The 72,089-nt window shown below is 37.3% G+C and overlaps 1 protein-coding gene and 1 long non-coding RNA gene across 3 annotated transcripts; both read left to right on the forward strand.

Annotated features, from left to right (window-relative positions):
- Window positions 1–21,571: 21,571 nt before the first annotated feature.
- LOC149794584 (kyphoscoliosis peptidase-like) lies at window positions 21,572–53,925 on the forward strand. Of its 2 annotated transcripts, XM_089968872.1 has the most exons (6): window positions 21,573–21,895; window positions 34,671–34,889; window positions 36,381–36,599; window positions 51,157–51,272; window positions 51,899–52,015; window positions 52,312–53,925. In XM_089968872.1, exons 1-6 carry the CDS (start codon window positions 21,833–21,835, stop codon window positions 53,624–53,626), a joined length of 2,049 nt encoding a protein of 682 aa, XP_089824998.1. In that variant the 5' UTR covers window positions 21,573–21,832; the 3' UTR covers window positions 53,627–53,925. The 2 variants fall into 2 exon arrangements, with proteins under 2 accessions (XP_089824999.1, XP_089824998.1); XM_089968873.1 differs by lacking the exon at window positions 36,381–36,599 and having other exon boundaries at window positions 21,572–21,895.
- LOC149794585 (uncharacterized) lies at window positions 43,434–48,723 on the forward strand. The gene is made up of 3 exons (XR_016423057.1): window positions 43,434–44,836; window positions 46,180–46,335; window positions 48,561–48,723. It is a non-coding gene; the product is annotated as an uncharacterized LOC149794585 (long non-coding RNA).
- Window positions 53,926–72,089: the final 18,164 nt, after the last annotated feature.

Consider the following 72,089-nt stretch of genomic DNA (forward strand, 5'->3'; position numbering starts at 1 on the left):
AAAAATTTTCTATTTGAAAAAAATAGTTTTGTTTGGAGGATACAGGACATTCACAACCACTGAACCACCACCATCATCAGACACTGCAGCCGCCTAGCAGATAGACCTGCAGACGAGGACCGGCAGCCGTTATCCATTATCGACCAGCGCTGAGGTGTAGCAGCCCGCTCACCAGCCCGCCTAGCAGACAGAATTAACTTCACCTTAATTAGGAGCTTTTTGGCAAAAGGGTAAAAATGTAGGAAGAAAATTGATTTATTAAACCTTCGGGTATTGTATTATGTGCTGTTGATAATTATATTCTATTCCATTTCTACTCTGCATGCTCTCTCGTCTATTTCTTTTCTGGTACTACCTATATACTTATCTAACAATTAAACTATACAGTGTATTTTACTTCCCAGTATTATTTGTTAATTACTATAGTCAATCAAGTTGCTAAGGAAATCAATTAGTAAATATTTGATGATATTAGTTTAACCCAAACAATTTATAGGTAAGGTAAATAGTGTACACGGTGAACTAGAACTCACAACAGGTGGCAGGAATCATATTGACACATACCTAGGTGGAATCCTTGCAAGTTAGCAAAAAGGCTTAGAAGTGGATAGTCTTTCAACTCTATCGGCCACTCCTGACAAATAACATTCAATTAAGATCCTTATTCAACCCAATTTGGCTAAAACACTGACCACGAAGAACCAAAAGCCTCAACTAACATGACACAGATCCTAAGACAAGTAACCATACCCACAGAGACCCAGACTCCCACATTAGCTGTCCAAACGTATGCCGAAAAGCTAATGATGAACAGTCATTAAAACACACACGGATGCGCGATAATCATTCTGAACTTTGAACTCTCCCACTCGGCAAAGCCCCAAACAGGAGCTGTCGAGAAAAGCACTTTACTAAAGTCCCTTCAAGAGCACCAACTTCAAAAACCACACAGAAGAACAACCCACCGAAACCCAAACAAAAGATATCGAACCAAGAAAGGATCCACAACCAACACCTGGACCTTCCAAAGAGCAGCAACTTAGAGACATCTTGGATATAGATGAAATAGAACAACTCTACCACTCCTTAGGCAGATCCGAGAGAAATAGCACTGCACCACTAATCACAAATGAAATAGATGTACGCCAAGGGAAAGGAACAACTCAAAAGAATGTGCAATCCGAAGCCAAATCCACCAAATCAAATGACAAGTCCAACAGAGGGGAAACATACAAGGCAACCAAATGGAACCAGGAAACAGATATAAAACTACGGTACCAGCAAACCAATGAAAGGAAAGCTACTGATGGCTCCAATAGAAATAACTCATCCCAAAAAGAAAAGACAGAAGAACCCAGCAGTCCAAAATCTCAATACCCAATACCACAGTAAAGAACATACTGTATACATTAGCAGTAACAACACTCAGGTATTCAAACTAAGTACCAAGAGCATTGCAGCAAACCTATCCAAAGTGCATGGAGGCGAATTCAAAATAATTAGACCGAAAAGTCATTATGTCAGAGTAAGATGCAGCAGTCGAGCAAGTCGCTAAGTACCTGGAACTTGATTGTATTGGTCCCATTAAAGTACCTGTGTCGAGACAAATCTCTTAATACCATGCTCATGCAAATCAAGCAGCAAAAACGTAAATAGGATTTTCGACAGGAACAAAAAGGATATCAATGCAGGAAATAAGCAGACTAAAGACCCAAATATTCCATCCAAATATTCCACCTACAAAAAATGTCTTCAACTACACAGAAGACACAACCAAAAAAGGAAACACCGAAATAACGGAAGAGTTGCTGAAAAAGGGACTCAATATAAGCCGAGCCTACAGACTAAATAATAGATACGGATCTACAACAGCAGTAGTCTTGATGGAAGTTTTGTCAACACTACACCTGCTAGTCAGTTTTGGTGACCAAGACCATTCCTATCAACTAGAAGATTACATTAACAAGCCTAGATTCTTCAGCAACCGGAAGGCCTGGGGGCATTTCAACAAAAATTGCATATACAAACTCATATGTGACAACTGTGGTCGTCAACATACCCATAGATGCACGTTCCAAGGACAGAGGTGTGCAAACTGTCGGGAATCACACCATCTCAAATCAAGCAGTTGCATCTATGCCACGAGAGAACACAGATAAATCAACCTGATGGAAAAGGATCATCTACATACCATAGGTCCATCGCAGTCGCCAATCATAGCAGTCAAAAATAAGAATAATAACCCTAATTACCGAAAAACCAAACGGCTCACTGCATGTTAAGAATCAAACTGCAGTAGCATCCAAGGCATCCTCCTCCTCTTCCTCCCTTCCACTCCCACTCCCCCCGAAATCAAATAATAATCCTCACAAAAATACCCCCACAGTATATGAACCACTGAGATCACAAAGCTGGCAATGCAACTAGAAAACAGGTCATAAAACCAAATAACGAATGGAATGCAAATAGAGCTTAGGCCTCATCATCTAATTCACAAAGAAAAAAACAAAAGTAGCAGTGTCAATAGACAACAGGCACCCATACCCTACCCCAAATCTCCAACAATACCATCTGGTAGCACTTCAAGCAATGACCATAGTAACTTGGTTATGACTGATATTTAAAAAAATGAATTATAATAATTTCCACTAAGTGTTTTGCTCCAATACTTAGGGGAACTAACTGCCGGTATTCTTGTCCTCACCAAAAACAATTAAACACCTTGTATGGCGATTTTTAAAATACTTAGTGATCTCCTGGGAAAATACCTAACTACGACCAAATGAATATCTTACCCACAAATAACAATTGTTAGTAAAACATATACTCAAAAATGAATGAAAATGAAAAACGGACCCTCACAATTTGGAAATGGAACTGCCGAGGAGTAGCGCATAATTCTTGATCTTATTTCGAGCGGTTGGATGTGTTTGGATCCAAATCTTATCGCTTGTAAGTTGATTTTGGGTGTATCACATGTTCATGGTGTTGGATCAGGGAATTTAATTTGGTCTGCTTGTAGAGCCTTACTTAATTCGTGGATCTTCTTTCCTTCTGTTGGATTTGGTAGATTTGGTACTAATCTGCGGCTGAATGCGGTGTTGCATCTTCTGATAATTGATTTGGTGGGGAGAGAATTTCGTGTATCGAGATTCTTGCCGCGAATCTAAGTATTAGCTCTTCTCTTCATAGTGTGAGCGGTGGTTCTCCTGTAAGCATCTGAAGTTCTTCCTTAGATATATTTTTGTGCGTTCCTGTACATACGCGTAGTGTCTTGGATTGGATAATATCAAATTTGGTTAAAAGATTAGGCTTGGCTGACGCATATAATTAACACCCATAATCCAGTTTAGACCTAATTAGTGATCTGTATGGTATCAGAAGAGTATCTTAGTCGGCTCCCCATTTAAATCCTTTAATATTTTTGATCAGGTTTAAATCCTAGTTGCATGCTCAAACAAGTTCCGTGATGTGGTAGTTCGAAGTAAGATGTTCATCGAAATACATGCCTAAGAATTTCGCAATTTTTTCGAATTTTATTTGTTCGCTATGGGTCGGTTAATCTCAAGTAGCGTTTGATTTGAGGGAGAACATTACTCCTACTGTTTTTCCTTTGGAGATTTTAAATCCCCATTTGGTTTAGGCTCTTTTGAATTTTCGTTATAATTTGATCACTAGATGGGTTTCGAGCCTTCCAGAAGTCGCTGTCGTCGAGAAACTGGTATCGATCTAGTTCTGTTACGTCGACAGAGCGCTCTAGATCATTGACCATTATATTGAAAAGGGTGGTACTTAAAACACTTCCATGCGGGGTGCCGTTTTCTAGTATATGGGTGTCTGAGTATTGGTCCCTTATTTTTGTCCGGATTTGGCGTCCATTTAGGAAACAGGACATCCACCGAAGTATGTGGCCATTGATACAGTAATGGTTCAATTTTGCAATTAGGCCATTGGTCCACACTACATCAGTCTGTGATTGAGCTTGTAAGTGATGAGATAGAAGTGTGCCTATAAACGCTTCGTTTCTCAGGCTTGTAAGATTGTGTGTGTGAGTGTCTGTGTTTATTTTAGGGTTCTATGTATAGATGATAATAAAGTGTGTTTGTAGAAAAACGGGACGTGAGATTTTCTTTCAGGTCCGCGCTTTCCATGTTTTTGAATGCATTGTGGGTATTGTTAGTTTTTGTGGAAAGGGGTATTTTCCTTCACGTCTGTGCTTTAGATATATAAAGCGGAGCGATCGTCAGTCTGCTATTTTGTGCATTTGTAATTTATCAAGATAGGAAAATTAAATACTCAAATACGAGACTCTAATTACCATTGTGACTAACACAGAACTGGTAATATTAATAATACCCATCATATAAGTAAGTGTGTTGAATTTGACAAATATTAATGTTGGCATTTCAGGTACGTTCCGGCGGAGTTTGGACCTCTCTTCCGAGTCCCTTTTTACCTATAAGCTCGGACATTAAAAGATGAGTGTGTGGGCCGATTCCAACTAGTCTGTAATCAGGTGCCCCGATCAGCATATAAACACGGAACCGGGGTGACGTCATAAGATCAGTGTCCAATCCTGAGAGACGTCTTATCCTGTTATACCTTCAAAAACAGACATCTACTCACTTAACTTAAGTGAGTGTTGGGTCCAATCTCACTCGAGTTAGCCTTACATACAGGTCAAAAGGAACTTGTTGTTCCACGACCTGTCGGCTAATCAATCAGCAGTCGAAGAGTGCATTAATGCGTTGGGGGAGGTGGCATTATTTCCTCCCCCTCGAAAAAATCTAACATTCCCAAACGGGAAATTAACTGGTGTTGAAGGGGTGATATACGTCCTCAATCCAAATGACTGACAGTCTGCTACCCATCGTTGACTAGCAAACATCCAAAATGAGTATAATTTCGAAACTGTAGGAACTCCAAATGCACCTGCAGTATGCCCGTATGTGAATGTGGAGTAGTTTGACTAAAACACTGATTCCTATGTTAATGTAATAGTGTGTGTGTGTATGTGTGCGTGTGCGTCTGTGTGTGTGTGTGTGTGTGTGTGTGTGTGTGTGTGTGTGAGTGCGTGTGTGTGTGTGTGTCTTTTTCCTCATAATAAAACCCTTGTCCCTACTCTCTTGAGTGTTTGTTTTGTGTGAATGTGGAGTAGTGTGGATATAAACGCTGACTCCATTGCTGGTGTAAATGTATGTGATGGTGTGTTTTTTTATTATTAAAAATCCTTCTCTACTATGTGATGGTAGAAAGTATAGTGGGATTTATTGGTAATTGTGTTTTGGTTTGTACAAAAAATATATTTTAGATTAGCACTCTAATCTCGTATGAATCTTTTATATGTGAAATGTGTAGTCGATGAGAGGGATTTTTATTTCACATCCGTGCTAGAGGTAAATAAAGCGTAGCGTTTGTCATTCGTGCCATTTAACATTGAATAGTTAGCAATGGTGAGCAGAAGTTGCAAAAAGTAATGTATGATCTGGGGATGGTGGAGGAAATGTTAGTCAGGATGGAGCGTTTTTGTGATGGCCCCCAACGAGTGAAGATGGAAATTAATAATTTAAGGAGAAGGAAGGACATATTAAGGGACCTTATCAAAAAGGAAAAGGAGGAGAAGAAGGACTATGAAGAAAAGGAACAAATACAAGCCTACAATGCTAACGTGCTTAAAGAATAAGATAATGAGAAGAAGAAAAAAGATAGGTGGATGAGTAGAAGGAGAAGAAGGAGAATGGAAGAAAGTAGAGGCAAAATGTGTTGGATAAAATGAGAAACTGGTGGAGTACAAGAAGGAATGACAACCATTAGTCGAAAACCAAAGTTGCTTTCCATGGCTCATGTGTCTGGAAAAGATATATATTACCTCTTGCCTAAAATTGTTTGGGGTTTTTTGTTGGTTGTATATTTGTTCGTTTGTTTGTATATGTCTATGTCTATGTATATGTCTCTAACCCTGTCTCTAACCATGTATCTGTGTCTACGTCTCTATTGTATTTTTCCCTACCTATGGTAGCGCGTATTCAGGTCAGCCCCTTGCAACACTGTTCCTCACTGATCCGCCCAATTGAGGTCAGACACTTGCAACATTGTTACCATTGCTTCCCCCGCCCCCCGTGTCTAGTACCGTAACGTCACTCCCGTTAAATTCCTATTGTCCCTAGACAGTCCCAATACATTGTCGCTATACATTCCCTATGTTAAGTTCCCGTTGTCCTTGGACAGTCCCACGATGATAAATTCCGGTTAGTTCCCGTGCCGTAACATCACTCTCGTATTGAGAATCTGAACGTTGACCAAGATCCGGGTATTTTCCTTTCTCGAGCCGCAAAATCATTTCTGTATTGATAATCTGGAAGTAGCCAGGACCGGAGTGGTTTCCATTCCCGTGCCGCACCACTCAAGATTTAATACGTACTGTTAATTACTGTTCTTGCGTGTTTTTGTTATTTTTGCTTTTTTTTATAAATATGAGCTAACTTCGCAACCAGAAGAGATTTTGAAAGCTACTGGATTTATTTCACTCACTTCTTTTCAAATTATTCCTGAGTGTAAATACATACCTTATACTTCTAAATCCAATTATTATTTCAGAAAAGCATTTTCTAGTTCGCTACCAAATTTAGTCTGACGGGTATATGTTGCGAATCCAATCATCGCCATATTGGTATATAAACACATTTCTTGAGAATCCATCATCTATGTTATAATTTTGGCAATATTCACATGGCAATAACCCGAATTTTGGCGCCATTTACACATACGCACTCAGCAAGTTAGATTATGGAACGAATTATAAATTTTTGTGCCTATACCACGAGACATCACCAGATAATAATAATAATAATAATAATAATAATAATAATAACCATTATTATTATTATTATTATTGTTGCTTTGACTATTATTTCCCTGATGATTCTGACCTCAAATATTTATTTTTCACTATATGACAAGCACCTGATCACTCATCGTGATAGACTTCCTGAAGAAGCACAGTATTAAAAATGTTTTGCAACGTTCTCCATACTGTCATGATATAATTCCAAGTGATATTTTAGTTGAATCCAGTTGTGAAAGATTGCTGAGGGGCAAATGTTAGGAAGCATCCATGCGGTTGGAAGGACAGTTTTCCAGTCAAGGAACTACATGTTCAAAAGTGAATACAAAATAGCATTTAAAAATTCGATAATAAGACTTCTAAAGTGTTTGGATCTGGCACTGAGAGTACTTTGAGGGAATACACGGGCGAAATGTTCGTAATAAAGAAATTTAGTTTACAGCACACTAATATTCAAAACGTTTTAAATATTCTCGTAAATAAACCATACAAAAAGAATACCTTCATGATACCAATCGCTATAATCTTTGCATCATGGGCCATGCTAAAATGGTGGTCGCTATATACAGGCAGAATGTATAGAAATATAGGAGTCAACTAAAATGTGATCGCTATTGACAGGTAGTCGCTATTAGCAAGGAGTAGCTCTACCAACTTTACCGCCATTGTTCACTTAGTCCCACTGATACTGGCATAACTACACATCACGTTTTATTATTATATGACGATAGAACATCTATTTTGATATCTGATATAGAAAGATCGTTTCAAGCTGTATTTATACAAGCGTATATTCGTTGATTATAATACTAGATATGAAAGGATATGTATCAAAAGAAAATGAACACATATGGTGAAAATGCGTGCTCAGAGACCTTACATAAAAAGTACCACTAGAAACATCAACTGGAAATGAGACATTCTGTTCAATTTAAAATGAAGAAATTATTTATACATATAAACTAAAGTGTTATTTGAGCTATCTATTCCCAGCCGAAGTGTTACTTCTTGAATAAACTTTATTCCTTTCATACTAAAATATTTGATATAAATTTTCCACATTATCTAATCATTGTAATATATTTAGAACTGTTAAATATGTGGGAAAACTAGATCATTCATTTGGGGCATAGGGTGTGGGGTGTGGAGGGGAGGTTAACTTCGAATAACAGTATGACAACATTAAAAATCAAACTCAAGGACAATGTCATGCACACTTTTGAAGAACCTTGTCTAAGCCTTGTCACGAGAAACGCCCCTAATTTTGAGCAACGAAATCTTACAGTTTTATTCCTAATGTAAACTTTTAAATCGCTTAGTGGAAAAGGAGAACAAATCTTCAAATGTTCAAATTATATTACAACAAAAATAATCTTTCTTAAGTTCTTTGAATTTCTGTTTAAAGCAGACATTATAGTTTGAGCCTTTTTACTGTTTGATAGCAACAGCAAAATTTGGACTTAGATGATCATAGTTACAAAGCTTTTGAGAGTGTACGTCATTAGTCAGTTCTGTTTCTGATGTGTATATAATCTTTAAAGTCAAAATGCAGAAAGTGCGCAATTTTTGCGTTTGTTCCTTTGAGTCAGGAATTATAGTTTATTTTTATTTTTGTATGGCCATGTCACTTAGAATGACCACATTGCATTACTAGTAAGAGCTTGATACGTCTCCTGTAATATCATTACAAAGGAATTAGAAACATTTGAATGTTTTAACAAGTTTATACGAAAAACGTTGTTTCTCCAGCGAGTCAAATTCATATAAAATAAATACTACTTGAAATATCTTGTCGAAGTAGGTTTATTATTAGTAAGACTGAATAAAACTATTTTTTTGAAAATGTGTTTCACTCCAGCAAAATTTCGTTGCAGGTACCTGATCATATTTATTTCAATTAAATATTGTCATTCTTATTTTGCGAGCGATTTATGATACTCAAAGTCTAGATACAGAGGATCTAAAATAGGTAATGGATTAATATCAAATTTATGAAACTTGTTGAATAATTTCCAATTTTTGTGAAACTAGACAGCGAATCTGGAACGTACTGAGCATGTTTGTTTAACAGTTTTTATTGTTGTCGATAGCGTTTATAGAAGAACAAGATGAATGACTGTTTACTCTGGTTCACAGGATGAATCTGACAATTCTTGCGCCTAACAAAAAATGTCAAAGGGCGTGTCTAATCTTAATTGAAAGCAACTGAGCCACGGTTGATCCTACATAGATTATTATAACTCTATCATATTTTTCAATATTTCGTACATTTAATAACACCTAGTGACGTAGCTAACGACGGCACGACGACATATAAGGGGTAGGCGTAATGACCAAGGCACCCGAATGTCATTTTAAATCAGATTTTATAACATTTTTCCAGTTCTTTTTTCAGTGACATTGTTATTTTTGCCATGTGATACATATACCATAATATTACATTTGAAAAGAAATCTGTGAGATACATTGTTTCAGTTTTGTGTGAGTCTTTTATAATTAAGCTCATTTTTCATAGATTTCAGTTGAAATTAGCTCTTGTGTAATATTCTCCATTATTGTTGCTATACTTGTGCTTTTTTAATCCCTTACTGAAATATAATTTGCTGACTAAAGAATCAACTTCATTTTGCATTAACAGATGAGTGCCAATTTTTTACTGACTTCATCGATGCTACACAATCATATGACAAATACAGTTATGTCGATTCAATCTGAGCGGCTGCCTCATCACTTTCTCAAACAGGCTATATTGTTCTGCTAAGCTAAACAATTTTTCTCCATCAGTATTGAAACCACATACCTCCACACATAGGGATAGAAAGTCTGTGCTTACTAACATATTTCAGGCATTCGCAGAGAGAGAGAGAGAGAGAGAGAGATTGTTTAAATAATGACGTTATTGTGCCATATGCATATATGTATATCACAACGATACCATAACTGGTCCACCTAAATTGTCAAATATACTCAACAAAAGCCTTTCTTATATGACAATGCTATGTTCATATGAGAAATGTTAATAGTCGAATAAAGACGATTGATTTCAATCGTATCTAGCCCGTAAACATGTAAATTGTATCAATTAGGTGTATGAAAGGGTTCCTGGGAGACACGCTTTTGTAAGGATGTATATACTGTTACGATAATTTTTTGAGCTGTCGCATGAGTTTCACTTATCACGTGTAAAAGCAAAAACATTTTTTAATAAGTCACGGCAGCGTTGTAAGTGGAGTGTCCTCTAAAGGCTGATCATAATGCGTAATTAAAGTAATTGATACTTCTTGGTGAGCCCTAACTTCCATTTGATTTATTTTCAACGCAAAGACATTTGTGAATAAACCACGACCTCATCGAAGATCGGAACAAAAGACTAGTACATGTGAAGGATAATTTGCTCATTGAATGTGTATATCTTATGAATCTTTGTAATTGAAAGAATACAAACTGAGTTTCCGTCTCCCTTGAACAAATTAACAGTACATATCCACCATTTGAAGGTGAAAACAATATTTTAGTTTGCTGGTCAACCCTTGGTTTATAGATCTGTTCTCTTGGCAAATTTGCATAGTCACTTAAACCATAGGAACGTCTCGGAAGTTCATAGAACAGTTGAAATGTTCTTTCTTTCTTTCTCTTGCAATTAAATATATAAACCGAGTTAATTACGAACTAGAAGAACTGGAAGTACACAAAATTTTCGAACTTGTCTTGTTTTGATGCTAGAAATGAAAAAGATACACTTTATTGTTACATTGCTCTCACAGCTCATTTTCCAGGTGACATAAATTACACATTTTTAAATTTAAAGTACATCGTAAAGGTCTTTTGTGTAGGTAATTGCTATTGTATAGGGAGCACGGTGATGTCTTATTTTTATATGTTTATGTGTATATTAATGAAATATGCAATTAAGTTCCAGACTAGGTTTATTGTAATTTTGATGTTACTATAATAGATCTGGTGTTAAATTATCGGATCTAGTTTAGATCTAGTACAAATGTTACATATCAAAGGTTTCTATTCCATAGCTTTACACGTGTGAAACCTCACTGTAAACAGACCATTTGGACCTTAACTTCAGATGCGATAATTATAACATTTTGGTGCAAATCGTCAAGGAATTGTACACATATATAATAGCAATTTCATTTAATTCTTTCTTATACTCTCGTGTAGACTAATTTGATTCAATTGGACATGTACATCAAGATTTTATCTTTCGTTTCTCGTCACTATTGACATATGTGTATGAAATAATAAAAAAGTACCAAGGGCAGTTAGATGCACCAGCGTTTCAGCTTCTACTTCAGTTATGTTTTTTAATGTTTGGATTAGAGTGTTGTTTAATTTTTGGAAACCTGTAAGTTGATGGTACACATCTCTTTTCAGGTTTACCAGGGGTAATCGAGGACATGGTTCTCAATTGTGTCTCACCACCTTTGGGAGAAGACGACACACTCCAGAATCATAAAACACGCATCACTGCGTAAATGGAGACCTTTATACAATCTACGTCACTTCCAACTATCTTCTCTCCAGTCGACCTTCCAGACATAATTGAAATTTCTTCCGTGACAAAGTACAAACCGTTAGAGATAAGCTTGACACCACAATTTCAATTGACTCGTCGTCACCACACAGTTGGGATACATAATTTGAGCGGCAACCATTAGCAGCATTTGAACCTGTCTCTATGGATTTCTTACGTGCAATCCTGATGAAGAGTGCACCAAGGTCATGTGAACTTGATCCAATTCCAACATCACTGCTGCTTGAGTGCTTAGATCCAGTATTGCCTTCACTATCTGATGTTATTAATACCTGTATCTCATCCGCGGACTTCCCATCATTTTTCAAATCTGCCATTGTAAAGCCTCTGCTGAAGAAACCAACACTAGACATTAACGATTTAAAGAACTACCGCCCAGTTTCTAATCTCCCATTCATATAAAAAATCTTAGAAAAGGTTGTTCTATCCCAGCTTGTATCTCATCTAAATTCAATCAGTCTTTTTAGCAATGTACAATTTGCATATCGCCCTTGCCACAGTACTGAAACTACTGTTCTAATTGTAGTTTAATGACATTCTCTCTGCGTTGGATAGCGGAAAGATTACAGTCCTCACCCTCCTTGATTTGTCTGCAGCATTTGACACAATAGACCATGACATATTACTTCACTGTCTCCAGCATGTATTTGGCATTCATGATACAGCCTTACTGTGGTTCAAGCCCTCCTTGGTCAACAAGACACAAATTGTATATGCAAATGAAATACACTCCAGCCCAGTTGATCTATGGTGTGGTGTTCGACAGGGGTCAGTTCTTGGACCTGTTCTCTTCATTCTGTACACTCAGGCGCTCTCAAGTGTCATAGATCATCATCCAGTGTCTCACCAACTGTAGGCTGATGACACCCAAATATACAAATCTAGCCATCCAACTGAAATTGATGCTACCATCCAAGGCGTAGTGAGGTGCATTTCTGATGTGAAATCATGGATGACATGTAACAAGCTGCAGATGAATGATGTTAAACTGAGGCCATTCTGATCACAACACAAAGACTTTCTCATTCACATCCTTTACCTCAAACAATTAATATCAGCAGCACCAACATTAAATTCACACAATCAGTACGAAACCTAGATGTTACTCTGGACAGTACTCTCACATTGCACCAACATGTCATGAACATATGCAAGGCTGCATATCATGAGGTGAGACACATCAGCTCAATTCGCAAATATCTTTCAGTTGATGCCACTAAAACACTTGTGTGTTCATTAGTACTTTCAAGACTGGGCTATTGTAACTCAATTCTGTCTGGTTCATCTCAATATCTGCTCCAGAAACTTCAACAAGTTCAAAACACAGCTGCTCGGATCATACTTAGAGTACCACGATCAGAGCACACCTCCCCGCTGCTCTGTACCCTACACAGGCTATCCATTCGATCCAGAATCAAACGAAAAATTTGTTCTCTGTGCTACGTTTCGCTGTCGGACTCTAGTCCAACATATCTATCCGACCTCACCCATGTGTACACACTAGTAAGATACTTACGCTCCTCTTCTGACAATCATATACTCATTATTCCTACTATGAAAACAAAGTCATATGGACAGCGTTCTTTTGCATACCAGGCCCAGCAACGTGGAATGAATTGCCCACTGAACTTAGACACAAAGACACAGTGATCACATTCAAGAGGGCTCTCAAAACTCACTTATTTCGACTGCAAGAACAAACTTAAAGACCTAATAATGTTTCCTACCTTAAATATTCTCAGCATGTTTTTTTTTTTGTTTTTTTTTTAATGTTTTCTAATTTCATGGTGTTTGTTTTTGTAATCATATCATTATATGTTTTTTATCTTATAGGTGTTGTCCAATGTTGTAAAGCGCTTAGAACTTCTAAAGATCAGGCGCTATACAAAGTCCTCGTTATTATTAGTATTATTATACAAATCATGCTTGCACATTGTTCTGGGCTAAATTTGTTCTTAGTAGCAAGATTTGAACATATTTTCAACCGAGAACATCACCGGTTGTATGCGTGTTTTCAGAACGTTGGTGTGTAATTTCATTATTGTATTCTATTTACACCAAATACGAATGCACATACAGACAAAAACACGAACAGACTGAATACATTCGAAATTGAAAAGATATCATAATAATTTATGTTTTCAACCAACGGGTTTTGTTTCCATACAGGTGAAATTGCCACATGATAAATATTAGAAAAATTTACTTCACCTATAGCAGAATGGTTCCAGAGAATTCAGAACATAACAAAGACAACGGAGAAGCATTTTGTTGTTTGATGCTCCTGAACATTGACAGTTAAGCCCAGAAATGATGCTGGAACTAATATAAAGTTGTGACGATTATTGCTGTTTGCAGACTATACAAATTATTTAACGTTTTATATTAAATTTTGTTATTAGGCGTAACACATCAATATAGGTGAAATTAACGTAATATCGTAGACTCTGCTGTATTGGAGTGCATTTTTTCACGCCTTTGGCACACAAACATCCATACTAAAAAAATCTGCTTATCATCTACTGAGCAAGGAAAAGGCCAAAGTATATTCATGATCATTTTATTCAGTCGATGTTCTTCAAAATATAACAATATTAACAATTAAAAACTTGGGGAATATACTGTATTGTAATGCCGCGGAGTTTATAGTAAGTGGATTGTGTGATAATGCACGATTAAATGTACAACGTGTCTGCTGAGTAGGAAACTTTGCTAAAAAATAAAACAGGTTAAGAAAGCGAAGTGAAACATGTTCCCAATACTTTGTAAAGAAAAGGATTGTTGAGCAGTTGTAGCACTCATGTGCATGCTATAAAGTATACAGCAATGTGCATATACAGCCTGTACCTCCTTGATTTATTATAATCGTGGAGAGCGTTAATGCCACGCCGGAAAAACATGGTTAGACTCTTACCAGAATACATTTTTCTTTCTACAACGTACTTTTTTCACTGCGACAAATACATACAGTCTCCATCAGTATCCATTATACAGATCATAACCCAAGCCTAATTTATTGATGCATGTTCACAAACAAGTTCAGTCGTCACACAATATTGAAATCAATAGAAACTAAAATATATTTGTTGAATTCTATATTATACTTTATATGATATATATATATATATATATATATATATATATATATATATATATATATATATATATATATATAAAGACAGATGTATAGAATGGCGGCCATGGCCATAAGAAGCATCAGATCATCAAGTTCATTTAGGAGCAACTAGACGTCACAAAATCTTGTTTTTGTGAAAATCCGCTTGGATATAATCATTTAACTCATGAGCAGTGATACGAAGTCACTCTAACATTTGTGGCTGCCATACTGGCGCCATTTTCATTTAGAAACCATCTATACATCATTGGAAGTCTTGTTGTGAAACCCCAGTTCCATATTATGTTCCATTTAGCAGAAGCAGCTATAACAATGGTGTAAACAATGGTTATTGTGGAGGCTATATTATATGTCCAAGCGGTACCATTTTCATGTAAATCAAACTAGACCTCATAAGACCTGTGGTCAAAGCCCTAGGATGCTTTTGTGTGTAAAGTATCATCGCAATCCTGGAAGTAGAGAAACAAATTTGATTATTCGGCGGACCACATGCCATCTAATAAACCTTCTTGGTCTATATAGTAATCAAGCACACATATGATAATTATAAAGAGAGTACATGGGGCTAGGTCTTATGACCCAAAAGTAAATACAGAACATATACAAAATAAAGCAATATAGTACTTCTAGATACGTGAAAGTGCATTTGCAATCAAAAATTTATCTTCCTTCAACGTGCCTAATGTCGCATTTTCGCAACATCAAACTCCACCCCAATACTCTCTGAGCTTCAAATGGCATCATTTTATAATGATAGACTCTTTCTGGAGTTGCAAAGGCCGAAATTTATTTTTCTCTATCCGTAAATGGAACTTGCCTAAATCCTTTCAACAGGTCGAATTTCATGGCATATTTTGCATTTCCAAACTTGTGAATGCAGTCATCGATGCTTGGAGTTGGAAATGAATCTGTTTAGGTGACAATGTTCACTTACCTTTAATCAGTACACATATTGAAAGCATTATCTGACTTAGGTATGAGAATACATGGCGAAGTCAAATTACTTTTGCTTGAATCAATAAAAGCATTCTCCTTCAAATATTAATTACCTTTTTCTGAGACATTCCCACTTGAAAGGATTCATTCTGTAAGGATGCTGTTTCACGTGTGTAGATTCTACGATTTTATCTTCACGGTTTATTTTATTTGTTCATGTTGGACCATCTGGAAGCAAGTGCTCATATTAATAATAACAGACGTTTCAGTTCACTATTCTCTTATAGCTGTAGATGTGAAAGTTTCTGGTCCAGAGCCTCTAATTTTTCCGAATTTCAAAGATTGGTTACACCAAAGTCACTAATTGCACACCTTCGTTTAAATCTTCACTTTAGGGACAGGTACAACTAAAGTGATTAAATGATTAACAGGGCTATCTCTATCATTATACTCCTTCCGCATATTTTTATGGTAGAGTTATTTATGTTTCCGATTCCCAGGAGTACTGATGATATAATTTGTGTCGATTACTTTCTTTTTAGTTAATAAGGACCAGAATACCAAGCCTAAAGAGGGCTTTGATTTATGGGCAAGAGAGCCAGAACTTGATCACCAAACTGAAAAGTTCTTTTCTTTGTAGTTTTGTCATAACTTAAATTTCGAGTTTGATTGAGCAGAGTAGAGTACAGATTCCTTCTTGCTACTAAGCCTTTGACAGCTTGTATTTAAATCAGATATATAATCAAAAGGATTAATCTCTGAATCGTCTGTTGAAAGACGTTTCTCTTTTGACAATTTCATTGTTCTATGGACACTATGTCCCAAAACTGGTTCAATAGGAGTAAAACCTGCCATGACAAAATCTGAAGTATTTACAAACATCGCTTAAAATTGTTGGCCAATAAAAAGGATCTTTAAAATCTTGTGATAAGTCTTATTGACTCCTATATGGACAGCCAAGTCAGTTTCATGGGATAAACTAAAAACTTCCTGTCTAAACGACTAAGGAACAACACTATGATAGCTCCCTGACCACTCGTCACCAGCGTGTACCTCAGGTGGTGACTATATTTTCTCATTATGACCACATATTTGAAAAATAAAAGCAAATTGGTACCTCTTCTGAATCACTTTCATTAATAACTCTCTCAGACAAACATAAGATCTCGGGATCTTTTCTCTGTTTGTCGACAAGTGATTGTAGGTTGCCACACTGATTATAATAAAGAAAGTAAGTAGTTAAAAGAGCATCACTGTGAGCAATACCTTTTGACTGATCCATACCTGGAGAAAAGGCTACCTCATAAAAGGACTAACAGATGTGTCAGCTAAAGGAATAATTTCCTGATCAGCTTTATTTCTAGATCTCTTTCTACCTTTGCTCTGGTAACTGCAAAATCAGGGTATAAATCAATGATTTCAATTTCAATTGGATCAACGTTTTATCCAAACAAGGCTTGTCAGTTGCAAGTAGAATAACCACAACCTAATGATGAACAATAATTACACACACTATTGATACAGTCATGTACCATATCTTCTTCTTCTTCTTCGGTTGTCCATCGTGTTCAATGATGACGCTAGTTGTGCTGCACACGGTGGCTACGCATGTAGCTCCTGAGTCCCAATCTAAATGTTAGTTGGTATTGTATCAGTCCTTAGAATTATTGGAAGTATACAACAATAAGTCCATACTTGTATATTTGTCATTCTGGATGAATTAATGATGCTCCATTCACTTCAGTTTCTTGTTAAAGCGACCCCTATAATTCATTTTAAATATCTGAATTATTTGTTACTGATTTTTATGACTGTTATCAGTTTACTAGGGATGGCTATTCCAACTACCCACTTCCTCTTGTAGACTTCATTCGCGTACATGCTCTATATAACCTCCCGAGCTTGAATAATATATTTGTCTATATTTTATTAGATAGGAATTATTTCAACTAAAGACAAATCTGTATATAAATGTGATTATCTGGCCTGTCCATACAAAAAACATGGATATCATTGTCGAATGTTTGTTTCCTAATTTGTCCACGTTGAAGCAACATTTTTTATACACAGGTGATAGAACTAAACAATATTAGTCATTACTGAAATGAATAACTGGACATATTTTCCGAGTATTATTAGTAAGGAAATCAATATCGGACATTAGATCTGAATACATTTAAATATACACGATGAATTGATCAATATTATGACATCATACCTAGCATTGTCTTTATAATAAAGCAACAATTAGCTATGAAGTGATCAACGACAGAAATACAAAATGTTTGATAGGTTCTAAAAACAGCCTCATCCACGGATGAAAAGTGTTTTGTTACAATATTGGCAACAACTCGACATGACTCAAGAGAGGTTGGAAATTTTCTACCTACTTCTTATCTTACCGATGGAATGAAAATGTCATCGAATAAAAAGCTTATGAGATCTACTCGGTTACTGTTTAAAGCCTTCATAGGTACGGATTTTGTGTTTAACAGGACATTTCAAATCAGGTCTTTGACAGGACATCGACGTTGACGTTTGAAGAATTCTATACACTCCTTTAGATTGTACATTTTCATTATTCTCGAGCTTTAAGGTGGAAAAAAAACCTACTTGGTTTTGCAAAAGAAGCTAACATGCCTCAAAAAAAAACAACTGTTTATACATATTCACATATGTAGATTTCAAATGATAAAGAACCGAGTAAATTCGGCGCAAAGTTAGTTTGTGAATATATAGCTATCCCTTCTGTGCTTAACGTTGAAACAATTGTCTCTCTCTAAGGTTGTAATGCGGACTACAGCTACACAAGGTTTCACAACTACGCAATGCGTCAGATACTGCACTATTTTTATACGAGATCTTTGATGTTACTTGATTAAATCCATACTTACTAAATACAATATCACTAAAACTTAATAGAGAATTTACACGTTTATATTTAGCATCTTTTAACCATGTGTCTATTTTTAGACTCATTAATGACTTCAAGATTGTATGTCTTAAACAGCAGCAAATCGCAAGAACCATTGCTCATGCCTTCTTTTGAAATTAGTAAACTTTATATAAAAATACCAATATTACATTTTTCGAATTGTATCCGAAAGTGCAACGTAATCTACGTTAATTATTTGTAAGTTGTGTCCCGATCAATGCCTATCATATGTACTACACTCTTGGTGCATCTTAAGTAGCGATTCCATAGCATACATGTGAAATACAATTTTCATATCTGTACATGTTTGTTTTACTACGAAATATTCTTGATTTTAAAATAAGCTAGACCTTGCTGAAGGGGCACATGTATAGTTATGGTAAGCGTTTAAGATATGAAAGGGCAATTCTTAATTATGCAGCACTTGAAGTACAATAACTGTTCTTAGAGGCAAGTAATTAACTATTCCAACTTTGGTGTACGCTCTCATTAGCATATACTCTTTGCTGCGCATATATTGTTGATTAAATCACACGACCATGTACATGTATCTTTTTTGTTTATTTCTGTATTAATATTGTCGCTTCCTCCCCATCCCGACTTGGTTGGTGTAGAATGTTGAGGATTGTGCTAATGTGCAAGTAAACAATGTAATACATGCATGCATACATACGTACATACATACATGCATGCATGCATGCACGCACGCACACACGCACACACGCACACACATATAGTCTGTCTAGGTCCATTTTGGAGCACTCACCTCTTGACTGATGTTCAAGCCCTGCGTCTAAAAAGTAAACAGTACAGTTATAAATCGATGGTACAATAATCAGTAAAAAATATGCTTGTAACAATATTCAAGAAATCAAACCCCACCCAAAGAATAGCATTTTTTTTTTTAAATCAGTGCCCGAAATATAAACACCTTGTTACTGAGACCACAGGGTACACTTGAAAATATTTTGCGATTTAATGTTTATTTTATAAGTAAGCAGTGTTCTTTTTTATAAATTACCTCCTTCTCTTTTATATGAGATGCTGCCTAAAATTTTCAATATCGGACCTGATCGTGTATAAGATAGTGTTGGCAAGATGATTTGGTGAATGGAAACATATCCCCAAAGTATGAGCGACCAATATTGAGTGCTGCTTGTCTTTTTGTACATACAGTATATGACAATAGAGAGTGTTGCTTATCTTTGTGTACGTACAGTATATGACAATACTTTTGTACATACTGCCCACGACAATAATACGTGTATGTTCACATTTACCCACTTCAAAAGGTAGCATTGATCTGCAATAATTGATACCTTCTGAAACATAATATTTGATATTGATTATATACTGAATTATTAAGCATTCAATCCTGCTCACTGTGACTTATCCCCTATTTCAAAGGTAGATTATATTTCATAATGAAGATCAATGGCAGATTGTATGACGGTTGTATAGCTGGGTGGTTTAAATGTGGCTAAATAGATTTCATTCAAATCTGTCAGAAAAATGCTGCTGTGCATATGTTCTAGCATTATATCCTACGGCTCAGAAATGAGAACTGCATATTTCAATAATTAATTTAAAAAAACAATACGTACACAAATATTACTAATGTATGGGTTTTGCTTTGTGTGATCTCCTAAAATGTTTCTTCCTACTGAGATTAAACTAACGCAGGTATAGGTAGCGATGGGCCATGGTGAAATTCAATAGTACCGCACATTTTGTTTGTGATATAGCTCTTAACAATACTTAGCAGACAAGTCAGAATTAGACGATTAGCAAAACATTCTTTGTTTTGAGCGAATGATAGAGAACAACAACTATTGTCTGTTAGTATGGCTGAATATATGCAATTTGACCGTTCTTTTAACTGAGGCCGCTAAGCCTGGGTATATTTTAATGGATTGTATATCAACAGGTGTGAGCATCGATTCTTCACAAAGGTAATTATTGTTTCTATATACATTTGGCACACCCGCTGTATGTCTGTTATATTCATGTACGATATTTTAACTGGGATAAATGGTTTTAGTTTATATAAGTATGCCATCGAACCGGTGTCAAGTATTAGTTCACTTCATTTAAAGCGTTCAGCATACATTTCTGGAAATACTTGCACTAAGCCCATATCCTGAGTTACCTTCGGAGCCTGGGAAAGCCTGCCAGTAGCTTCTCGTGGGTCGGTGGTTCTTCCCTGGGTTTTCCAGGGTTCTTCCTCCACCAGTTATACTGGCCGCCATGTATAGCCTATCTTGTGCTGAAAAATGGCGTTAAACCCTAGAACAACAACAACAACCTTCGGAGCCTTCCCTCTTTCGACCTTGAGACTACTCGGGTTTAAAGTTAACCTTAGAATGTGAAAAGTATAGCGATATCCCAAATAATATAAGCTGAGAAACCTGCACCACCAACTCTTCTAATCCACTGTAAAACTGGAATGGATCTCAATGAGATTGGTCACGTGCACATAACGCTCCAGATGGCTGACTTTAAGAGATGAAATAGCGATGAGCGTGTTTTGCAAATATTAAAAGTTTAATATATAACATTGCATTATATCTCTTATCACTTTTTGTATTTAAATCAAATTGAAAACGTATGAATATAAAACAAGAGAGCAAAACAATTACCTCATGTAATATGTCTTCACACAGAAAAATAATTGAGGACGGTTAGACCTTACTTAAACAGAATCACAACAGCGAAGTTATTTGTTTAGAAGATTCTAAATAAAACAAAAATTAAGATTTGAATGAATCATTCAATGAAATTAAACCATATTTAAAATGATCGGAAAATTTGCTTCTTTAAAATGTCAATTATAATTAACACACACACACACGCGCACAAGCACACAGATATATATATATAATTTATGGCCGGAACATTTAAATCTTGAGAGAGAGAGAGAGGGTTTACTAATATCAAATGGTAGACCTATGTAATTTGCTTTATGTTCTCTTTGTTTTATTTTTATTATGCAGAGCTATACATTCACCGTACGCTGTCAGGACTCGACCATATTGATTATAAAGCCAATGTATTTGTTAAATACAGTGTAGTGTTTTTTACTCGAAGACCACACACAACAAGAGGTGCCATAATATTTACAACTAACTGTGGATCAGTATTCCTTACGTGTACAGTACTGTTTAGGCAAATACTGTGTGTCATGTAACCTCTATGGTTCGTTTAGATACGTCCTTGCTTTGCAGGGTATATAAATGTAGCGCACCTATAAGCACGACCTGAATGTAGCCCGTATAATTGAAAGCCAACTGCGTCTCAGTTTTGGTTATCGTGCGATGATATTGTTCTGACAGATTATGACTATGTCCTCCAAGCCGTAGGACTGGTATTGGTTTCTGCAGAGGTTATAAGTCAGTCGATCTCTGACAAAAAAGGAAGAGACGAAAGCATATTATGGGCTGTTCATCATCAAAATCACCTGTTGTGTCAACAAAGGTTGAACGTGACCAGGGGAAGGTAAGAAAACATAGGGCGTCACACGATATATTTAAATCCTGATTTATAGTTTATTTGTTTTGGGGTTTTTTCTTCGTTTTTTGTGAGGGTGGGTGTGTGTTTGCTTGTTTGTTGGTTTGTTTGTATATTTGTTTGTCTGTGTTCTTGTTTGCTTGTTTGTTTTGTTCTCTTTCCTTAATAAAGTAGAGTCAACAAAGAGAGACATCGCTGTACTTCATTGTCTCTTTTACAAACTTCTCTGCCTAATGAGAGATATTTGTTTAGAAGATTCTAAATAAAACAAAAATTAAGATTTGAATGAACCATTCAATTGCTCACTTGTTTTATATTCATCTGCCTAACATGCTCTGACTATGCTGATAAATATTATTCTTCCAAGAAATCTTGTTTAAAACTAGTTTCTATGCATTAAATGTTATCTCTAATAACGTATTTGTCTTCCAAAAGTGCCTCAAATCCATTTAAAGTTCGTTGGGTCAGTATTCATAGGCTTACAAAGTCGTTTTCTTCCCTATTCATTAGTTTTCTGAAGTCTCTTAGATATTATCCTGTTCCGCAGAATCATCGTTAATCTCTTTACTATTTTAAGCTGAGAAATTGGCATAAGCGGTGTAAATTAATGTAGAATAAAGTTCGAATACGATTTTGCACAAAACACTCGATAATCGACATAAATAAAGTTTTAATGGACTGAATTTACCTCCCTAATTTCCTAAAAAAACACAAAAAGTGCTTTATGGGTATCCCCCGAAGGTGTGTTGTTTGTTATATTCAAATAAAGAATTTCGATCAACAATTTCTCTGATTACATTTTTGATGGGGTATTTATAGTTTTCTAGTGTTTTCTATAGGGTTGATCATCCGAGCTAGGTTTCCTTCACCTTACTCGAAATCTCTTCCCTAGAATTTATTTGTGACCTTTGCTAGAGGTCTCCTAAGTGCCATGTTTGCTATGTGTGTTTTGCTATATTGTGTGAGTGCTATATATAGTTTTCGTGTCGGGACAGCGGTATTCTTCAATCACCCCAGTTGTCATACTGACCTATATTTTTATTATGTATAATATAAGTATAATTTCGAATTTCGACGAGTGAGTGGTACGTTAATTATGATTAGAAAAAGAAAACCTATTGTTTTATGTGTATGATCATGTGTGTCACTCCTCTTATAATTTGTTCTTAAAATGAGGTGGCTGTACTCGAGTTAGGGTCCATACTTTTTTTATTTAGTTGTATATCTCTAGACTCGAGTTTGGCCCGCTCTTAATTTAGGTTATTAGCCAAAGTGTTCCAAATGTTTTTTATTTAACTATACAGTACGGGAGCTGTATAGTGTTAAGAGGAAATATAGATAGTTAGAAGGGTTTGAAAGGGTTCCTAATCCCTCTATTTATGTTATGTTTGCATGTGTATGTTCGTGTTCTATGTGGGATGTTTTTCTTAGGCTCTTTCATGGGCCTGTCCACTTCGCGTAGAGCCATGTGATATAGCCACATGGCGTCATTACCTCGCACTTACCCCATATAGTTGCCCTGTCCCATCCCTCTTAAAGGGAAATGCTGAAGTAATTAAAGTATTACTTAACAGAGTTCTCATTAAATTATATATTATATTATATTATATTATAGTTTAGCTTGAAGATAGACTTTCGTTTCTATGCTAATATTTAATTTTTGTTTATGGCACTTATTTTTTCTTTGTTTCCTCCAGGGTAAATGGGTGGGATCGGGGCCCCGGTCCGCATTTGCGTAGCGCCCGTACTTAGGCGTTATACCAGTGTCTCTTTCCCACCCCTCCCCTGTTAGGTAGCCCTGGCAGGCTATCGACCTATTGTGACAACCTGCCCACAGGCCATCAAAGTAGCCGTTATGTAATTTGTTATTTTATATAAGGATTTTTTTTAACAAAAATTTCCATTTAGATAGAGTATATGGTTCCTCCGGTACCTTTCTCTTTTTTTATTTCCAAAATGACTTCTAGCCTATGCTTTGCGTCTTTTCTCATAGCACCATTGTAGGTATTTTACTAAAGGGTTTTTTCTTACACAGCGGACATTTTGGCGATACTCTGATCATATGCCGTCGCACTGCCACCTCTCCTGTCAACCACGCATTGTGCATGTATTTGAAGCAGAGGCTTTGAATTTTTAGGGAGCCTAGTTTCGCCCAGTGCCCCCATGCTCTATCCCAATTTATATGTGTATTTTCTTGCTCCACCTTAGATCTTACCATTTTTGTATTTTGTTCTCTTAACAATTTATACATCAGTTTTTCATCTTGTTCCCATAGACCCCTCTCATCCCTGTATTTAATTAACAAGCCTTTAATATATTTAAATTTGTTTGGTATTTCCAGCTTTTTCATTAGTTTATTATTCTTATAGATATATCCCCTATTTCGCATTGTAAACCCAAACCAGTATATGCATAACTCTTCCCAGGCCGATTTTGGTTCTGAGCTTAGTATTTTGAATCTATTATACAATTTACCCATTTAATTGATATTGGATTCGGTAATCCAGTGTATCTTAAAATTCCATATATAGTTTATAATACTGTTATCTATTTTTTATAGTTTCTTGTTGTTTATATATATGGATTTTAAAATAAAAGTAATGTTCGCATACATATAAGTTTCGGCCACTTGGGCTCGCTCCATTAGACAAAGTGGCATAAGTGCCCAGATATCTACATTCCTTTCTACTTTGTTTCTTATATTTTTGCAGTTTTCTTGTTCCTCTCCTTTTCCAAAAAAAAGATCCCTAATGCTTTCACTCGATATTTTATTAAATGCGGGGTTAGTACGGGTGATTTCCCCGCCAGTTGCCTATTTTTAATATTTCAGTTTTATCATGGTTTATTTTTGACCCTGATGCTTTACCGAATTTCTCATATTCCTTTTCAAGGTGCTTAAATGAGTTTGGGGTTCTTATAAAGTTTGTACAATCATCAGCTTGTTAGAGCATTTCTATATTTTCCATTATATTTGGGATTTGAATACCATCTACACTTTTGTTTATCCTTATTTTTATGCTCAGAATTTCAATTCCTATTACGTATAAAAGTATTGATAGTGGGCAACCTTGCCTCACCGATCTTTTAATGTCAAATTTTCCTATGGTAGCGCCATTTACCTGTACTTTTGCAGTGATTTCTTTCTACAGGATTTTAGTCCACGTTTGGAAATTTTTTCCAAAACCAAATTTCTCTTATACATTTTGTACATAGTTTTGTTTCAATCTGTCAAAGGCTTTTTCTTGGTCAAAAAGTACCATGGCACCTTTTGGCCCGTTTCTTGTAAGCAATCAACAATGGTTATTATACTTAGAATATTATTTTGTATGTCTCTACCTTCCGCCCCGCATGTCTTATTATAATTAATTATTTTACCCATTCTCTTTTAACTCTATTAGCTAGAACTTTACTTAAAATTTTATAATTTATATTTAGGAGGGAGATGGGCCTCCGATTTTTTAAATCCTGCCTCTCCCCCTTCCCTTTGTATATTAATGTAATGATTCCCTCCCTCATTGATTAAGTCATTGTTTCATTTCTTAAGAGTATATTATTATATAACCAATCTAGAATGGACGACAACTCACTTTGGAATTTTTGATAGAATTCCGCAGTGAGTCCATCTCCACCTGGGGATTTCTTCTTAGATAGTTGGTTTATAGTTTGTTTAATTTCTTGTGTGGAGATGAAATCATCACATAGGAGTTTATGTTCTGGCGATATCCTCTCACATGGCATTCCTTCTAAATAATTTTTCTATAATATCTTCTTCGATTTCTTGTGATTTGTACAGGTTGCTATAAAATTCCCTGATGTAACCTAAAATATCTGTTTTCCCCGATATTGTTCTCTCCCCATCCCTAAAATTTTCTACATGTTTTTCCCCTCCTCTCCTTAATTCTCCTCCTTTATATAGCCCTTTTGCCTTTTTATATATTTTTGTAAATTTGCCGGCTCTAATTTCTCTGCCATTCTTTTCCTCATTTAGGATTATGTTTTGTCTATCATTTAGTTTTTGTTTTTCATCTTCAGTTACATTTTTGTCTAGTCTTCTTTTTATAGATTCTTTCTCCATTTTTTGCTTTCCTCTCCTTATAGACGAGTAGCTGATGGCTTTCTTTATAAAAATATTTTTTAAAGTGTCCAACTCATTAATAATATCCCTATTTCCTTTATTGGTAAAGTCTTTTATAATTGCTTTTATTTCCTCTACAAATATATATATATATATATATATATATATATATATATATATATATATATATATATATATATATATATATATATATATATATATATATCCCCATAAATTTAACTGGTCATTAGCACAAAGTTCTAATGAAATCAAATTGCAGAATACGATTGAAAAGCTCAGAGAATGACCAAGGATCGAGCTGTTTATATAAGTACAATTTAGTACGCTCAGTTTTCCTGAAACAAGTAAACTCTAATCACATGTCAGTCGAGCGAATAACACATTTAAATACGCCGGTGATACATTGGAAACCATAGAATCATCAAAACTATAGAATGAAGGGAAGTCAAACATTAAAAATTGTGTGTTTGCATGTAAGATTTCCAAAATAATTGACTAATTATTAAAGTAACTTTTGTGTGTCTGCTACTCATGGATACCTGTACCACCGACTCCGTGGCATCATGTTTCGATGACGTGTTCATGCACAAGGAGATGGTATAGGGGTCTTTGCTTACTAACAAGGTCATGGGTGCCGTTGACCCGCGGACCTAGGTTTGAATTTTCGAAGAGTACGACTTAAGATCCTTTAACCTGTATGATAATGATTTATATTCGTATTTTTAAAAACAAAATTATTTTCGTATTGTCAAGCATTCTCCTTCAGAATTCAGGGATTGCACTTTACGTTTTGTTTGCTCTGTCTGTATATATATATATATATATATATATATATATATATATATATATATATATATATATATATATATATGTGTGTGTGTGTGTGTGTGTGTGTGTGTGTGTGTGTGTTCGTGAGTGCGTTTCCCTGTGTGTGTGTTCGTGTGTGTGTTCGCGTATCTCTGTGTGTGTTAATAGTAAAATATAAGTTCCTCTTCTTAACCAATATCATTTCCTTATACGGGTCCTTTTTATGTCAGGTTTTGTATTATGTTACTGATTTTCTCGTTTATTTACCTAAGAAATATACAGGCCCTTTTATACAGGTAAGATAATTCTCACATATCAGATAGATTTGTTTAATCTCTCCACTGAACAATACGTCATACACAAATACAAATACCTAATTCCATAAGCGCACTAGACATTCAATGCATAATACAGGCCATGCATGTATATATAGATAACACTGTTAATCAATATAAGATTAATTTTACACTGGACTAGTTCTCGGTGTTCAACCTTGGTGGAATCGTTTTTAAAACACGCCTTTTATTAGTCTAATTCTATATTAAAGTCACTTCTATGCTCTCTGTACAGGTGTATTTTCAATTATATTTTCAATTATAATTTTTTATCAGTCCAATGTAAGAAGTAAACAAAGTTTTCATTGTTGAAATACTTTTTAACTGATATTAAAGACAAACCTTCTTCTCCCCACCCCCAATGCTGTTTTGGACGTACGTGCAGTAAGAGAATGCACAGGTCTTTGTCCATCTGTCTATCTAAATGTCCATTATCACTTCCTCTTATTCACGTTAGCTTAGGTTTTAAATCATCTACAGTTGCCAAATGCTGTGAATGGTTTGTATTCGTATTAAGGGAGGACCGAATTAAGGATTCAACTTTAAGGTAAAATATCCATTTTTGGTGACTGACAGAAGGAAAACCGTTTCTGCACAATGTCATCATTTGTATGATATACCTGGACAGAACTTTGTGCATAGCTTACGGTTGAGGTAAGAGTCAAAAGATGTCAAGGTCACTTTGACGGAAAGGACAAGCATGTCTTCCATACAATAACATTATTTCTGTATCATAGTCCTACAATAAAACTGTGGATGCATTTCAGTTGGAGCATGGAACAATTTTATCAATTTAGGACTCAGTGAAACAGTTCAGCGACTGAAAAACAGGACTGGCCTTAGGAAAAGGTGAACAACAATATTAGGCATACAAATGCAACTCCACAGGCCGGGCCCCGCTGACTGCGTGACGCCTTGGACCTCGAAAACTATAAGTTTGGGACTATTGAAAGAATAAATGGTTCTATACAAAATATTCTGCACCGAACCATGCAGCTTCATTAAAGTTTTTGGATGACTTGCACGTTGGATAAGAACACGCCTATTGAGCTTGTTGTTAACAGATCAAAGTTAAAGATCTCTTTAACTAAAAAAGACGAATGTTTCTTGCATTTTAATTTTAGTTATGGAGACAAAAAAACGGCCAGTCAACGAAATGAAATTAACTTGGTAAATGCAGTGTCTACCCTGTGGACAAAATTATAATAGCGTGTTATTCGGCTTCGGCAGGGTGACAGCAACCTTAGAATAATTGAGAAATGTATCATTTATGTTGTATTCAACATCTATTATTTTTTTGGTTGTGTAAACATGTTTATGGTCATTAATTGGCTTTAATATAAAGTTAAGTATAACAACGATCCCCAAGAAGCTAAAAATATCCGATGTTTACACTCCAGTGCTGGGAAAGAGATAAATATTTATGGACGACGAAACAGAAAAAGGTCTTTCTGTGAGACACAGTTTGGTATAGACGATGTGTATGTCCCATGACGGACATAATGACATTTGAATATATCTTTGCATTGATTTTAAGCATCCCTTGCGGTAAGACCAAGTGCGCTTTTGTTATGGTCATGCATTCGTCTTGTGACGTGTGTCAATTGCCAGTTAATAACTGTGTTACCACACAGTAAACCATATTTCCGATGAAACCTGTTTTTAAAATCAGACTTGAAATATTATATTCCATCACTTAGGTCTTAAATAGGTTGCGATTATGAGCAAAATGTATGCCTATTAATGAGTTGATTTTGCATCTGACTGGGTTACCTTGTTACCTCGCTGGAAGTTAAATAGGTTAAGATATATATATTCCTATGGCATGTTGATACTGGACAGTTTCAATAACGAAGGATATCCCTGAATATTAACGAGGCGTGTCTTTCATGTGGTTCAGAGAACTTGTTACCACTATGGAAGCCATACTGTGATCCAGTTGTTAGAAAATTTGAATATGGGCTTATATTTTAAAGATCCTAAAGAGTTTGATAAGAAGCAAGATAGATGAATATTAATGAACTGAATTTGTTACCACTCTGGAAGCCATATGTTTGACCTGATTGTTTTTGACTAAAATATAAACTATTATGATCAAGATCGGACATTATTTCAATACTGCCTGGGATCCGCGATTACTAATGATGTGATTTTGCATGGTATTGGTTGATCTTGCTTACCAGTCCAGAGACTAGCTCTGATCCGCTGATGATTGGAATTCGCAAATGAGATCAAATCATCAGTACCCAGAAGGTGCGTAACTCTGAGGTAAGTGAGATCATTCTCTCCTCTCAAAGGTCCACTCAGTATGAAAATAGTCTGTAGCCTCTCATCGAAAACTACCATATAAAGTTTCGAAGGTACGCAACAGTTGCATTGATAGTTCATTTATCAATTGCAACTTTCTCTGATGTCAGTCATACGTTTCTGTTGATATTAGTTCCACATTATTATATCATTTCTGGTTGTTACAATGGATTTTAGGCCATGGCTGATTATCATTTTGTGTACACAAAGTTTCCAAAGAAATTTATCGCTGAGCTTTAGGAAGTCCGCTCGAATCTGGTAATTTATTTTGGGCCCTCTGAATCGTGTGTGGGAGGGGGGGACACTCACGGCACCCATCCCCTCCTTGCATTAACGGGGTACAATATCAATGGAACTGATTACTCTGGCCTATCAAAGTATAATCTTTCGTATGCGTCAATATACAACATGGAAATTCCAACCCAGAGGTGTTTGTTCGCATGTGTTTTTATGTAAAAGATTCGTTACTGCTGGTGTACATCATGTTTATATTGATTAGTATGCTCTGTCTGTGACTGGCCTCGTCCACCATCATGCATGTCAGTAGTTGTTCGTTCTCATTTCTCAATTCTTTGGGGGAAGATGCATGTCCTGACATGTGTAAACATTTTATATCATCAATATCAATATCAATGACAAAGCCAAAAAGCAGCATCTTGGTGGCCCATTTTAATGTTAAAGTTGGGTTTCCTTTTGTTTCAAGTTAGTTTCATTATTCAAATATTCATGGTTGATATCTATTTCAGTGACATAAGAATCGAATGCGTTGGGTGTTTTGTTAAGCGCATGTTGAACGTGATTCTTTTTCCCTTAGTCCCATACAGCGGACGGGCGCTAAATGCTCTCTCTGGGATGTTTCAAATGTACAAAATCAAAGCTGCAAGACTCATGCAGCAGATAGACACAGAATCCTATATGTGAAGCATTGTAAGCTTTAAAACTAATGGGTGTCCTAGAATGCGTTGGATTATTACTTTCTTGAACAATGTCAATTGAATTATTATAATGATACAAATCTTTCAAATACCACCACGAATAATGAAAACCAAAAATATTACGGCGATTTTGATTTTACGAAGAATATAAATTCTCGTGGATTCATTTTTTTCCACTCTTTTATTTACTTTTAAGCTTGAAGCCCATTAACGAGTCAGAACTGGAAGTCAAACTTTTATTTCCGTCTTGAAAAGTATAGGACATTTTAAAGTGTATCGATGTCTCTGTGTAAACGTAGAGAATCGAAATATTTGAAAATGGTTACATTTTGACGAATGACCTCTGTTTATCCTGGTCTGAAATGACAAAACTTTACTTTTATTTTTTTGACGTTATCCCCTGGAATAATTTCCTGAACAATCAATACTCACAATGTATATTTGTAATACTTTGCTGTTAAAAATACTTGTAAAAGAAAATGTTTACCCAATTTATTAGAACATTATATAAAATTTTAAAAAATGCACTGCCCTGCTTGCACTAAAACATAATCACTTTTTGACCAGTATTGAGGTTCTGTTTTTGCGGTATTATTTTCAACAACCTTGGACAACTTTAATCTCACATGATAAGAACATAATTTACTATGAGTGCAGCTGATGATTGTGTGTATGTTTATGTTTGCATCTTTATTAAACACACGTTTTAAGTACCAAACATGGTTGCAATCATATCAGACATTTAGTATTTTTGTACTGTCCATATTCTCTCAAACGAATGTTCCTACATCAACAGTCGAATGGAGATTTTGATACTTTAAATTGTTTTCTTCTGAAGTAATTTAAAGAACATATGACTAGTAAAACTTGAACAATTTGATCTCAATAAACCAGTTGGAAAAATCTAGAGAGTAGATTCAGTTACTTAACAATCTGGGTTCAAAATTAACAACTTTCGTTATCTCATAACGGGACGAGATGGAACACAACATAACTAATCAATAATCAGGTTTTACAAAAGTATCGCCTGGATGTTATTTTCTCGAAAACGCAATACGAAAAGCCATATTCGTAATACTCCACTGTGAAATATCGAAACAACACTGACCAAGATTTTTAATTGACCTTGACAGAAGATTTTATAAACATTAAAAATGCAATGCTCTGGTTGCATTTCAAAACTGTCACTTTCTGTCCACTAATGAGGTTCTACACTTACAAACAAAAACACATCCAATCTCTTACACAATTGTTATCTTATATGATCCCGAATAGACTTTTCTCTGAGTGTAGCTGGTAATTGTAGCGTATCGTTACGTAAGACATATTCTGCATCTTTATACATCCACCTTATTAACGATCAAATTTAGCTTGAAAATTAGTTGAATTTCGACATTTTCGTCGTGTCCATGTTCTAACAAATGAATTTTGATACACCGTACAATGATATGAATATTTAGGTACCTTAATCATGCTTTGTCCATACGAAATGTGTTGAAAATCTCACTTACGAAACTTTAAATAAGTCATGTGAAAACCTTAGCAAACATTATGATGAGGGAGGATCACTGTTAGCGATTTGTTTCACATTAGAACCCCTGAGCTGGACATATGCATCATTATGTCCGTATTGAATGCTAGATAAAACTGGTTCACTCCAATATTGGCATTCTAGAGGTGAATTTGCGGGACCTGGTGTAAATTATTCATATCAAATCTCGAAAATTTTGGTCTAAATTAGTTAAGATCTTTATCAAAGTTCTAAATCAATGGTTATATATTTTATTATTAATATACGATGTATATTCTATTTTACATTGTTCTTTGTTTGCATTTACTTTGTATATCGGAAGTACACTCGAGGGTTTACAACTTTCAGTATTTCTTTCCAAATTTGATAGGTATGATACTGGAATCATGCAACGTCACATCTTCAAAACTAAATCTAAATAATTGTATGTATTGTGACATTTCATTGGATCCATGTGTAAATCACCATAACTGTGAATAAATAACACCTTGAAGTTAAAATATTGAGCAGCTAATGTTACCAGTAACATTATCGCAAAATGCAAGTTGGAATAATGAAATCAATGTCATATGTTGTCATATCAGAGCATTGCAGTGATGACTTATATGACAATATATGGCGCCGTTACATCTCGCACAAAAAGACATATCTGTCAGAGTTCGATATATTACATAATCTACTAACGGAAGACATTCCGACGAATCCCTCTATTCCAGCCAAAAGCCCTGGTACTCTATCAATTAAGTGCCAGGGGAAAAAAGACAATCATTATTTATTGAGCCTGCAATCTTGATCCATCTATATTGCTGATATCGCTTTTAGTTTGACCCAAACGTTTTCATTTGCTATTTTTCAAAATTTGATTTTATTTCTTGAGGTTTGTAAAACGTATTTTTGCTAGCTGAAATATTTTGCACAGTTTGTGTACCACCTGCAACAGCGCAATCTCTCTCTCTCGTAAGCTTAATTCACGGAATATTCTTCTGTCACCCCAGTGTGAAACATTTTGTACGGGCACATGTCTAGCAGAATTGGAGCAGACAGTGTGTTAAGTGATTTACTTAATTCAAATTTTATAATGCCCTGAATTTTTCGTATCGGAACCATTTCAAAAAATCAACAATGACTCTTAAATGTTAGTTTTAAAGGAAAGGTTTTGCTAACTATACAATTCAACAAAAACTGTCATTTAATAAATTAAATATCCAAAATCAGTTTGATTTAATAGCATTATTACGAATAAAGATGTTCATTTTAAAATAGTGTTTTATTGCTTTGAACAAAGAATGAAAAATATATTAACATCACAGGGCGTTCATTTCGTCTCACATACTGTTCCAACATTCTTGTTATGTAAATGTTTCCTAAGTGCCTTTTCCTGTCGCGTGATATCGTCTTAAGACGCAAATATACATAATCAGCGCTATAGGCATTCAACATATTGTTCCTAAGCAAACAAGGCGTCGGGCATTTGTCATGCTGACAATTTATTTTTTTCAGGGAGCTATCTCGACAACACAGGTCCCTGATTTCATATATATGGGTCTCAAAATACCGCAGTTGGTAAACATGATTGAAAGAGCTGTTAAAAGCCTGGTACATGTTACTCTTTGGGAGAGTGTTGATTTTTTTGCCTGCTTAATTTATGCTCTAACGTGTTGACTAAAAATTATACAGGAGTTTTAAATGCAGATGTCTTATAACAATGAAATCTGTTTACTGCTTTTTTCTGATGTGTTTTGTGTACCTGAGCACAAAAGTAGCTCCAGTCCAGACATATATAAATTAATGAAGATTTTTTATAATAGTAATATCCTGGTCTCAAGGATAACACTAGCTATTAGTTAAATACTGCAAGTGGTTTATCAATGTATTAATAATTTTTATATTAGCTCGCAATCAAATATCAAATAACATCAACCGAGGTTAAATTGACGAGACGTCATTATTTCCAATTGCCGTGAAGGGGTTATTGAATAAAGCTGAATCTTGCTACAGAGTAACATTTTCGTAACTTAGCGCCACTATTTGACGCCTGTAAATTATACAATTCAAAAAACCAAATACAAGGAAGTACTTTTCCTTACGCTACCATAGATCAGTGAAAACACGATCTTAAACCTGATTTCCCCTGTAGCTCTGCACCATATTGATCATCAAAGCAACAGTAAAAGGCGTATCCAGATGGCGTGAAGGGGTTATTGAATAAAGCTGAATCTTGCTACAGAGTAACAAATAAAAAAAAAATACGCAAACAGGTAGGAAGCTTTAAAACGTGTATACAAGACTCACTTACAGCGTATTTTAGGATGTCGATGGAAAGGATATGCATTTATTGTCGCAAATGCGAAGAATTCCTGCAGCTGGATTGACCAATTATAACTGATAAATAAATACAGTATGCAGTCAAATCTATTTCTAGCAGAGAAATCATTATTTCACGTAGAAGCGTTACAATTAATTGATATTTTAAATTGATAACTAAATAAATTTTTATGTAAGCCCGTAATAGCTGCATTTTCATACTTATCAAATGTACAGGAAGACAGTAACAGTATCGTTTCTATTTCGCATTATCTTTATTTAGCGTAATTTATATTTGCAATTTCGTAGAAATGTTTCAATTTCCAAAATGACTAAGCAATCTGAGCTTTTTTTTGTTGCTTCATTCTTTTTAAGTTACGAGACAGTACACGAATAGTCTAGATTTATTATCCAAGTATTGTTCAAGAAAAACGTGTATCAATTTTAGAGCGATTCCAGTGTTGAAGCCCCACCACATGGGCCAAAGACCAAGAAGCAGAATATTGTACCAGAACAATCCGTCTCCAAGAACATCAATGACAAAGATCTCACGGTAGACGCGGTTGTTCACAGTGCTGAAGTTCCACCACATCCTCCAAAGACTAAGAAGCGAGATATCGTACCGGACCCAACAATCTTCAAGGATATCGATGAGCATGCTCTTAAGGTGGGTGCAATCTTAATCTATAACGAATAAAATCTGAACACGTTGTGTTTATAAGTCGCATATTAGAAAAATGGAACTAGGTCCGGTATTCTTTGGTACCAGCCCTGCGGAGAAGACATCTATTTCCCAAGTCTAAAAATACATAATTCCACCGCGACCACCATCACCACAACTAAAACAAACCTTGAGATTGGTAGACCTGAGTAAGCCACATGTTCAAAACTATTTAACTCTAAACTCCATGCAGAATTCAGCGATAGTTTATCTAAAATTTCACCGGTTTAGTGAATGAGGCAAATTGCCACGTGATATCCAAGTGCGATATATATATATATATATATATATATATATATATATATATATATATATATATATATATATATATATATATATATATATATTTACGTAGATAGATGCTGCGTCTTGTGTGTGCACAGAGGGACATGAATATTGATAGTGAGTTATTATTATCAAGCTAAATATATTCAGAAATATTGTAATAAGTCAAAGGGATCTTTTAACCGAGCGAATTCAACCCTAGAATGGTTCCTGTCTGAAGTCACCTGTTTTCCCATGATTTTCAAGGACTTCTCTATAACTACTGGTTAAACTTGAAATTTCATCGCGCCCAGACTATAAATACTTTTCCTCTAGTCAATTCATGACCACAAATATCACAACTACACATTTATATCACAACTTCACAACTGCCTGCCAATCTCACAATTCCATGGGTTCCCCTTGTAACATTTTCGTAACTTAGCGCCACTATTTCACGCCTGTAAATTATACAATTCAAAAACCAAAAACAAGGCAATACTTTCCCTACGCTACCATAGATCAGTGAAATCACTATCTTAAACTTCATTTCGCCTGTACCTCTACACCTTATTTATCATCAAAGCATCAGTAAAAGGCGTATCCAGATGGCGTGAAGGGGTTATTAAATAAAGCTGAATCTTGCTACAGAGTAACAAATAAAAAATTACACAAACAGGTAGGAAGCTTTTAAACGTGTATAAAAGAGTCACTTCCAGCGTATTTTAGGATGTCGATGGAACGGATATGCATTTATTGTTGCAAATGCGAAGAATTCCTGCAGCTGGATTGACCAGTTATAACTGATAAATAAATACAGTATGCAGTCAAATCTATTTCTAGCAGAGAAATCATTATTTCACGTAGAAGCGTTACAATTAATTGATATTTTAAATTGATAACTAAATAAATTTTTATGTAAGCCCGTAACAGCTGTATTTTCATACTTATCAAATGTACAGGAAGACAGTAACAGTATCGTTTCTATTTCGCATTATCTTTATTTAGCGTAATTTATATTTGCAATTTCGTAGAAATGTTTCAATTTCCAAAATGACTGAGCAATCTGGGCCTTTTTTTTTTACTTCATTCTATTTATGTTACGAGACATTACGCGAATAGTCTAGATTTATTATCCAAGTATTGTTCAAGAAAAACGTGTATCAATTTTAGAGCGATTCCAGTGTTGAAGCCCCACCACATGGGCCAAAGACCAAGAAGCAGAATATTGTACCAGAACAATCCGTCTCCAAGAACATCAATGACAAAGATCTCACGGTAGACGCGGTTGTTCACAGTGCTGAAGTTCCACCACATCCTCTAAAGACTAAGAAGCGAGATATCGTACCGGACCCAACAATCTTCAAGGATATCGATGAGCATGCTCTTAAGGTGGGTGCAGTCTTAATCTATAACGAATAAAATCTGAACACGTTGTGATTATAAGTCGCATATTAGAAAAATGGAACTAGGTCCGGTATTCTTTGGTACCAGCCCTGCGGAGACGACATCTATTTCCCAAGTCTAAAAATACATAATTCCACCGCGACCACCACCACCACAACTAAAACAAACCTTGAGATCGGTAGACCTGAGTAAGCCACATGTTCAAAACTGTTTAACTCTAAACTCCATGCAGAATTCAACGATAGTTTACCTAAAATTTCACCGGTTTAGTGAATGAGGCAAATTACCACGTGATATCCAAGTGCGAGATATATATATATATATATATATATATATATATATATATATATATATATATATATATATATATAGATAGATAGATAGATAGATAGATAGATAGATAGATGCTGCGTGCTGTGTATGCACAGAGGGACATGAATATTGATAGCGAGTTATTATTATCAAGCTAAATATATTCAGAACTACTGAAATAAGTCAAAGGGATCTCTTTACCGAGCGAATTCAACCCTAGTATGGTTCCCGTCTGAAGTCACCTGTTTTCCCATGATTTTCAAGGACTTTTCTATAACTACTGGTTAAACTTGAAATTTCATCGCGCCCAGACTATAAATACTTTTCCTCTAGTCAATTCATGACCACAAATATCACAACTACACATTTGTATCACAACTTCACAATTGCCTGTCAATCTCACAATTCCATGGGTTCTCCTTGTAACATTTTCGTAACTTAGCGCCACTATTTCACGCCTGTAAATTATACAATTCAAAAAACCAAATACAAGGAAATACTTTCCCTAAGCTACCATAGATCAGTGAAATCATGATCTTAAACCTCATTTCTCTTGTTCCTCTACACCATATTTATCATCAAAGCAACAGTAAAAGGCGTATCCAGATGACGGAACATCTCTTCTCTATTATTCCATGGTACAATTTACCAGTCTCAATCACACATACTGCACACGGAGCTAAAAAATCAATCCACAGAATTAGATTTTAATAGGGACTACTTGGCTCAGGGACACTAATGCGGCTCTGGCCTGAACTCACTACGAAATTAAACTATACCATCATGAAATCTCATCAACACTGAACTCTGCGACGTTGACACTAGCAAATAGCTACTTACTCGGGCTGGGGACAATCTCCCCAACACCAACTTCCCAAAATCAAACAAGTAATCACGAAAATCTAAGAAATTCTTAAAATGGAGAGCTATATGCAAATGGAGCACCCTCCAAATTTATTACGATATTTGTTGTTTTGTTCAAAAATGTGCATTTTAAAACTATAAGACGGTAAAATATTTAACATATATCAAGTGACTTGCAATACACATGTAAATTTGTCGTTACTTACATGTCACTCATAATGTTACAGACGCATTTAAACATCCCTACACATGGGGACTTCTAAGTGTAGACTGAGATGTAGTACATATTTGTCCAAACGTAACAAATTCCTATCCGTTTAAATGCAGTATAATGAAACTTTAACTTCGAATCCATAGGGAAAAACACTATCCTCTAACAACTACATATATATATATCTTACACCGTCCTACGCTGTATAAATGTATCACTTCGTATCGTAATGATAACTCTAATAGTGTCTTGAACAATCGTAAGACAACCTTGGGCTATTCCCTGTACAACTCAATATGCCGTAATGAGTCTTAACATATATTTACATAAAGATACAAGATAAAAGCTCCATTGTCTTTTATTGCAATTCTTTGAATCACATATACTAAGAATAAGTATGAATCCATCTTGTTTATGTGCCTGAACTAAAACTATAATATTCTTCGCAATAAAAGACATAACTGGATCAATATTTATTCACTATATTCAAAATTAAGAGGGAACAACGAGACATTGCAATACATAGATTTTACAGTTTTCTCATAATAAAACTTCAACTTCAATAGTGTCATTGTGCCGTTTGAGGTTTCTTTGCTCCTTTTATTACCGATTTAGGTCACAGCCTCAATCCCTAATGACTGGTCCCCATATTAGCAAGAAAGGCCACAAATGTTGTGCAACCAGTAATTATTATCATTATTTATCCACTAGATTGAAAACTGTTTTACTCGAGTTGTATTGTATCTAAATAGGTTACCCGGTTCCTTATCTGTACTCAAAGTTGTTGGTGACATTCCATTTCCGCTGACACTATTTCCAAATCAGCCGCGCTAATTCTGTAATCCTCAGTTGCCACCGAAAAAAAGTGTTTCAATCGTGTTAAGACTACTTTTGCCGCTCCACAAAGTTCTGAATAAACGAGTATTTAGAATGCAATCATATCGAAATGAATGCGATAGCTCCACCAGAGATACTGCATAATATCGACAATGCCACGACAATAATTCCGATTTGTGGGCCTATCATAGTTGTCGTGGTTGCGGTTCTAGCAACTCCAAGGCCAACAGTCCTTACTGCGGCAAGCTCACAAATAGTATATACTACCAAACACGCGTGTTTGTATTTAGCGATCAACGCGGTTTTCTTCGTGCTTTCATCTCACAGCTGCTGTTGCGCTTCGGTTATTTATTCACATAGGCAACACTGGGGCTCTAACATAGTTCTCCGATTAAGAATGCAATCGCTTTGTACAATTGCAGGGCTGGCAGGCCCTGTACGGACTCGTCAGCTTTAGTGTGTTTGCTTGTGCAATGATTCCAAACTGACCTCCAGTTTGCATTGCTACATCAGGGTGGTCACAGTGGTATATTTCTATCTGGTGCTTATCAAGATTATATTGTAGTGTATACTAGGGCACTGGTAACGCCACTCTGACGCATATATTCGACGACAAGTGGGGTAAAATCGTCGTCAGTGTTAACATTCTCTGTTAATTGGTCTAACATCCCGTCAGTAGATTCCGCAAACTCTTTTTTTTATTGCGGTTAGAATACATCACGTATATAATAAATTTAATCTTAAAAACAAGCGCCAGAGACAGTTAAGTACCCTCGCGTATGTATGTTAATTCCTTCAAACTGAATTTCATCTTTAACTATCAACGATATTGCTGACTTTTACGTAAAAGATTTTGGAAGACCGCTGTCGAATTCGTTATGGATTTTTACTTGACCACCAGTCTGATTGTTGATTAATAGTATTCCATGACTCCATCCTCTATATAATCCTCTATAATATCCTTTATAATAATAATAATAATAATAATAATAAATAAATAAATAAATAAATAAATAAATACAACCCAGACTCGCGCGCTATTAAGGTGTTATAAGTTTTAAATCAGTAAGTGCTAGCGGTGTTGGTGGTGAGGTAACATTTTGCTTCCCGTCAGTGCATGCAACGTTTTAGCAACAAGCTGACCATTTGATTTCTCATAAATTTAATATGAGCAATGACATGAACCCAAAAGATATTTTTGGTAGAGTTAAAATTTGGTCTTAAAAAGTATTTGTTCCATCCAATCAAGTTTGCAACGGAATAATTTAATAAAAATGTGGTTGCCGTCCAGACCCACCACCGTCGGCGTTAGTGCCCTTCGTTGAATAATTAACAACTTCAGCCGGTGGTGCAAGTCCTTACGAGCCAAAATACAAACAAGGTCATGGTGTCATCACGCATGAAACCCAATAATTGCCAGGTCCTAATTTCAAAATCCAGCTGACGATGCCGGTTTCGCGTGGTTGTGGCGCCATTGATGTAAGTTCGTCTTGCATAAAGTCACCAGGAAAATGCTTGACTGATTTTGCCATCGCGACTAAATCATCATTGGTCAATAGATGGATCAATGGCGTGTTCTTATGCTTTTTGTACCAGGTAATCAAAGACCTCTTCCCGATAGTATTCGACAACTTATTCGAGCTAATCGAAGACATTTGCCTTTTTCTATTCGTACACGACCACCGACTGCCTTTTGCATTGCTGTTCCGACAGCACCTAATTCCGCAGCTTTAGCAACCGCCAGAGATGCCTCTGTTAACAACGCTGGAATCGCTGCAAGAAATGGAACGATTCCACTGGTCTTTTCTTTTTGTTACCTGTGATTTGGATGATTTTTGAAAGAAATCAACGGTGGGCGATGAAGACGTTGCGTTACCAGCGCGTTTTATTCGCTGCTGTTACGTGAAGATATCTCTGCCAACGACTACACATACGGAAACAACGTTTGATCTGCATTTGAATGCAAGAACATGGTTGTATATCAGGGTCTGCATCTGTGCACTGATTTGTTGTTTCTCTCTGATATGTTTGAAACATATTGCGACACTGCCATGTACGTGTGCAAGTTAGATATCGAGCATTGCTTCACATGACCAGGAATGGCTTGAGATGCCTTGTTGTCAAAACCCAAAATCGAGTTAGAATTGCTCACCTATATTGACCAACAACTCTTTATCTAACGGTCACTTCGAGGTGGAATTTCATTGGCGAGTCACAGATATGTTGTGCAAACAACTTAAACGAGGACGGATATATCCCCACTGCTCCTAAGAGTTACATTATGTATTTAGGTACAATACACTTTATGGCTGGGCAATGATGCAAATGTTACAGGTTGGTGGGTTTTCATGGATTCATCCGATACTTATAAGATGATATAAGGGACATTCACCCTTCGTTGTAAGGCATTAAAATTGAAAATATTCTCACCACGTTGTAGTATTATTGCCGGTTTTTTTTTCACTGCTGTCACCAAAGCAGTAGTCATGGGCAATGAACATTTGTTAGTTGTTAAATTCATGCATGAAACGTCTGTATGTAAAGTTCTATGTGCACGCGTCCTCTGTCGATTAATCAGCCTGGTACGATTCATTATCCTTACATAGTGCAATATCCACTCTGAACCAATAACATCACTCGGCAACAGTAAATCAATCTGGGTTCGTCCATGTTGTCCATGATATGATTTCCATGTGGGATGGTGCAAGCGGATAAAAGCCTTTATCACATGTGAACACATTAACAGTGACATGCTCCCAATACTGGAGCAATGTACAAGTTTACAATGCCTTTAAATTACTCCACAATTTATATAACAGAAAAACATCTTATATGTGTGGCTTGTTAGGTTAATAATTCCCCTTTACTTTCTTGCACATACATATATTATTTCATATATTATATTTGCTTTGGGACTGTTACCCAAGACTGGAGAGAAGATTTTAGAAGTATATCTCCCTAGACGGAGACATATGGTAATTTGGAATATGTTTCCAAACAGGATAAATTTATAGTTCATCTATAATTATGTTATGGGTGGTTTAATCCAACATCAATAGTACCTGAAGCATTGCCATATCCATGGTTTTAGTGTTTATACTTTTATCCCAACCGCTTAGGTCGGAGTTTCAGTGTGTGAAAGCAGCTCCCATCTGTCGATGCAGACGTGTTTATATATAAATACGGCAGATAACAGAAACTCAGTCAATCAATCAAAACGCTAGAGAGCACGGTACTGAAATAACATCGCGAGTCGGAATGCAGCTGAGTTTACACGAATTAAGCATGTTAATCAAAGAATCATGAAAGATACACATTGATATTTAGCAAAGTATGCATCAAGGTAACGAAATATAAAAATATCAAGACATTGCATATTTAATGTGTTTCAAAACATACCAAAAGCGTTACAAGCTTCCATAGTGTGACAACCTTTTCGGGTACGCTAGGGAATCTTCGTTCTTCTCTCCATCACGACACCTCGCGAGGGTATGATGTTTTTTGCGTGACTTTATTAGGAAATATGAGTACATACAACTAAACCTTCATTACACAGCCCCCTTCATGATAAAATCATTCGTTTCGAACGGAACTTCAATAACAGATTGAGTATTAACACAAGGTGATCCCAACGATACCATGAAGGTAAAAAAGACTTTTGTTTATACATTATACGTTACTATAGTTAATATGGTTGGAGATAAAACGAATTTCCCTAAAATATGCATTGTGAAATCTCCATTTATGCATTATCATATAACAAACAAATATTCATGCATAATATCATTGAATAAGAAACAACATCAACATTTTAAATGTTTGACATTTCTGAGATATATGAAAATCTCTCTCTCTCTCTCAATCCGTTTAATTATGTACATGTATATGGTGTCTTACACCAAACTATTTAAAGGCATAAAGGGACAAATTGATATTTTACAGCTAAGTCTTATGAGAGCATTGAGTTCCTATTAAAATGATCCATGTGGCATATTTTCATGCCAGTGATAATGAAAGTTTTGTTTTGTGGCCCAAAAGGTAATTTTTGCATACTATATCTTTAAATTTTTAAGTCGGTCTTGGATTATTTTCTCCAAGCCTGACAGTTCATAAAACTTTCCTTCTGCTAGGAGTTCCTCTAACTGTACATAGCTGTATGGCAAAGGTCTGGACATAGGGCCAAAATTTATATTCCTGAGATAATGTAGGATAGTCCGAAAATGCCTTGGGTCTCGGTCGATAAAATATGTATAAACTTTTTCTACTTCATAGGGTTGCAGAGGGGATTCCTTGGTTATCATCTTGCTCAGTAGCGATGATGGATCTGCCGGCATGGTTGGAGTGGAAGTTTCAAATCGGGTCCCACTCACGTTGATAATTATCGGCTGTGATTGGCATGTGGTCATACCCATAAGTCTGATGAAGGACTTGTTGGTTGGTTCATATGTCGTAGTTTGGTCCTTGGGTCCTTTCACTTCATATTCAGAATACAATATTGACAGGGCATCTCTATCGGGTAGGTTTGGTTCAACTGAACAAGCAGACCTGGTGAAATCAGCGATGTCATTATTCTTCTTACACTGTTCTTGATGGAGTTGGATTGCACTCTCGATGCGTCATGTTCTACAGGGGTTTCCAGCCTGGTTGTTTCTTGTTCAGTGGGTGATGACGGGGTGACCTGCGCATGTGTACCAGCACCACTTGAGTTGAGTCCAATTCTTTCAGATGAGGAAGAGGATAATGAGGATAATGAGGAGGAGGAGGAAGATGATGAAGATGAAATAGAAGGAAAAATTTGATCAGCTTTGGTCTGCGTCTTGCATGGACGCCAGCTCTGGGATTGATGATTATTATCTGATGTTTCAGCAGCCATTGGTTTGGGTACATGTATAATTGAAACAGAGGCAGTTGTTGTTTGACTGTTGCTAATGGGCTTGGAGTTGGATATTGTCATAGTCATATTAGACTCTTCCTGATTGATGGCTGTCATCAACACTACTTTTCTTTTATTGTATGGCTTGTTTGCCTGTGTCGGTCTACGTAAGGGTATTACGTCTTCCTACCTTCTCTTTCGATAGTTTCTCATTGTCAGGAAGCTTTCCTTAGCTGATTTTTCTATTTCACGTGGGCCCCTCTCTTGCCTTCCAATTTTTCTGCGGGTGTTGCAGGTTCCCTTGTAAAGAATTGGACATATTGTCTACATTTTCTAATAAATTCATTGTACTATCTCTCTTCCTCTTTGCCATACTTCATATTCGCTCTCTTGAAGACGCTCATGGTGGCTCCAGGACACGATTTATATATGCTGTCATATCTTGCGCTGACTGCTTTACATATGCTCCACCTGTATCCAATTCCAGAGTTTGCAGTGGTGATGTGCTTTTCACAATAGTGGAGATTGGCAAATTCCAGGTCCCCACATATAATACATTTTAACCTTGTAATCTGGAAGTAAAATGTGAAATGTACAAAACGAAGCTTAAGAAGAATACATTTATATGTACGGTAAGTAATTATTTAGCTAATTCAACCAGTTTGATTTTTTTATCTCCTCTGTAAGGTTTAAGTAAATTGTGAGGAACCAATTTATGATTTGATTTTGGAATTTTCTGGATGCGAAAGATAACATCATTTATCTTTTGTATTATGATAAATGGACCTTCCCATGGACAGTATAATTTTCTACCTCTGCCTTTTTATGTGCGTCATATAACCACACAAAATCTCCTTTCACAATGCGATTTAGCTTTATATTTATGTCATCATCTTTTCCCGTGTGTTCTGAAGAAAGTTTAGTCTCCTTTCTTGCAAATGCATGTATTGTCTCTAATTTCTTTCTCAATCCAAGTGCATAATCAAATGGTATATTTTCCATTTCAGTTTCAACTCTACCCAGAATAAGATCTACTGGTAAATGCATGTTTCGGCCAAACACCATCTCACAGGGAGATACACCTGTTGATTCATGTCCTGCTGATCTATATGCCATCATGAGAAGGTAAATATGCTCAACCAGTCTCTTTTATTCTTTGAAACAAAAGCTGAAAGCATGGATTCAGTAGTTATATTTGCTGAGGTCTGTACTGGGTGGTTTGAGTTTTCTCTATTCTAAGTATTTTACAAACTTCCTGAAATACACCTGATTCAAAGTTAGTACCGTGGTCAGAATGAAACTGCATGGGGGTGCCAAAAATGATTACTACTCTTTCAACAAATTTCTGTGCAACAGTTGTAGCTTTTTGATTCCTAATGGGGATAGCATCAACCCATTTTGTGAAATAGTCGGCAACCACCAGTAAATATAAATTCCCTTTATTGCTTTTTGGTAAATGCCCATGCACATCAATTGCCCATCTTTCCATATGAGCTCCTGCATTGTTGGATTTCATAGGTCTTTTTCCTTTTTTATGAGGTGGTTTCCTGGAAGCACATTCATCACAAACACTACACCAATGTTTTATATATTTGATCATGTGTTGCCAGAAGTATCCTTCTCTAATTTTTGAAAGTTTTTTTTTAAATCCTCAATGGCCGCCTGTTACACTGTTGTTTAACTGCTTCAAAACAACAGCTTTTAAGCTCTGTGGAATAACTATTTGAAATTTGTGTTGTCTACATTGACCTGGGTCCCATTTATGGGATAGTAAATTATTGTATATTTCCAAGGAGTCAAATCTTGCCCAGTATTATTTAGCACTTTTATCTAAGTGGGAAATCTCAGACCATGTGGGTCTCACACCATTATTAACCCAAGGTATCACCTGTTTTAGTACTGGATCTTGTTTTTGTAAATACTCGTTGTTATTATTTATTGTATCGAGGTTATTGTTATTGTATGTTTTGTCATTTATCGTTTCAACATTTTCATAGCCAATATCCTTAGTGTTTGCAAGTGGATCATGGGACCTGGTATGTACCCTATAGCATTTGGAAGAATCTGACTGTTCTGATTGTGACTTCACTATCTACATTTTCATATTTCCTTTCTGCTCGGGTACAGTGATTACATTCCAGGCTTAGACAAGGTCTGCCAGATAATGCATATACATTGTCATGTAAACGTCCAGCTCTATACTCTATTTTGAACTGATAGGAAGACAGAAATTCAATCCAACGAGCAACCTGAGCTTCTGGATTTTTAAAGCTTAACAGCCAGGTTAGAAAACCCTGATCTATTCTAACTTTAAAATATCTTCCATACAAATATGGGTGGAAATGTTTTACTGAACTTACAATGGCTAATAGTTCTCTACGAGTCACACAGTATTTCCTTTCAGTCCTGCTAAAAGTTTTACTGTAATAGCATATAACCTTTTCTACTCCACGTTGTACTTTTGACAGGACGGCACTCAGACACATGTTAGATGCATCTGTGTCCAGTATGAACAAGTCATCAGGTGTAGGATATGCCAGTATTGGAGAACTTGTCAAGGTCCTTTCCAGTTTGTTAAAGGCCGCCCGATAGTTTTCAGTCCAGATAAATCTTGACTCTGCTCAGTAAGTTTGTGTAAAGGTCTCGCTATATCAGCAAATCCATAGACAAACTTTCTATAATATAAACATAGGCCTACGAATTGTTTAATCTCTTTAAAATTTGTGGGTGTTGGACAGCTGTTGACAGTGTCAGTTTTATCAGGATCAGTAGCAATGCCATTCTCGCTTACAATATACCCCAAGAAAGACACAGTCTTCCTAAATAAAGCACATTTCTTCGGGTTCATCTTAACGCTTGCATTCTTTAAGAAACTTGTCTTAGATTTTCTACATGCTCATCAAAAGTCTTGGAGAAGACTATAATATCATCAAGGTAGATGGTACATATTTTCCAAGATAGCTTTGATAAGGCCTTTTCCATCAACTTTTCAAATGTTGCGGGTGCTGTACACAATCCAAATGGCATCTTATCAAACTGCCATAGTCCACCGCCAGGTATAGGGAATAGTTTTGGGTCTGTCTTCAGAAGCAACCTTAACTTGCCAATAACCACTTTTTAGTTTAAGAGTGGAGAACCACTTTAATCCAGAGTGTGCGTATAGGGTACTATTCTTAGAAGAGGGTGATTATCTTCTGGGTTGCTGCCTAATAGACGGTGAATCACCTGCATTAACATGATGTTCAACTAGATCTGTAAAACCCATGTTATTGGTTGATCTTGAGAAAGTGTACTGATATATTTCATTTGTAGGTCTTTAACAGTTCCACGTTCAGTCTCAATTAATTCCTTACATGACTCCTGGAACAATGAGTCTAAATGTTCAGGTACTGTGTTTTCACCTAGGCAAGATTCGGTGACCTTTACCTAATTTACAGTAGATTGTTGTTCAATACACAATTTGACCACATCAACTGTAGCCACTACAGTGTTTTTGTGAAGTTTATACCCCTTGCCAGTAATATTTATAAACCCCAAGGGTACAGTACCCAAAGTAGGATTGATAACAGTTTTAGCCATGAAGTTTTGTGTTGGTTCCATTAAAGCAGTTGGTTCTTTAATAAGTTTTCCAGGGACAATAATTTCAGCATTGGGAGGGATGATAACACCATCCAAGACTGAAACACGGCTACAAATGGGTTCCATTTCAGTTTCATACCGAAAGCATGAAATATTTTTCCCTTCAACTGCTATACGGTTTTTATTTAAGTGAATATAAATCGAATGTCTAGTCATGAAGTTTACACTAAGAATTCCGTTCTGTTCTATATTAGCTATGCGAACCTCATGCCTAAGCTTTTGACTGCCTAGTTAAAGGTCAAGCCAGCATTTTCCTAGGAAAGGTTTCCTATCTCCAGCTGCAGTAACCAAATTTAATTTCACAGATTCAATCTGAAGTTAATCCATACTGTCTAATTTCTCTTTACATTTATTGCTAATGATAGTAACACTGGCACCAGTATCCACAAGCAGACGGATAGCATGACTTTCAGCTTCATTGATAGTTTTCGGCCTAAGTTCCCTTATACGGAACCTTATTTCTGAATATGGGATAGAGTCAATGAAATAATCAACAGCCAAGGTGTTTCATAAGGCTGAGTCTGATGATGGATAGGCTAACCGGGTTAGCTTTCGAACAGATTGTGCAAGTTCTGATAAGGACTCATCTTTTCCCCCAACTCTTGTTTGCAAGTTTGCTTATACATTTTTTACCGTTCAGCTGATTCAAATCTGATATTTAGTATCCGAACCAAACAATCAAAATATTCCCTCTCTCGAGGGCTTAATTCTGTTAAAACTCCCCCAGCACTACCACTAAGACTTCCATCCAGATATAAGGATTTTTCATGGTAGTTACAGTTATTGATCTGTACAACAATTTTAAATTGATACAAATACTTCTTAAAATCTTCATGCCCATTACACTGCTGGGGCTTGATTTTAACTTGTCCCTTGCCACAGACAAGGGTTGGGCTTTGTGAAAAAGAAGATTCCATATGGTTTTCATGTTTGTTTGAGTTTTGAATAGGTGAGGTAGTATTTCTGTATTCCCCATGAGAACCACCTATTTCCAGTTGCTTCTATAGAAATTTGTTTTTCCAAATTGCTTACATGGTCTGTAAGAGAATTAAAATCTTTCCTTAGCTCCCTTACATCTTTAATCACTTGTTTCAACGAATTTTTCATATCCAGTAAACTTCTCATATTTTCCTGTCTAAAGAGATCTAGCTGCTCAAAAATGTATTCAAAAAATGAATGCCACTAAGAGCCATGTTTTGTATATTTTCAGATGGAGAAACAAAATGGTGCAAAACTGGGGTTTCTTCTTCCTAATTGCCTCCGGCACTGGATTCGGACTGATCTTTTTCTCTTGTGAAAATGATTTCAGAATCATCCCTTTTTGATTTATCATTGTTAATAAAAAAATTGTTTAATAAAAATCTATTACTTTATTCCTTTTGTTTGCTTTTTATAGATTTTTTTAAATAATAAACATCAAGTGTTCTTTTGGTCCAACATTTCTGAGAAATATAGGAAACTTTTTTCCATTAATCCCACTTCTTGACACCAATGTAACGTTTTCTTGATCCACATAAGGTCAACGTTTTCGTAAAATAGGTTCGTCCCAGCCTAGCACTTAACCAAACGAAAACTGAGTCAGGATAAGTAAAATATAGTAGATTTATTTTATACAAACATTGGAATCACATAGTATAGACAATCATATTATATATATATATATATATATATATATATATATATATATATATATATATATATATATATATATATATATGGCTTACCCATCTATGGGTACTGACATGTACCCGATACTGGAGAAATGTACAAGTCAAGTTTGCAATGCCTTTACATAATTCCCCTTCTTTACTTTCTTGCACATGCATATATTATTGCATATATTATATTTGCTTTGGGACTGTTACTCAGGTTTGGAGACCTATGGTAATTTGGAATATATTTCCAAACAGGATAAATGGATAGTTCTTCTAATATTGCTATGGATGGTTTAATCCAACTTCAATAGTACTTGAAGCATTGCCATAGCCATGGTTTTGGTGTTTATACTTTTATCACAACAGCTTAAGTCAGTGTTTTAATGTGTGAAAGCAGCTCCCATCTGTCGATGCAGACGTGTTCATATACAAATACGGTAGATAATGGAAACTCAATCAAACAATTAAAACGCGTAACGCTTCCCGCCTCGTGACGTAATTTCAATACCTCAACATTGGAGAATATGTACTGAAATGACAGCGCGAGTCGGAATGTAGCTGAGTTTACAGGAATTAAGCATGTTAATCAAAGAATCATGAAGGAGACACATTGACATTTAACAAAGTATGCATCAAGGTAACGAAATATAATAATATCAAGACAGGGCATGTTTAATGTGTTTCAAAACGTACCTCAGGCGTGACAAACTTCCATAGTGTGAAAGCCTTCGGTTACCTGAGGGAATCTTCGTTCTTCTCTCCATCACGACACATTGCGAGGGAAGGATGTATTTGCGTGACTTTATTAGGAAATATGAGTACATACAACTAAAAATTCGTTACATCAGTTGCAACGATCTTCAAGACAACCTTTGATCAACCATAGCGTGCCAAACGACATACTAGAAAGTTCAGAGGTCGCAGGAAATCATATACGCTCCAAAGATTATCCGTGCCGCCTATATGTAACTGACGTCGACTTTGCATTATTATATTGACTTTCATTTTCATAAATTCAACAAGTTTAAGCTGTCTCCTCAATTATTTAAGAATATTTCTCTGGTACTAGGGATAGCGCGTCGGTTTGACTTTCACAGCCATTGTCTGTGTTAAGATAGTAGTAAATGAAAAACCCTTAGTTTAAGTTAAGAAATGTAGAAAAAACCACGCGAGTGACTCTGGCCGTAATCAGCTGATATGGAAAGTGACGCCATTAATTACTATTCCATAACATTCTTATGCACATCAAAACTTGGTCCCGTGAAATGGTAAGCACACATAGTCATGAAATTAATTTAAGGTCATCCAGATATTTGCAAGCGGTATCACCAGTAAATACTCCAGGTATTTTTCGATATTAAAACAGGTTTTTGCTCATACTGGTACATATATTAAGCTTGCGTTAATTTCGCTTTGAAATTATGCCTTCCGATTATTAAAACATTGCTTAATTAAATCAAAATAGCTTATTTTGTCTTTTTGACTTAAGGGATGCTAAAAATGATCTGTTTTGATTATTAGTTGTGCCTATATATAGCTTGAATATCGATTGTCCCTTAGGAATCCTAACATATACAGCTTTATGAACGTGTATGTGTTTGCAACTTAGTGGATCATAATTTGTGGAAGTACAACATGCGTGGCTTTCTTGCTAGCATGGGCACAAGTCATGAGGGATAGAGGCTGTGGCCTATACAAGGAGACATAGGAGCAAAAGAAAGTCAAACATGGAAAAATGACACTACTGCTTTGCATCCATAAGACTTGTACTAACTTTAATAAGGACCAATTAAAGTTAATTTGCCCAAGAGTATTTTCTACATAATTGTCTACGGCCATAACCATGGTACCTTACACGCGACTGTGGCATCATTTATACATATAATTGTTAATTTTGGAAATTATTTCATCTGGCTTTCAAATGCAAATCACATGATGAAACTTAAGTTATAAAAAAGTGGTTGCGATTCCTTAGTGCACGTTTATACTACTGATCGTGTTTTCTTCTTTTCTTGTGAAAAAGGCATTTATTATAAATTCGGAACTTCGGTTCTTACTCTTTGTTTAAATTTCAATATTTGACAGTACGCTCATTGCATTTGTGTACAACTAATGCAAACTCATCAAGTGTAATCTTCCATTTACTAATAGGCACCAACTTCCCTTCGAAGATCAGTACACGAGCTAGTAAATTATCTCGTGAAACCTGCCAAAAATAACCTGCAAAGAGTCCGCGCTTTCTATCGTTGGATTACAGATAATATCAGGTATGTCATACACTAATATTTAATTCATTTGTCGGAAGATACATTTAATACAAGCTCATACCAACGAATGTAATTAAAACAAGCAGATAGTTACAGGTTGACATGGGAATCAAAGAAATCCGTTTTCTCAGATGACTGTGCTAATAGTGGTCGACTGTTTATATAAGTAGTTTTTCACTAACGTATCCTGCAATAAAGAAGATATATGAACACGTTCAAGTTGATGGACACAAAACAAGTATGACATTGGGACCTAAGTTATTTTCACCACCCTTTTGAATCTCTCAGAATTTACTTTATCTATTTACGTTGACCATATTCGGATACAAATAATACACAAAGATTTCAATGAAAAGTGGCCTGATACAGATTGAAATCATGCCAATTTAATACATCGAATGTGCAGTATTTATACACAGTTTGGATAGTAAGATCTACAATTCTTATTTGGCATGTACCAATGGATATAACGACGGGATCTATGAAAAATGACAGTGAAACATTCACCAATCCGAATAATGCAGGAACCCAAACTTTGGATTAGTAGCATAATTCCGACATTATTGGTACAAACATATTTAGCCAGAGTTGTATTCATATGTATAGTCATGCCTATATAATTTTAGATATGATACGGAAGGATACTTCAGTGGCTTAACAAGCTCGTGTGATCAAAATGACGTTTTAAAGACAGGAAGATCTGTGTGCCAAGGATATGCGGATCTCTTTTCGGCTTTCTGCAGGTAAGCCACTATTTTTAAATGTCAGAAACTACACATATACATTTTTTGAAGAGAGCTTAAACCGTAACCATATAGCTACCAGTACAAGAGGACATTAATGTATATGGTCATTTACCCAATGTAGTTTCGCTCCAATGCAGATATTTCACTCTGTATCCTATTTATCACACAATCATGAACGTACCTGAGAATATTCTATGTTAATTTGTTTAACTAAAAGACGTATTAACATATGTGAAAATAAATCAAGTGTTTAAATCAGTATGTGTATAGTTTAATTTGTTTTATAATTACAGAGAAGTAAATATTCCTGTTGAGACGATCAGTGGGCATTCTAAGGGCTACAGTTACAACCCTGAAAAAGCTATAACGCCTTCCACGAAAACCAATCATGCGTGGAATGTTGTCCTTCTCAATGGTGATTGGCGGTTTGTAGAGTGTACTTGGGGAGCTGGCCATGTAAAGGAACAACAGTTTCACAAACAGTTCACAGAATTTTACTTTCTTACAGATCCAGAAGATTTCATTAGTGAACATTTTCCACGCATGAACAAAACCGAAGAACATGATTCAAAATGGCAACTGATGGACAAACCAATTTCATTGGAAGAATTTAGTAGACGAGTACATCTGTACAGCGCTGCACTAGAGTTTGGAGTAATTCCTGTGTCCCATTCGTCTGGCGTGCTTGAGGTACAATCGGATGAAACCATTACTATCCAAGACGGACAAAGAAACATAGAAAGCTGGGCGATACATTTCTTTCTCGACGATGGTACAAATATGAATAATTATACCATGTCTTATATGCAAAACCCAACAACTCTGAAAATTAATGTACGACCACCAACCGCTGCAAAATATGTTTTACAAATTTTCGCAAAGCCTTTCGGAAAGCAAACAGATTTCCACGATTTAGTACTTGAGTACATAATAAAATGTAGCGATCCTGCCAAGCTTGCGAAACCATATGTCTCTAGAGAAACACCTTGGGCTGTTTGCCCAGAATACATACAATACGGATTTGTTGAGGAAGCCTTAGCAATTCCGATGTTCATCGCAGAAGATGGAGAACTCACTATAAACATACCAACAACAAGACAAGTTGAGGCTATGGCAAAACTTAAGCATGCAGAAAAAAAAGATGTGGGTCTCAAACAATACACTCTTACTGAGTCATCTGCTACGAAAATAGTTGTCAGGGCCAGATTGCCTATGGAAGGTTTCTACGAGCTGGATGTTATGGCAAAACGACCATGGGAAGGCGGCGATAAGTACTGGTCATCCATAGCGTACCTGATAGATTGCCGAAAACCCATGATTCCATGCTACCCGTTTCCTGAATGTTACTACGGGGCTGTTGCAAAACATAACTGCCGACTTCTAGAGCCCTTAAAAGGCCTCCTCGCACCCAAATCGACCGTCAAATTTCGGCTCCAGTCTAACATTCTGCGGAAGATCATTATCTTGGAACAGAATTTAAGTAAAACAGGCGACAGTATTTTTGAGGGAACGATACTTACTCCAGACACAGGCACGATAATTGTATACGGATCAGAGAACAGCAGGGGATCCTTGGACGGTTTATATCGATTTTATGTTGCTGCTTGAATTGTATAACTAAGATTGTCATTACATCCATATAAAAAATCATTTGTTAATAAAGTAAATGGAAGGAATTTCTGATCCTGAAAGAACACACAATGTGTACAAACTATCCGTGAAACAAATGGTACAAGACCAATTTCATCCACGTCAAATGAATCTTGCAACATATGTCGTTTAATCTGACGTTTAAAGAAGCTTGAATTATAAACTCTGTCCAAATACTTTTACGCGCATGTGTTTCGTCGACGTTTTGGTTTGTAATTTAATGCAAAATTAGCAATAATAAACTTATTTCAGGAAGACTGCCACTACTTCACTAAAAGGTTCCATCTTAATCGAAATTAATTTAACTCTTTTTATTAGATAGCAGTTTGACACATTTTTACAATTTCGCGGGAAAACGAAGTCCGAAACCACGCCCCAAACCTGTACAGTTGTAAATAAATTAAATTATTACACGTTGTTCCATGTTCATATTCATCCCATCCGTCTGCAATATGATTTGTTGATTATTCATAAAATGGGGATATTAAGGATACTGGTTCATTTTTAAATGATTTTATTTTTGGACATTGCCTCATTTTAGGTACCTTATGGTTGAGTTCGTTGTTGTCATAATAAAACAATACACAATTCACAATTTAACATTGCAGTCAGAAGCAAATGTGTTTGTACATTGCCACATTTATTCAGATAATATGGTCTTTTTCCTCTAATTTTTCCATGTCTATTAAAATCACCATAGAACACAAAACATTATCTGATTTTCTAGTGGGTTAAGACCCACCTCGTGCTAAATTTATTATGATAATGTTCTTAATGGCAGTCTCACCAGTAATGAAATTAAATAGAGACAGATGTTTAATATTTGTTTGTCCCAAATGACGTGGATCTTTGGCTATGTATAAAGATTTAATTCCTCAGTTCTCATGCCACAATGTGAACATTCTTATCTGATCAGCGTCCAGCCGTTTTCGTTTTATTACGATGGTTACTTTGTGGAAGCTTGCAGTATTCGTCCTATACAAACTGTGTCTGCGGTTGTGAAAGTAAGGGAACAAAAATTGTTGCCCAAAATTTAATTTGAGTTTTGATGATCTAAAGAATCAGTCTACGTTCAATAGCTACTGATTGTTAAAAATCCCCGAATATCGTCTTGCTTAATTCATAGGCAAGCACTCTCAGCCGGATCGTGACTCCATACACCTACCCAAATTAGATCAGAGGCTATGCAGCACCATTAGAGAGACTGGTGGTGAGCATGTAGTTTGGAATGAGATAATTAGCCTTAACATTTACCTATTATTTTCCGGCGCTGAAGAGATTAAAATTTAATCCTTAAATATAAGTTCCCTGAAGCATATACGTTTGTGCACAAAATTATATGTTTTATGCTTTAGGAATTTCAATATTGAAGGCCAAGGTACCTTTATATCTAAACACCAATAAATAGAAGAAAAAACATTTGCCGTGCAAAATCTTCCATTTGCTTATTATTGTAAGATTATAAGGAAGGATAACTTATTTACAAGACAAAGTTTTGTAAAGATAGCCAGTCGTTTCATCACAATTTATTTTTGTAGGTCTTTGTTGTTTTGTTTGGGCGGGGTTTATTTAATATTTGTTATTATTTTTTTTCGGTACTATTCTAACTCATTTTTTAAATTCTATTTTGATTCTTTCTTTGCCAGATTATGCCTGTCGATACCAAAGTTGATTGAGATAGATAAGATATATGTGACGGAATCATTGTTCAACACGCGCATCATTTTTTCCTAGTATGCGTTCGGACGATCGGCTTTTGCAGATCATCTAAAACAGTGTACCAAGCAGGGCTCACATTTCTATCATTTTATCTATTTCTGTATTACTCTGTAGACTGAAAGAATAAATACGATTTTTGGCAGCTCAAAAATATTCAAGCCTTCACTTTGAACGCGTGCAGATGTTTTTTTTTTTTTTTTAAATACATATAATTAAGAGTTTAATGGGTTTTTTCTGAGTTTGTCTTGTTGTTAACTGTAAGTTGCAGAATCACAGCGTTGTGTAAGCTGTGAGAGTTGGCAACTGGCAGTTTATTCCACGATAAACTCAGGAAAAACAACTTTCATTGGTGGAATTCTTTCTAATTGTATTAATTCTTTAATTTATATTTTGCTTTTTTAAAAGTAGATCCTATTAGTTTTAGAACCTCATTTTAGCGTATGAATTTTTGGTGAGGGCTTCTGCTACGTAGCTATTTATAGAAAATGGGTTTCTCCATTCGATATTTAAAACAAAATATGTGTTGTGTTGGGCATATAAAATGACTCTTGTATTTGATGCTTTCAGGGACTAGTTCAATGTGACTTGGTCGATTCATTATTATCCAGACTCGTACATAGCCAAATTTAATTTCTTCAAATCTATCTTAGTATTACTTAACAGTTTAGATTACCTACATAGGTTACTTTAAAAAATTAAGACTATCGGCAAATGGTTATAGTGGGGGGTGGGGGCTATAGTAAAAAAAAGAAACTAAGACACTGACATTGTCAGTTACGATGGGGGAGAGCCGGATCTTTATCATACCCACTCCACTCCTACATCGTAACTATCACTGTCGGCGTGTTATATTATAGGACTGTATGACCAATTGCTATAACGTTAGTCTTTGACACACACAACCAATCTCTATATCCATTTACCTATAGTTTTAATTTCATTTCTAACAAGTCTCAATGTAGTTCTTCATCGTAGACTTTGAGTTTCACAGCACTGCAATAGGGGTCTACATAAGAGATTTTACTCTTTTAGTGGTTTAAATCGTTTCGGTTTCTGGTCCTATTCCTCCTTGCAGTAGTTAACTCGTTTTAGTTTGTGATCGGCCTGCTATTAAAATGGCAAGTGACTAAAGCTTAGTTATTTCATTTGGAACGCTTGATAATTCAGCTTCTGAAATATCGTCCAGTTCAGAAATGCAGGTCAGATATTAGTGGACAGTGTGCTCGGTGGCATCATGTATGAATTTAGAAGAAAAAAATTCAGAATTGTGCCATTTCGGAAATATCAGTTGCTTGCAGAATACCGGTGGCACCACAGGCTAAGATTTAGGGCACATGCAGATTTATTATAAATCAAGTCTAAAATAAAATAGAAAGATTTGTACGTAAGCCCATTAGCGCAAGGTATAAAAAATGGCGTTTTTAGGAGATAGTATTGCGTTATTACGAGATAACATTGCGTTTTTACGAGATAGTATTGCGCTATTACGAGATAACATTGCGTTATTACGAGATAGTATTGCGTTGTTACGAGATATCATTGCATTATTACGAGATAGTATTGCATTATTACGAGATAACATTGCGTTATTACGAAATAGTATTGCGTTGTTACGAGATAACATTGCATTATTACGAGATAGTATTGCATTATTACGAGATAACATTGCGTTATTACGAGATAACATTGCGTTATTACGAGATAGTATTGAGTTATTACGAGATAACTTACTACATACCATCTCGGGAATATGAGCTATTACTTTGATGCTACTTAAGATTAATGGTCTGCTGTAGAGGCAGAAATCACCAAGGAGGCCTTCTGGTAGGACATTTAGTTCCTTTCATGTCATGATTTCATTTTATAAGCTGCTGTCGTTATAGCGATACATTTATAAAATATACATGCCTACGAAGCGAGTTACCGCTTTTAACGTGTATACGTGACTATAAATGTACCTAGGTTCATTTTGTTGTATTTTTGTCGTGATCATGAGGTATTTCTATAGCATATTTGATGAAGGTAACGTCTTTAACGCTACAAAACGAGTGACCGGATTGATGACATAATTATGTAAATATGACAACAAATGTGTTGTGACAAAATGCCATTAAGGCAACATATATATATATAATAAGAAAGTCGTCTGTTTCCCATAAAAAACCTATGGTAGGTTAATATTTTCATAATATAACAATCTATATAATAGAAAATACCTCCAACATCTTATGACAGGATGAACGTTTATATTCTGTTCCTTATTTACAGAATTGAGGTTATAACGATTTTGCATGCAAAAGGTATAAGCAAATCTCTCGACGCAGGTTAATCGTTAATAATACTAGTAGTTTAGCAAGATTATTTGAGGATAATCCTTCAGTACAATATTCATCTCCGTACTCTGCTGTATAAAACTAATTAAGACGCATGACTTTAAAAATCTGCATTCATTGTCTCCAGACAAAATTAATGTTATGCATATTACAAACCGTGCAGTTGCTGAACATAATATTTGATTGTATACCGTTACATGTCACAAATCACTTACATATAAGTTTCTTTGCTTTGATTTGGTTTAGTTTGTTTTTCTTGTTGGTGACATTAAGTGCACAAGATATTAAAATCGTTTGGTGAAATCTGTTGCATTCAGAATTTCGGATCTCAGGAACTTAAATTTGCATTAAGCAGAAACGCACTTTAGCTGTTTATGGATGATATTTATGATTTCATATGACGCTGTGTTCCTTATTTTTAAAGTCTCATCTTAACCTGTCCCGTAAACTTATACCCCGACGCCCCACCCCACCCTCATCTCGTCAGCATTCTGTTGGTTCTCCAGCGAATGTTATGTATCTGGGTTTTCATATTTCAGTACTTATCGCTAATGAATTGCTCGGGGGGGGGGGGGGGGGGGCGGGTGCGGGGGGGGGGGGTATTTTTCATTTTTGCATCAACTCAGTCTTATCATTTCATTATTATCAAACGATTTATTTTAAACAATTGCTATGTACCACATTCACTTCTTTTTTCTTAACTCCGTTTAGGATACATTGTATAGACAGCTATCCCTTTGTTTGGGATTTCATGGATGACCCTGCGAAAGCTACCACAATGATCATCCGACAACCGTTATAGTGTAAACAGTCTGATTAAAATCAGATCTCCGCTGTCCGTCATGTAGACCTGATTTTAATTAGATTGAATATGACAATGTATGTTATTGAGAGAACGTTGTGTGTGTGTGTGTGTGTGTGAGAGAGAGAGAGAGAGAGAGTAGTTAAGTGGGACGATATAGCGTCAATGGGACTTACCATTAAAAACTACCCTGGGACGCTATGGCGTCAATGGGAAATTTAACATTACGGAAACCCCTGGGACGATATAGCGTCAAAGGGAATTTAACATGGGAATATGGGACTGCTTAGCGTCAAGGGGAATTGAACATAGGAATATGGGACTGTATAGCGTCAAGGGAAATTAAACAGGGTGGGATTGTTTAGCGTCAAGGGAAATTGAACAGGGTGGGACTGTTTAGCGTCAAGGGAAATTGAATAGGGGAGAGGGATACAACACACACACACACACACACACACACAATAGACAATAGACATTTGTTTAAAAAAGGTAGGCATGAAAGGGAATCTCTTTTCGAGACCTATGAGTGGCCCTGAAAAGGGCCTTTGGGTTTATGTTAACATGCCCTACTGTTAACATAGAGGGCATCTTTGAGATATTCTTCTTATCCTTAAACTACGACTGACTTCAGGATCATATACTAACACGCTCTTTAGGCATCCTTGCCTCTCCGCGTAAATCCTTCTCATCCACAGGCTTGTTTCTGTCCATTGACAATAGTCCACTTCGATCGGACATACATCGGTATGTCCGTCCGGAACATCATCGGTGAGATCAAAGTAGACGATTCAACTGTGGTCCACACGTTGGGGTGCCGAGAACAGGTAAAGGAATGCAGTGAACTGCGCTTATTTATAGGGATTGGAAGGATTGAAACGGATTGAGTTCATCGACCAATCCAGACACGCGTTACAAAATTCATTCACCCTTTGTCCAATCGGAAGAAAGCAGTCCGTGACATCACATGTCCTATATAGAGGCACTAGCGTTTGTGCGCAGTCAATCCATGCGACACAGTGAGCACAAACATGGCGCAAACACAGAAGACCGTGAATTGGGGTGCTCCAGTCGTGGAGACTGCCCAAGGGAACCCGGACTTACTTTCAGAAGAGGTAAATTGGGATTTTGTGGATTTTCTTTCGCAAGAATTTGTTCCGGAACCTTCGCCACCTTCTCCTTCATTACCGCAAGTGGAGAATTTTAAACAAAGCCAGAAAGAAGAATTGGAGAAATATATACAGCAGCAAAAGGAAGCGGAACAAGCTTTTGTCCTACAGCAACAGCAGCAAGAAGAAGAGGTAAGAAAGAAACAACAAGAAGAAGCAGCAGCAAAGAAACAAGAGGGTGAAAGTCAAACGGTCACGATACTGTTGGGCATTTTAGCGAAGGTAAGAAGTCTGAAACAAATGTATCAGACTTCTTTATTACGACCGAAGAGAAAAAGGCCTTCAAGAACTAAACAACCCAACCCAGTGACAACACGTACCCTACCACCCTTAGTGATTTCTACCAAATCATCATCATCGACAGTACGCAGTCCAGAAGTAGGCCTTGGCGGTGGCAAAGGCTTAAGGCAGTTAAAGTTGATTGCTTCCTAACTTTTGTTGTTTAAAACCCACCAAGACCCAAAGGCCCTTTTCAGGGCCACCCATGTCTCTCGAAAAGAAATAATATTTCGTTTTGCCAACATCAATTAAAACTCAAAAAATAACCTTATTTACCCCTAGTGTACGTGTGAATGGTGGGGTGTGTGAGTGTAGATTCTTATTCAAAACATCAAAACCAAGAGACACTTACTTTTCATAAACTTTCTATTCTCGTACAAATTTTACAACTCAATTCACAACACCACATAACATGTTAAAAAGTTCATAGGCTTCTTCTTTTTTCTGTCTTCACTCTCTCTTTTTTTTAAATGTCTTCACTTTCACAGCTTTTTCCTCCTCTTCCTCCTCACTTTCTTCCCTTCTTTTTTTCTCCTGTTTCTGTTTCTTCACCTGTCTGCTTTCTTCCTCTTCTTCCTCTCCATCACTCCCCTCTTCTTCTTGCTCCTGTTGTTTCTTAGGGCAATCTGGAGACCAGTGTATTTTTCTTTTCAATGATAACAGGTATCTTGACGTTTGTCTCTTTTAACCCCTGTTTTGTTTTTTTTAACGGTCTGGACACTCTGAAGACCAATGCCCTTTCTTCTGACAGATATAGCAAGTATCTTGACTTTTATCTCGATAGGAGGGTGAGTAGTCCCTAGGCTGGTCTCAAGAAAATTTTCGGATGACCCCTCTCAAAGCTCTGATGAAAAGTTCGATCTGTGTAGTTTCGTCCATCGTTGTGCTCAGTTTGACAGTGAAATGAATAGTGGAAGGACAAGACACACACCCTTTATATAGGCTGGTCTGTCATGACTATAAAGTAACCACTGGTGTTTAAATTTTAGTCATTTGACTTTTTGCATATAAGATGAAACGATCCAATCCAATCGAGAAGAAAGGGGAAGAAGAAAGTAAGAGACAGAAACGTGATCTATCGCCTCGTACCAACATGGCTGAAGTCTTGGCACAAATTCATGCCAGTGATTTTGAAGAGGACATGAGTGAACCAGAATCAAAACCCAGAGAGTTTTCCTCTAAACAAAGTTCACCACCCTTAATCAACCCTGAAAAGTACTATTCCATTCAAGAGACGGAAGAGCGTCCCTCTAGAAAATTTAGAACCACGGCTTACAAATACACGGTGAAGTTTAAAGATTTCAAGTCCGAACTACCGTTAGAGAAAGCATAAGGGTTCATTACCGAGATGTGGGATTCTTTGCTCTCCACACTCAAGCGACAATGTCAACCCAAAGAATACGATCGCTTGAGACTTTCCATACAACACAACGGCTTGAAATCCCCTGTTTGGATCGAGTTTAGCAGCCCTGCATAATTGACCGCTTCCAAAGTCATCGAAAAGATTCAACACGTGCAACAATCCAATGACCGATTTGACATCACCGATGGAAAAGCCAAACTGGACATGACCCACGTCTCTCCTCCTCAAGGGACCGGACAACGCAGAAAAATGTTAATAGTGAACGGTCTTCGCAGCATTAAGCGTAGCCTCGTCCAAATTCACAATTCTCAAGACCAAATATGTTTAGCCAGGGCTATCGTGGTGGGACGAACCTACGCCGACAAAAACGACACGGCAGAATGGAAAAGAGCCTGGAAAACTATTCAACAATCCGACCGAGCCAAGCAACGAAATGAAGCAGAACTCCTGTTGCAACAAGCTGGCCTGTCCAAAGACACACCCTATGGCATTCCTGAGATGCAAAAATTGCAAGATGTCCTAGCTCCACGTTACACCTTGAAAGTGTACCCTCAAAAAGTGCGCGGGCCTCTCTTGCTTCGAGGGAAAGACTTTAAGGATGGAAAATACATTCACCTCTATCATCACGATGACCATTTCGATACGATTACCAGTATCACTGCATTCCTATGATATGGTTATTACTGTGAGAAATGTGACTATGGCTATAACAATCGAGAGCAACACAAACATTGTGGATCGAAATGCTCAGGTTGTTTGGCTTCTCAACCCTGCCTGGACGAAGGACAAGAACGAGTGCATGGCCCTACTTGTCTGCGCACGTTTGTCAGTCCTGCCTGTTACCAACAACATTTGAAGACACAAGGTTCACAGAAGAAATGCGCTTGTCAACTCTTGAGATTGTGCCCTACCTGTGGACAAGACATACTTACCAATAATACCAAGGCACATGTATGTCGAGGAAAGAAAAAATGCCACATTTGTCACCGAATCGTGAACTTGGAACACCAATGCTACATGCAAAAATACCAACCCCAACAAGATAAAGAGGATGGTCACAGGAAGAAAGGCAATTTCATATTTTTTCGATTTCGAATGCATGTAAGAGACCGGTATTCACATTCATAATTTCTGCGTGGCTCATCGAGGGTGTGAAAAGTGCATTCAAGAACCTATCTTGAGTTATTGCCCTCACTGCAGCAAGATTCCTGGAGGGCGTGAAAAAATCTTTCGAGGACCAAACACGCTAGCCGATTTCGCCCGATGGGTCCTAGACCCCATCGACAAGACGTAGAGCCAAGAGGACATCGATCGTTACGGAGATTCTCATCGTCATGCCACAGTGATGGCTCACAATTTCTCGGGATACGATGGACAGTTTCTTTTGAGGTACTATACGGAACATGGCACTGAACGTACTAAAGTGACTTTCAACGGAGCCAAAATCATTTTCATACAAGTGGGACAAGTACAGTTTAAAGATTCGATGAGTTACTTACCCATGCCTTTGAGTCGAATGTCTAAAACGTTTGGAATGACAGAAATGGCTAAAGGGTATTTTCCACACTTTATCAATACCGAAGCCAATCAACATGCCGTTCTACCCCATTTGCCTGAGGCTCACTATTACGACCCCGACAACATGCGTACCTAACAACGAGAAGCTTTCTACGCTTGGTACCAGACTCATGCCTCCGACCCTTTTGACTTTCAGGAAGAAATGCTAAAGTATTGTCGTTCCGACGTGGACATTTTACGGCGTTGCTGTGGAACATTTCGAGAACTGTTCATGGAACACGGAGGGGTCGATCCTTTGAAAGACGCTTGCACCATTGCCAAAGCGTGTTTCGTAGTCTACCGACAACGATTCATGCCTGAAAACACCGTGGCTGTCATCAGTCCTCAATCGACCAACTTTGTCAAACGTCAATACTCGGTCAAAGCCCTACACTGGTTACATTACTTGTGCGACAAAGAAGAACAATGGATTCAGCATGCCCGCTACGTATTCGGTCGATGGTTGGGACTTAGGAAACCCCAAGATCGTGTACGAATTTAACGGTTGCTTATTTCACGGATGTCCCGTCTGTTACCCTGATCATAACACTAAAAATCAGTTTTTACATCGAACCAAGGAAGACTTGTACCAGGCCACTTGTCAGCGATGCCTAAAGTTAGAACAGCAAGGATACAAAGTGGTGGAAATGTGGGAACACGAATACGATCACCGTTTGAAAACTGATCCCGAGTTTAAACGCACCGTGGAAAGTTACCAGTTCATGGACCCCCTGAATCCGAGGGATAGTTTGTACGGAGGAAGGACTAATGCCACCTGTTTGCTGTACCAAGTCGACGAAGAGAAAGGAGAAGAAATCAAATACTTGGACGTGTGTTCGCTGTATCCCTACGTGTGCAAATATTTTCGCTTTCTTGCAGGGCACCCACAACTATTAACGGAACACATCGACCTGAAAAACATTCGACAATACGAAGGCTTGATCAAATGTAAAGTTTTGCCTCCCATCGACTTGTACCATCCCGTGTTACCTCACCATTGTCAAGACAAACTGATGTTTTCTTTGTGCCGAACATGTGCCGAAACGTTCAACCAAGATCAGCCTTGTCAGCACACCCAGGAAGAATGTGCCTTGACGGGGACGTGGGTCAGCGTGGAATTGTTCAAAGCTCTGGACATGGGGTACCAACTGTTAGAAGTGTACGAAATTTGTCACTTTCCCAAGACACAACAGTGCCACAAGGGTGACCCCAGTCAGAAAGGCATTTTCGCCGACTACGTCTATGCCTTTTTGAAACTGAAGCAAGAAGCCAGTGGCTATCCGTCCTGTTGTCACACACCCGAAGACTAAAAGACATTGAAAGAGAAATACTGGGCACAAGAAGGCATTACTTTAGACCACATCGAGAAAAACGAAGGCAGGCGATCGTTTGCCAAAGTGATGTTAAATTGATTGTGGGGTAAAATGGCACAACGACCGTGTTTACCCAAGACGGAATATTAGATAGAACCTTCCCGCTACTTTCAGATGATTCACGACAAAATCAAATACATGAAACAAGTGGACGTCGTTCGTGAGGATTTGATCTTAGTTAATTACGTAGAAGCTGACCCATTTGGAAATGTCATCATTGCGGCTTACGTTACAGCTCATGCTCGCTTAAAATTGTACGAAGCTTTAGAACTGTTTAGGGGAACGTGTCCTGTACTTTGACAAGGACAGTTGCATTTACATCGATCACCCGAGTCAACAGCACCGTGACATCGAAGGAGACCGTTTAGGAGCCTGGACAGACGAGCACCCCGACGACAAGATTCTAAGTTTCGTAAGTGGCGGTCCTAAAAATTACGGCTACGAATACCGGGAAAAACAAGGAGAAGTGCACACGAAGTGTAAAGTGAAAGAATTGACTCTGAATTATCGTACCAGTCGTGTGGTCAACTTTGGCGTATTGTAAGAAACCTTGCAGTCTGGAAAAGATGACCACTTTAAAGTGACCAACCTATCAACCAAACAAGATTTTACGTTTACCCACTCACCACATCGTTAGTCAACCCTTGGAAAAAATCTATCAAATCGTGTACCAGAAGCGAGTGCGACTTCCCAATCATTTCACGTTACCGTATGGACACGTCGGTATTGGTCTGTATATAAAAAGGGACCATAAGCAAGATCGATAGTTCATTGTGACTACCAACACCATGCGAACAAGATGAATACTTTCAGAGAAACACAAGCAAGTTCAGACAGGCACAATTCAAGTTTGGGGTCTCTGAAGTGGAATGCGATTGGGGGCCTTGCGATGGGAGCGATGCTGTACGTTGTGACCTTAGCGATGCCGTAAAGCATCATGGAAACTTTGTTCTCACTGCCTCTATCATGGAAACTGATGCTGTGCGTGCCAAACCTGAGGGATGCGAAAGCGACGCCGCTCGCCCTCTTGGACACTTTACTGGGTTTCATTTTAAATGTGGATCTCAACCTTCACGTATACCACCCTACGGATGTCATCCAGCCCTAAGGAAACTCCTGTCCATGTACCCAGCCTTCATCGAAACGAACCTGTGAAAGACAAATATTCGTTCCCTGTGAGTTTGTCGGAATACTGCGACTTTGAAAATCGTCTTCAATCGTTCAAAGGAAAATGGCCTAAGTATCTGGGAGGACCGACCCCCGAAGAATTAGCCAGAGCCGGATTTTTCTACTTGGGCGAAGGGGATAAAGTCAAGTGCTTCAGTTGCGGTGTGTAACTTCACCACTGGGAACCACAAGATTCGGCCTACGTAGAACATGCTCGATGGTCACCGAATTGTCATTACTTACCCTTAGTGGGACCGAGACATTGAAGTAACCTACGATGTCGTTGAAGAAACCAGACTGGTTAGGAGTCAAATGTTGGACATCACCGAGACCAATATTTAAACTCCATTTCAAAAACGATATTGAATCATTACCTAAAGAACTGCAAGAGAAGATTTACAAGGAAGTTCGGCAAGGACTTGCCAGAGTGAAATCTCAATGGGTAACTGTAGAACTTTTGTGTCCAGAAATTCACAAAAGGAAAGTGAAAAAAGTCAACCAATGTGTTAGATTTCTCTGGGTCAAGTGTGCATTCATCCTATTATATCACTTTAGACCGTTTACACCAGAAGATTTCAGTGACATTTTTGGACGTTACCCTGAATGGCAGTGGCCAGAAATTACTTAGTATGTGGATTACTTTTGCTCTAGGAGAAGATTGTAAATTCTGACTGATCTATTCATGGATACTTTACAAGAGAACATTCGTGGTTTGCCTGTGGAGTTGATAGAACTCATTTACCGAGAACTGGTCAAAATACAAGTGAAACGTAAAGAACAGTTGCATCCGTTACGTCACCGGTGTTTAAACCACTGGTACCTGAATGCTATAAAAGGAATGATTCGTCTGAAAGTGTTTCATTGGTCAGACCTTCATCAACTATCCCGTCGTTCAAAGAAATGTTTTGTTACTGATGATTCTATTTGCTACCAGGTAGACTTACTGCAGCTAATTTCAGAGGAAGAAGAGTTAAAGGAATACCAACATCTTTTACAGAATGTCATCTTAGTGGAAGAGGAAACTTCTAAACGAACTGTAAAGTACAAGTTGTTGTTGTTGTTGTATGGTTTAACGCCATTTTTCAGCACAAGATAGGCTATACATGGCGGCCAGTATTAATCGTGGAGGAAGAACCCGGAAAATCCCCGGAAAGAACCACCGACCCACGAGAAGCTACTGGCAAGCTTTCCCACATAACCACATTTAGCCGAATCCGAGACTCGAACCGACGCAGACAGAGGTGTAAAGTACAAGTTAGTGACTAAACCATTTAGATTTGCTACTGGAATAAAACCATCTCTGATCAGGCAGTACACTTATTGTCTACGACAACAAAAAAGTTTTTAGTATGACCTATTCATGGACACTTTACAAGAGAACATTGGTGCTTTGCCTGTGGAGTTGAGAGAAAGGATTTACCGAGAACTGGTCAAAATACAAGTCAAACGTAAACAACCATTGCATCCGTTACGTCATCGGTGTTTGAACCACTGGTACCTGAATGGTATAAGAGAACTGATTCGTCAGAAATTGTTTCAGTGATCAGACCTTGTTCAACACTTTGAGTTAGTGAATGATCGAAATGTTCATCATTTTGGTTACTTCGAGATTCACCTAGAGCAACGCATTGAGGAAGACGAGTTAAAGGATTACAATGGTCTATTACGTGGAATCTGCTTAGCGGAAGACGAAACTTCTAAACGAAGTTTGAACTGTAGGTTACAGTTTGGAGCATTTAAATTTCCTACTGGAGAACGAAGATCTCTGGGCAGAAAGTACGTGTATTGCTTCCGAAACAAAGAGACTATAAAAACAGGAATCCCTGCCACGATTTTTATCACATGTGATTGAACAGATTCCGTGGAAGGAACTCAGTGACCATATTCAAACTGTGGATCATTACCATCACTTATTACAAGAACTGTATCCGTTCAATTTGGGTCAACAAGTTGTGTGTGTCTTAGTGACTTATTTTCTGGGATTTCGTTTACCTGCCGATTCCTTGTGGACTCTTTACGAACAGTACTTAACACCCAGTTCAACATGAAAGTGGTGCCTTTAAATGGTCACGAAAGATTCATTTTGCTCAAAGCCTTGCGTTTTCATCTGGATACTTCTCGACCTCTACGGGAAGAAAAGATTCGCCAACTTTTAGCTACCGTGGACATGCCTGAAAGACCATTTCGGGAGGACACATGTGTGACCTTACCCCCTATACAACTGGTCAGAAAGTTACCCAAAACATAATGTACAGAAATTTGTTTCTATTCCACGTTGATCGTTTTCATGTGCCTTTTATCGTCGTACTTAAGCCTTTGGCTTTTATGCATTTATGTCTTTCGTGTTCATGTTTAAAACATTCATTAAACGTGTCCTGAAAAAAGTATATAAACTCTTGTCTTGTCTGTTTTCGTGTCACAAGTGACATTCCTAACACTATTGCTACCTCTGCTGTCTCTGCTCCCTCTTCCTCCACTGTTAAAGTCATTGACGAACACTTAGATCGTGCCAGTTGGGAGGCTTTGTATCTTCGGCATCCTTTTAACATGCTCATTGCTAGACCTAGCGGTTAAGGCAAAACCTAATTCGTCAAACGTTTGATCGAACATAAACATCATTTGATCGATCATCCACCTCAACGCATCGTGTGGTGTTACAAAGAGTGGCAATCGGCGTACAGCCTCTTGCGAGAAAGTCAAGGCGATTCCATCGTGTTTGTGGAAGGCATTCCTAAAGAAGACGACGGAATCGTCTCTGACTCCCGTCAAACCCATTTGGTCATTTTCTACTACATGTTATGAAGACGAAGAAGAAATGTAACTTTGGTTTACACGCAAAGGGCATCATCGTAATGCCAGTGTCATTTACATCACTCAAAATTTGTTTCAACACAGTAAAGCCCATCGCACCATCAGTCTCAATGCGCATTACGTGGTCTTGTTTAAAAGCCCTCGAGATAAATTGCAAGTGCAAGTCTTAGCCAAACAGTTAGGAACGCCTTGGCTGACTCAGGCGTACGACGATGCCACTCAAACTCCACACGCTTATTTACTCGTCGATTTGAAACCTGCTACCCTCGATGATTTGCGATTTCGTACCCAATTGTTTCACCACTGGTGCCAAGACGGAGGGCCTGTCCTGTACAAGTCTACGTCCTCGACTTCAAATCTACAAAAAAAATCTATAAAAACCTCAGACACATTTCGTCTGTCTCACACACATTTTGAACATGACGTCCCTTCAGTCGCATCTTCCCGTCAAATTGATTCGTGCCTTGTATGGCATCAGTCGAGAAAAAAATCCACAAAAACGGGCTCGTGTCTTAGAAGCTAGTCTCAAAGAAGTCTTACGATGGTTCACGGTGACAGCACGTCAATTACTGCAAGGGATCATTCAGATTCCTCATCAAACCAAACGCTTTTTTGATCGAAACAAAGTCGCTTTGATCCAACTGGCCGATCCCCGCATCGACATTCAGACCAAAAAACAAATCATTTTGAAACCTGGAGAGAGCGTTACTCTCTACTAGGTGTCATCCTTCACTCTCTCTTAAGATGGGATCCTAATGCTCCCAAAGTTCTCCCCAAGAAAAAAGTCAAACGAAGCTCCAAGAAGAAGAAAAAGAGCTACGGTGGCAAGACCAAGTCCCCAAGGAGACCCGTGTCTCCAAGAACTTCTCCAGTGGCGGGACCCTCCTCTTACCAGTCACCACCCCGGAAAAATAAAAGCCCCCATAAAAAGAAGCAGAGAAAAAGTCCACAGAAAAGGAAAAGCCCACAGAAAACTAGTCGCAAGAGAGGCACTTCGGCCAGGACGCAACTTTGCAATCGCAAACGACGACCTGCAACGGCGGTGACCGCGTCCCCGGTAGACTCAGGTTCATCCACTTCTCCGTTGATGACACCAAGAACTGAAAAGTACTTGGAGACGTTGATCACACCAAGAACTTCTCCGTTGATGACACCAAGAACATCCCCAGTGGCAGGACCCTCCAATTTAGTGGCAGTGGCCGCTGCTCACAAAGTACCTGCTCCCAAAATCAAAGTTCAAGAAAGATCGGGCATGTTACAGAGTTTACTGGATTTGTCCAAGCAAGAACTGTCTCGATTTAGTCCGTTACTTAACCCTGCACGACGTGTCATGCCTGTCCTCAAGTTGATACGACGTAAAGACAATCAGTGGCGACGCGTTCCAGTATAAAATGGTATGTGACAAAGTAGAGGTATCAGTGTTTTGGTGCTCCTGAAGACTCAAAGATGTCACCCTCCAGAAAATATACCTCTTCTAAACCCCAAGGAAAGGAAAGAAAAGGACTGCCTCCTCGTTTAGTCAAACATGGGGACATGTTATCTGTCCTGTCCAAAGTTTCTCCACCCCTACGAAGAAAACTCATTCAAACAGCCTCCAAAGAGGTCATCGATACCGTGTGCGAATGTTGTTTGAACGTGGTGAAAGACACGATCCCATTGTACAAACACCAGAAACAATGCTTAGGCAAACATCGTCACGTTCTTCGTCAAATGGTTCAAAAGAAAATCCCCCTTCGCCAAAAGAAGAAGATATTGGTCCAACGTGGAGGAATTTTACCCCTCTTGTTAGGCCCATTACTGAAAGGAGTCTTGGGAACCATGTTGGAAGGACTCGTGGGAGCAAGAGAGAAAGTCCCTCTGAAGTCCCAAGATCTCAGAATTGACCCTTGACATTCCATGGAAGGACGAACACTAGCTTTAGTGCCTTACAAACGATGGATGGAATACCATCGTTGGCAAGAACAACGCACCCTGCATTTACCTCCCAATCCCAATTTGACTGAGATGCCCCAGTTACAACTCGAATTGCAGTCCTTGATGGATCGACAAGATTTGTCCGAAACAGAAAATTCGGAAAGGTAGGGTCAACTCTTGCAACGACTGCAACTCTTTCATCAAAAAGCTTTAGACGAAACAGCTGTTCCCGCTCTGAAAGATTTTAAGACCTTGACACCCCACACCATCACCACTACCACCACCACTACTATCAGCCCCAGGGGTCACCAGAGACGCTACCCCACGAAGACCTGAGGAAAAAGAGATACGAGAAGTGTTTCAAACACCGTCAGCACCTCCCATTTCTAGTAAGATTTCAGCATCCTTATTGACCCCTTCCCCCACACTCCAACGAGAAGAAATGAAAGCTTGGGTTAAAAAGACGATGTCCACTCCTCCTTCGACAGAAGTGAAAAAGAAAGAAGGGAAACCAGAAGTGAAAAAAGAAAAGAAGACCAAAGCCATTCCATTACCGCCTCCACCACTACCTTCGACTTCTACTCCCGTAGCCCATCGGACACGTAAATCCGTTTCCAAACCACCCTTTCGTCCCGCCCAAAGTAGCACTCTCGAAGAGTGGGTGCCTTATTAACAAACAAAAAAAATGGAGGAGGTGTTAGCCAGCATTTACTACGATCCATCCCATCCTGCAGGTTACGCAGGAGTTCAAAAATTGTATCGTGCTGCCAAAACTCGGCTGAAAAGTCTCCGTTTACCTCAAGTGCAACGATGGTTACAAGAACAAGCTACCTACACTTTACACAAACCCATTCGACGCAAGTTTTCCAGAAGTCGCACCCGAGTGGAAGGCATCGATCATCAATGGCAAGCCGATTTAGCCGATGTCTCTCATTTTGCCAGCTACAATCGTGGCTGCAAATATTTGTTTTGTGTCATCGACGTCTTTTCCAAATTTGCCTGGGTCGTGCCCTTGACTTCCAAATCGAGCCACGGGTTAGTGCGAGCCCTGCAACGGGTGTTGAAACAAAGCGGTCGTCACCCTCTTCGATGGCAAACGGACAAAGGCACCGAATTTCTGAAGCAAGCTTTCCAAAAGGAATTAAAGAAACGTGACATTCATTTTTTTACCACCGAGAATCCCGAAACCAAAGCCAGCATCGTGGAACGTTTTCAACGCACTTTGAAAGAACGCATGTGGAAATATTTTACGCATCACCACACTCTGAAGTACATCGACATCTTACCGCACCTGGTGCAAGCGTACAACCAATCTTACCATCGAAGCATTGGACGTGCCCTACAGGAGGTGACTCCCGAGAACGAAGTACTGGTGTCTGATCGCCTATTTGGTACGTCCTGACGAGGGCTGTCCCCAAGAAAAGTGGAGTGTTGGACGTAGGAGATTGGGTACGCATTGGCAAAACCAAACGCACTTTCGACAAAGGTTACTTACCTAACTGGAACACCGAATTGTTTCGTGTCACTGGACGAGTGCATGGCCGTCATCCTGCCGTCTATACATTGGAAGACATGAACGGAGAAGTGCTCAAAGGAACGTTTTATTTGCCAGAATTACAGCGTGTCACCAAAAAAGAAGACGACGTGTACGACATCGAAAGCATTCTCGAACGCAGAACCCGTAAAGTGGGCAAACGACGTGTCAAAGAAGTCAATGTACGTTGGAAAGGATATCCACCCAGTTTTTATTCTTGGATCGACGCTTCGCAAGTCATCGACTGTAAAAAGAAATGATCATCATGCCCTTTCACACAGACGCAGCAACTGCGACCACTCCTTCACCCAGTTCTTCTCTGCAAGATTTACAAAAACAACCCTTATGTGTGTGGTGTGGAGAACGTGTGCCTAAAACGCAAATCGTCTTTTTCTGTCAAATC

The sequence above is a fragment of the Sinohyriopsis cumingii genome, chromosome 8 (genome assembly GCF_028554795.1).
Source record: "Sinohyriopsis cumingii isolate HCF-2022 chromosome 8, ASM2855479v2, whole genome shotgun sequence".
NCBI lineage: Eukaryota > Metazoa > Mollusca > Bivalvia > Unionida > Unionidae > Sinohyriopsis > Sinohyriopsis cumingii.

What these genes read in the sequence shown, in the direction of transcription:
- LOC149794584 (XM_089968872.1), top strand. Translation starts at nt 21,833, where the DNA reads ATGGGCTGTTCATCATCAAAATCACCTGTTGTGTCAACAAAGGTTGAA. An exon ending in TCGATGAGCATGCTCTTAAG is followed by an intron (nt 36,600 to 51,156) that starts GTGGGTGCAGTC and finishes ATTTACTAATAG; the next exon opens with GCACCAACTTCCCTTCGAAG. An exon ending in TGGATTACAGATAATATCAG is followed by an intron (nt 51,273 to 51,898) that starts GTATGTCATACA and finishes ATATAATTTTAG; the next exon opens with ATATGATACGGAAGGATACT.